General features: G+C 47.9%; 1 protein-coding gene across 2 annotated transcripts; it reads right to left on the bottom strand.

The window, feature by feature from the left end:
* Positions 1 to 14,586: 14,586 nt before the first annotated feature.
* SSUH2 (ssu-2 homolog) lies at positions 14,587 to 42,150 on the bottom strand. 2 transcript variants are annotated; one of them, XM_045832407.1, is made up of 12 exons: positions 42,092 to 42,150; positions 32,074 to 32,172; positions 31,651 to 31,732; positions 30,242 to 30,374; positions 28,979 to 29,039; positions 27,839 to 27,963; positions 26,968 to 27,030; positions 25,172 to 25,257; positions 23,822 to 23,914; positions 23,152 to 23,257; positions 21,191 to 21,298; positions 14,587 to 15,626 (listed from the first exon to the last, which is right to left on the bottom strand). In XM_045832407.1, exons 1-12 carry the CDS (start codon positions 42,117 to 42,119, stop codon positions 15,480 to 15,482), a joined length of 1,131 nt encoding a protein of 376 aa, XP_045688363.1. In that variant the 5' UTR covers positions 42,120 to 42,150; the 3' UTR covers positions 14,587 to 15,479. The 2 variants fall into 2 exon arrangements, with proteins under 2 accessions (XP_045688363.1, XP_045688364.1); XM_045832408.1 differs by having other exon boundaries at positions 30,242 to 30,371.
* Between the last annotated feature and the right edge of the window lie 29,679 nt (positions 42,151 to 71,829).

Below are 71,829 nucleotides of genomic sequence, written 5' to 3'. Positions count from 1 at the left end.
TAACACAGAGTTGATGGAGTTTGCACATGTCCGTCCTGAAGCTGCCCGGCACGACCCGACAGCGGGGACAGCACACAGGAGGGGCAGGTGCAGTGGGCAGAGAAGGCAATCTTAGCCGCAGGAGCTAAGATAGCCAGAATTCAACTCTTCAAATTCTACAAAAGCATAGAACTACATGGATATATTTTGTATGTTTTTTTTCTTAAAAAGGGCTCCCTCAGTCACCTGGCCTAGAACTCCAGGAGTCGTCTCTGACTTTTCCTTTCAATCCCACTCATCATCTCCATCCTTAATAGTTATCACCATCATCATCATCACCATCATCACCATCATCATCACCATCATCATCATTTCCATCATCACCATCACCATAATCATTACCGTCACCCTCATCACCATCATCTCGTACAGCCTCACTATAACCATCCTATCACTATCACCATCCTCACCGTCCCCATCACTGTCACCACCACCATCATTACCACCACCACCTCACCATTATCACCATTACCGTCCATGGATAATAGCATTGACTAAATGCTTGTCATGAGCCAGGTGCTGTGCACAGCTACCCCTTCAGTTATCTTGGTGCACCCTCCCCACACCACCACAAGTAGAGATACTCTTTCCAGCCAGTTTTAGGGATAATGAAACAGACTTGAGAAGGTTAAGGGACTCGTCCTTGTTTACACACCATGGAAGTGGCAGAGTCAGAATTCAAAACCAGGCCTACTGTTGGAGTCCAAGCTCTTAGTCACAGCACTTTCCTGCCTGTGGTGCAATCCCTGACGTAACTTAGGCTTTCAGTATTTCTTTCCTAGCCTTCAGGACTATCTAACCAATTCCTGTCTCCTGTCTCCCTCTGCTTCCACGGGAACCAAGCCATCCTTTGCTCAGCCACCAGCATGACCTATCTCACACCCAAATCTGTCCCAGGGGCTCCCCTGCTCAAAATTTCCTAAATGGGCTCCACCACCAAAACAGTAAACTCTTTGCGAGATAGTATAAACCTATTAGGGCTTCTGGATGGAAAGCAACAGAAATGACTCTGAGTAATTAAGGAAAAGGGAAAAGCCAAGAGCAGAGAATTTATTGGAAGAACACTAGGTAGCTCACCTAAGCTAAACATGAAGCCTAAGATGTAAATAATAAGTACTCACCAAGAGTTTGTTGAAGGGGTAAATGAAGGAGAGAATAACTGAATCAATGGACAGGCCGCTTGGTGAATGTCAGCCATCTCTAAGAAGTGTAGAGATCTATGGAATTACTTCAGCAGTCCCTAGTGGATAAGGTCTTAGGTCCAAGGTCACACATAGCTCTGGGCCACACATAACCACTCTCCACTATACCCACCCATTTATGAGTTGAGAGGATTCACATAAAACTCATTTTTAAGTGACCATTTTTTAAACCACAAGTAAACTAAATAATGCACTGGCCTAGAATCTGGCAATTGATGTTCTAGTCCTGGCTCCACAACTCATCGATCAGGTGGGTGTCCTTGGGCTAGACATGCCCCTTCTCTCAGTCGCAGTTCCAGATCTGTAAGATGGTCACATCCAGCTACTCTAAGTTGCCTGCAGTCATGGACAAGAGCGATACAGAGTAACTGCATAAACACTGAATAAGTCCAAATGCAAGCTCTGCAGATAATTTTATTCACCATATTTTTTGTTAATATTAAAATGAACTGTACCCAGTCACGGGAAATGGTGAGGCCCTGAGGGCAGTGACAGGAAGGGGGTGTGATCAGAGGAAAGACAGGCTAGGGTTTCAATAGCTACTACTAATAATCCACTAAGTGCATTCCCCGAATCATAGTAAATAGGAGGAAGCTGAAAATCAAGGATAAATAAGAGCTGGAATTTATCCACCAGCCAGCAAGTGGATTACACAATAGAACATATATTTTGGATGTGCAATTACTGGAAAAGGCACCAGAAAACTTTCCAGCACTAACCCACACAGATGAGGAAGCTGAGATTCAGCGAGGCTAAATAGCCATTTCTTACACTGCTGTTGCTTTGGTACCAGTGGTTTCTATAGGCCAAGATCTCCTGATCCACAGCTAGTGCATGTCTAACCTTCCAGCAATTCCCCACACATAAATCCCTTCTAAAATACATCCCGCCTACTTTTGCTCCAAAGGGATCCAGCAGCCCAGGCTATCTCCCAGAGGAGGCTGTGGTGCTTCTGAGCCTATGGGAGGCAGATGCAGACACGTTCCTCCACGTGAGCCCAATACACAGTGTGTTTGCTCAGAGTTGGTTGGCACCAACCCACCATCAACCTGCCAAAAATCTACCGTGCTCTTTGGGCTCAAGCCCAAGGTCATCATATCACTTTCCAGGGAGCCATGGAATTGGGCCCAGAGGGGAGAAACATCTGGAAAGTAGAAAATAGATACATATTACTCTTGGAGCCTGATCAACCCTCACCCACTGCACGTGTGCACTAACAGGCATTGGGCTCAACTTTAAGATACATGCAGGTGGGACCTGGAAGTAGGGCCAATAACTGGGGACAGGACCAGGACCTGGGGGTGGGGCCATGGCCTGGGGGTGGGGCCAGGCCTTGGAGTGAGGTCCTATCCAACTCCACACAGGAAAAGTTTCATAGAGACTTGCACTCCCCTAGGTGTCTGGCAAGAGAAATGCTTTCTCCAGAAAGCAACTTATAAATACATATCATGAGCCTTTTAAATGTTCATGTCCTTTGATAATTTCTACCTTTAAAATCCTGAAAGAATGAAATAGTCAGAAATTAACACAAAAATGTGAGTACAAAGTTTGTGTACAATATTGTGTGTATATATATCATTATTATAATATATATCATCATACATTTACTATTAGCTACCATAGCAAACAATAAATAAAAATTAGAAAAGAAAAAGAATAATTGCCCACTACCATGGGAATAGTTATAGAAACAAATTAGAGAAATCTGTAGAATAGAAAGAATAGAATGTTTAAAATATCATGTTTATTCATAATGCTAAGTTGTAAGAGCCAAATGACTACAGCTATATTGAAGGGAAAAGCCCAGAAGGAAATACACTAAGATAGTAACTGAGTTAGTCTAAGAAGCAAGAAGCTGGGTGATTGCTACTTTACGCCATGGTGTTTACATGTTGTGTAAATAATCTGAATTGCTTTAATCAGAAAATAATCAGAAAATGGAGGAGCATCTTTGCAGGCTCAGTGCTGCAGAACCCTCCTAGCTGACTGGCCTGGTGTCCTCTGTAAATGCCCCTGCACCTGGCCAACTCCAATGCCATTCGTATTTGTCTGACATCCTCTCTGGCTGACACTGTCTCTGCTCTTAGGCCAAGCCCTGCTCCCACTTTCCTACAGCTGTTTCAACACTGCTGTCTCCCTGATATGTGACCTGAACTTCTGACAGCCTCAGTTTCCACATTAATGAAGTGGTCACCCTTAGCAGCTCTCTGTTCCCACCCTTTGTGCCTCAGGATCCTGGTTGTTGCTGGCCTCTGTCAAAGGAGGAGCACTCCCGGATGGCCCCGCCTGAGTGAGTTGCTGGGGCCAGGCACATTGTGAGACAGACATTGACCAGGGCTGCATGGGGCCCACCAGGTGGTTCCGGTTCCGGGAGCTCCTGAGAGCCTGAGGCAGGGAAGTCAGCCCTCCTGCTGAGTCTGTGAATGCTGCTATGACCCCTGCCCAGGACACAGAACCCTAGCCCTTTGCAGGCTCCTACAAGAAACGCACTCCCACCAGCTGGGTCAGTCAGAGTCCTGGCAGGAACCACACACTCAGATTAGGGTCACTTAAGGGGTGTTTAATAGAAGGAAATTTTACAAAAGTGTGAGCAGTGTATAAAGAACCCCCAAGGTTCTTTTAAAGGTTCTTCTAAAGAACCCCCATGTGGTTCCTTGGAGCTAGCTACAGCCAACCCAAGGCAGGGCGGAAGTGGGAAATGGGGGAACAAATATCCCCCAGCGCCACTGCCTCTTTCCCTCTGAGGCTCTAACCAGACAGAAAGGGAAGCTCCCCAGTGGCCAGACCCAAAGGAAGCCAGAGGGCACCATGGCCCATGCAGGATGGCCTCCCAGGGCTTAGAGGGGCAATAGAAGAGATTCAGCCCACCAAGCTTTGGGGGATTTCTCAATAATTGCTACTGGCAATAAGTGTGTATGTTCACAGAGAAAATCCACATCACCCAGCACCCTAAATTTCCCTTGAGAAGTTCCCCACCTCACATGTGGCATTCCTTAGGCCTTCTTAGCCTAAGGGTTGTTCTTTCCCCTCTCTCCTGCCCTCTTTCCCAAAGTGACCAGCCTTTAAAAAACCAGTCTCTCCCTCCCCAGCTTCAGACATCCCCCTCCTTAATTACATGGTGCAATTTAGAGAGCACCCTGCCCTCTGCTCCAGGGGCCACTGCAGCCTCTCCTGCCGACCACACAGTGCCCTCCTCGAGAGGCAGCCTGGCAAACTGTTTTCTCCTCTTGTTTAGCATTGTGTTGTCAGAGCTGCACCATTCAAACCCACTGTTGGCTGCGAAGCCTTGTTTGGGAGTGTTGCAGAGTTTCCTTAATTGATCTGGATAAACATGTGTCTGTCGACACAAATCCCACCAGCCTTCATGGATTTTTCACTGTGTCTACAGCTACACTCTCCAGGGCAAAGCTAAGGAGGCTTTTCAGCAGCACTGTGAGCTGACACCAAGTGCGTCTTTCAGAAAACTCTGAGCCAAGATGGAGGAAGAAGAAAAATAAGCAGAAGCTTCAAGCCAGGAGGATTTTGGTGCTTGCATGATCAGAGCTGGTCTGTTCCCCTGAGACAGCCTAGATTCCCTCGTGCCCAGCTCCACCCACCAACCCAGAGCCATCTGCCTGCCTGTGCCACAGTGGCCCAGAGCCATGGCACACTGGCTTCTGCATCCCGGCCTGTCCTTCCCACTCTCTGTTTCTAAGTGAAGAAGCTGCATTCTGCACCACCTGAAGCAATCGATCTTTTGTGTTCTGGAAATCTCCTGGCTCTGAGGCAGAGCAATCACCAGTGGGCAGTTTTGGCTGCAGGAACGAAGGGAAGTTGGGAGCCCAACCTTCCTACCCAGGTTCAGACTGAACCCAGGCCAGTGTAGACAGAGAGTCTCTGGCCCAGCCCCTGCATCCTCAGGGGAAGCGCTCCACCCAGGCTTTCTCGAGTTCATGTGGGACACTGAATAAGTTCAAGCTTACTGTCTCAGGATGAAAGAAGTTGGCTGCAGGAGGCCCTGTGTCTAGAATGTGCAGAAATGCTGTCATGGTCCTTGGTGGTTTTTCTGTCTAGATTCCTCTCCCCTTCTGGGAACAGCAACCAGATTTTCCTAAGAGAACCAGCCTCCCCTCCCTGGACCCAGGAGGTTTCCAGGGGGCTGGTCCCATTCCCCGGGTCCAGGCTTGGCTCCTCAGCTCATTGCATCACCCCGACCACAGGGATCGATTGGCTCTAGGCTGGTCCAGGGCAGGCTGTTTGGCTCACTGAGTCTCATCTCTGGAATCTTTTCTGAAACAACCAGGAAAGCTGTCCTCCTGGCTGTGGGAGTTGCTAAAAGAGTCTGTGTAAGCCTGCAACTAAGGTGGACAGCTTGCCACTAAAAGCACAAGAGGCAGAGAGAGACAGGTCCCTACAGGCATTGTTTGAACCTCTGGGCACACCAGCCTCAGGGAGTGCAATTCTTCGTGCCAACAAGGGGCATTGGCCAGGGTGGCGGGGCTCCCGGGGGGGCTCGAGCCAGGGTCCCCGTGCCCTCATGTACATCTACAGCCACCTTCTGCTATAACGGCATCACTATCTGTGCGTGGCATCAGGAACAGCTGTCCTCGGCACCTCTGCGCATCTCCGTCTTCCGTCTGGGTGTCCTGCCTTGGTCTAGAGGCAGCAGGATGTGACGGGTGAGAGTCCTCGCACAGCCACCCAGGGACAGGGGCACCAAGCCGGCAGCTCTGGGATGAGAGGATGGAAGCTGGACCTAGGGATGGCCAGGGCTCAGATGCTGGGAGAGGAGACCTGAGACGGTCTGTGCCTTGAGAAGTGAGGTGGGATTGGGCTGTTTACTAACAGCACAAGAGGCAGAGAGAGACAGGTCCCTACAGGCATTGTTTGAACCTCTGGGCACACCGGCCTCAGGGAGTGCAATTCTTCGTGCCAACAAGGGGCATTGGCCAGGGTGGCGGGGCTCCCGGGGGGTCGAGCCAGGGTCCCCGTGCCCTCATGTACATCTGGGGGCTAGCTGTTAGTAAACAACTAGCCCCCAGGGACCAGCAGTTACGAGAGGGGAGGGAGCCAGAATCAGAAGCTGCGGGCTCACGAACAATCGAAGCCACCAGGGGTGACCAAGGTGATAAAGACTGGGAAGGAAGAACGGGGCGCTGGGGAGGTCTGAACTTCCCAGGACACACAAGCCTCCTCTTAAAGATCTTAAAGGAATTCTCTTCACTTCCATACCAGAGAAGCCGGAGACCCTGGTTCTGGTTCAAACTGCCACATGACTTCTGGCAGGAAGCTCAACCTCTGTGAGGCTCATTTTTCTCATCTTTGAAACGGGTCTTAAAATAAATGGGGCCCAAAGGATAATAAGCACATTCGATGGAGATAGTAGAAGGAAAAGTGTTTTGTAAACAGGCAGTTAGCTCATGTGGTTTAAAAAGCTCTTTCCTGTGTAACAAGGGGACAGTTAAAAGGACCCTTAGTGCCTAATCCCAAACCCATGGTGGTTATGAGGAAGGGTGTAGGATTTTGAGTCCAAATAGTTTGAATTTCAGTCATGGCTTCGACCCTTACTTTTAAGGAAATCTGGAACAAAATATTTTGATTTTTTGAGTTCCAATTTCAATATTTTTCAAATGAGAATAGGAATTCCAACTTTTCCTTAGATCTACAGTGGATACCAAGTGAGGGCAAAAAAACACAGTAGAACACAGTGACATTATCATCATAATAATAATAGAACTACCATTTAGTGAGCATTTACTCTGTGCCATGCATTATCTTATTTAAGTCCTAAAATGACTCTCCAAGGCAGAAGTAACAGGAAGAACAACAACAACCGCTGACATTGGATGAACACTAACAACCGCTATTGAGTCTAGGTCCTGCTCTAAGGCTTCCCAGGCAGCATCTCCTATCTCCAGTCCTCGCGAGAGCTGCAGGAGGAGCAGATGCTCCTCACATCCTGTTCTGCAGATGGGCAGGCCGAGTTCCCAGAGATCGATTACTCCAGGCTGTAGGACCTTGATGCCCATAGCTGGGGTTTATTCAAATGTGGGGTTGATTTTTACAACTTATACATGTTGTAAGTGTGTGCACACTACATATATCATATATAGTATAATATGTAGGCAATTCCAGTCCCATGAATGACTGGCAGGGAAAGGAATCCCACAGGGCTCTATTAGGCACCTTGCCCATGGCAGTGACACAAACAGGACCCTCAGCATGGAGAGGACCCTGACTTGCCTTCCAAAATGAGGCTATTTCTGCTCTCAGGTGTGGCTAAAGAGGTGGCCTAGGACCAACTCACCTTGAGAAGAGGCCAAGCCAGCTTTGGCAACAGAGAATGTTGGGCCCAAAAGAACAATGCATTTCCCATCAGCAGCTGCAGGGCTGGGGCCTCCCAGTAGCCTCAGCTGTTGCCGGTAGCCCATGGGCAGGCAGCCACTCTGCCCTGCCCCCAGCCTGGGCAGGCCCTGGAGGGGAACCTGCTGTCGCTGTCAGCTGGCCTGCACACTTATCCCCTGGAGCCTCTGGGCCCACCCCTTTTTATTTTTATTTTTTTATTTTAATTGTTGTTCAAGTACAGTTTTCTGTCTTTTATTCCCATCCCAGCCCACCCCCAAGTGCTCCCCACCTCCCTCCCATTTCCACACACCCCCAGTTTTTGTCCATGTGTCCTTTATACTTGTTCCTGTATACCCTTCCTCTTTTCCCCTGAAATTCCCTCCCCTCTCCCCTCTGGTCATTGTCAGCCCTTCTTACACACACACACACACACACACACACACACACACACAGATGTAAGCACACTGTCTATATGGGCACACTACATTTGCACCCAGGATTAAAAGCCAGACAGCCTGGTTCTACACTTCCCTGGTTAGAATAGCAGCTGGCACTTAAATGCTAATAAATGCTTGCCACGGCCATTTTCTGTTGCAATCAGTGCAAAAGGGAAAGAGGACTTGGAAGTTGTTGTGGCACCTGACAAGGCCAGGTTAGAGGGTCCTGGAGGTTTGCAGTGACTCCAGTGGGAGGAGACAAGGGCTCTGTTAGTGTGAACGTCTCCTGGGTGGAGTCAGCAGGACTGTTTGGCCATGAGCCTACCAGGCGAGATGTGCAGGCTTCTTGGTGTCTGGGGACACCGGAGAGAAATGGGCAAGAAGTAGCATCTCTCCTCCCAGTCTCTTCAAGGAACCCAGGACACCATCGGGGAGGTCAACGGTCAGATGAGAAGATGAAGAGAAGTGGCTAGTGCCTGAGCTCCCTTCATTCACAAGATTAGAGCGCTGTGCACAACACACACTCGAGGGGCAGGGCGGAGTCCCCTCAGGGAATTCCCAAAGCTGCCGTTGCATGGTCTGACAGAGCCTGTCCTCACCTTGTCACACTGAGATTCACAAGCACCTGGTGAGGGGAGCATCACCATCACTGTCTCCCAGAGGTGGGAACCGAGGGCCCTGTTGAAGTGGTGACCTGTGACCTCAGGAAAGTCAAGCAGAAGCAATCAGTTGGTTAGCATGTCTGATAAATACATATGAAGAAAATGCTTTGAGAGTGCAAATGCTAGACTCAGGGATCTGCGATCCCAGTGGGGTGGAGGGGGCGGCTGATCATGGCTTTCTGAGACCTCAGAGAAGCATATGGGTTCCGAAGGCAAGGAGAAAATCAGTGAGGGAGTTGATGGAGAGTTGAGAGGTCCAGAGGTCCAGCTCAATGTCATCACTCCTGAGTGCCCGCCCCCCCCCCCCATGGCCAGATCTCTATCTGTGTCTCCGAAGCCTCTCACTGCATTCAGCCCCTGCACATTCCTTAAAGGATACAAACTTCAGGGAGATAACAGAGTATAGGCGGGGCTTCCCCAGAAGCAGATCTTGAGCCAAGGATTGTAGTGGGAATAATTAGGAGGTGATCCCAGGAAACAATAGTAGGAGTGTGGGTAAGTGAGACTGAGCTGGAAGAAGCCAGGAGGCATGGATTATTGAGCAGGGTACTGCCCTGAGCACCTGGAGCCCAGTCCCATTGGGGAGCACTAGGGGGTGATACAGAATACACCTCAGAGTTGTCCATTTATCCTCCAACCCCCACCTACCAAGGGTGGAAGTCTACTCTTAGGGGCATCATCTCCCCAGCATCCTGCCGCCCAGTTCAGTGAGGCATTGTCAGCATGCCTAGGAACAAGGAGTGACTAAGGCAGAGTATTTCACAGCTCTCATCACTAAGTCATTGTCAGGTCTACTTCCCCCACCAGAGGAGATAGAGTGTGGGCTCTGGAGCCAGACCGCCCGTGCTCAACTTCACGCTTCTCTCCAGGTGTGGGACCTTGAGTTAATTTCTCTGGGCCTCAGTTCCCTTCTCTGTCCATAATATCTCCCCAGTGGGAGTCATGTCAGCTGACACTCATAAAGAACTGAGCACAGCACCTGGCACGTGGGTGGTACTCCAGAAATGCTCACTGCAAGTCCTCAAAGCCGGTCAGCGACAAGTTTGCGCCTGTTTCCCCAGTGCCCAGCCCAGATAGTGCCCAGCACAGGGAAGGGGCTCAGTTCATGTCTAGAATGAATGAATGAGAGAGAGAGAGAGAGATTCAACAGCTAATGTGTTGACCTAGACCATTACTTCTACTTTGGCATCTCAAACCTGGCTTCCTAAATATTTTTGTTTCCCGTGTTGTCCCCTTGGAAGTATAAAACAGTTTTAACTGGAGTCTCTGAATAATAGAAGACAGACTATAGGCATCTCTAAGGAAATTTTCTGTAGCCACTCTGATTTTCCTGCAAGGGACCCCATAGCCTAGGGACTGCTGAGAATGAGACCTTCCTAGAGTTCCCATCTCACCCCGAGGAACTCACTGGTACAGTAGACGCCACACTGAGGTTTCATGTGCGTACACCTGCTGCCCTCTGGTGGACAGAGTCAAAAGCAGCAGGAAGCCTTGGAAACCAGGTTGTCTTTCCCACTTCTAAAAAGAAAAATATTTTTGGTGGGCATTCTGTAGTGTGTGAGAGAATGAAGTTAACCAAAATTGTAATAAAGCTCAGGAAGATAGTGAAATGGACCAAGACCCAGGAAGGGTGCTGTTTGGGGATGGGAACAGCAATAGGGGAAGGTCCATCAAGGGGCATGTATAAAGGACACATGGACAAAGCCATAGGGGGTGGGAGGTGGGAGGTGGGAGGTGGGGGGTGGGTAGGGCAGGGGACCAAGGTGGGGTGAAAATGGAAACAACCGTGCTTGAATGACGGTAAAACAAATAAATAAATTGCCCTGGCTGGTGTAGCTCAGTGGATTGAGCACGGGCTGCGAACCCAAGTGTCACAGGTTCGATTCCCAGCCAGGGTACATGCCTGGGTTGCAGGCCATAACCCCCAGCAACCCCACATTGATGTTTCTCTCCCTCTCTCTCTCTCCCTTCCTCCCTCCCTTCCCTCTCTAAAAATAAATAAATAAATAAATAAATAAATGTTTTTAAAAATTACATCTTAATACAAATATGATGGTGTTAATTCTTTTAAAAATTTTTTTAAATAAATATATAGTCCTGGCTGGTGTGGCTCAGTGGATTGAGTGCTGGCCTGCAAACCAAAGGGTCACTGGCTCAATTCCCAGTCAGGACACATGCCTGGGTTGCCAGCCAGGTCCCCAGTAGGGGGCGTGCAAGAGGCAACCACACATTGATGTTTCTCTCCATCACTTTCACCCTCCCTTCCCCTCTGTCTAAACATAAATAAATAAAATCTTTTAAAAATTCTATAAAAAATCAGATTTTCTCTTTATAAATAAGTAAATAAAGCCAAAAAGAAAAAGAAAAATATTTAATCAATGCTTTTGTCTGCAAAGCGCTTCCACAGTTCATGTCTTATGTGAGTCTTCAAACAACCCTGGCAAGGTAGGTAGGGCAGGAACTGTTCCCCAGGGCCAGGGTTATCCTCACTGCACAGACGGAGAAACTGAGGTTTAGAGAAGGAAAGCCCACAGGGAGCCAAGAACTGAAATTTAGGGCTGAGAGTTCTGATTCCAAAGCCCAATTACTGTGACTCCAAATGTCAATTTCAACTTCTGATCCTGCATAAGAATGCACCCCACATATCTAGGGTGGACCTGGAAATCTGCATTTCTGGCATGCTTTGTAGGTGCAGCCGGTGCGGTCAAGTCCTGATACTTGGACTGGCTTTTGGAAACCACTGCTGGTATCACGCAGCCTCAGATTCTCTGCTTACACACCCTGTGTCTTAGTTTCCTTGGGCTGTGATAACAGAATACCACAGACTGAGTGGCTTATAAACAGGAGAAATTTCTGCCTCTCAGTTTTGGAGGCTAGAAGTCCAAGATTAAGGCACCTGCAGATCTGGTGTCTGGTGCAAGCCCACGTCCTGGTTCACAGACGGCCACCTTCTCACTGCACCCTCACACGGCAAGGGGGCTCGCCGGGGACCCTCTTACAAGGGCGCCAGTCCCAGGTATGAGGTCTCTGCTCTCATGATCAACCTCCCCCATTGGCCTCAACCCCTAATTCCAGCACAATGGGGGTTAGGCTATCGACACAAATTTTGGGGGACACAACATTCCCCTCTACCCCCAATGCTGAGGGTCTAATATCTTCCGCCCCACATTTGCCTCTCCCTGCATCCCCTCCCACCAACAGCATAGAACCCTTGCACACTCACATGCCATGCACACCATACACACTATTTATTTAGACTCTTGCTATCCTAGCCATCATTGTGCCCATCTGACAGGAGGACTCTGGGCAAGTTGCATTTGCACCAGGATGTAACCCCAGCCTGTGACATGAAAGCCATGTTGTGTGGCTTCGCACCACACTGTACTGTGTCCCCTACAGAATGTCCCTACCCTGTGTCCCAGATCCCTAAAGTCCTGCCTGACTTTCCAATCATGGGATGGAAACTAATTGTCACTAAAACGGCAGTAACTGACTTTGGCTTAAACGTTTAGCTAGCTCCTCATATCCAAGACAGATCTTTCTTTTAGCTAGAAACTTCAATTCTGTCAGCTGATGGGGAAAAAAGCAAGGAAATGCCCCAGATTTAAAGACATAAAGATGGGTAGCAACATTCTCCTCCACTGGGGGCCAGGTCAGAGGGAGGGAACCCCAAATCTAGTTGCTCCAGGGCCCTACTGCTCCACACAAAATACAGGAAAAACACCAACTGCACAGAGTACCATACACACACTCCCCCTGCTTGCACAAACAGGCACTCAGATATACATGTGCACACCATGCACAAACCATGCACACATAAACATACGCATACAGTGTACACACACACACCATACTCACATGATGCACACACATGCATATGCACCAGTGTGCACACATCACACATGTACACTTGTAACCATCACCACCGACTTGGGTCGTAGGCAGTCCCATCATAACCAATCTGCCTGACTCTCAGGTGGGCTCTCCTGAGGTCTCAGGGCAGAGACATCAGCACTCACTGGGACCCCTGCTAAGCCCAGCATGGCCCTGGCCACTGACAGAAACCCAGTGACTGCTGAACAATGGGGCTGGTGCTCTCCTTGGCAGGGCAATAGAGAAAAAGAGAGCCACTCGAGCCTGAGGTTCTTCCAAAACAGAATTGAACTGGGACCACAGCCACAATCCGTGGTGGCCAGTTTTGGGGTAAGGGCTGCCCCTGTGTGCTGTCTCTACCTGCCCCCCACCATGACTTCAGCTGGGTCTAGAGCTGCACAGTCACAGCCAGAACAGTCCTAGGAGGAGAGAGAGGCAGAAATAGCAGATTAAGTCATACCCTGCCTGCAGTGAAGGTCATTACATGGATAACGCTGCAGAGAAAACCACATAACAGTTACTAATTGGCCAGAGGACCCAGGGTCCACCTGGGATTTTGCCAGGGCCATGGGAACTAAGGGGCCTTGTCGCTAGGGTCTCACAGGGCTGCAGCTGGAACAGTGTCCCTTTGGGCCCACTTTATTCCCACTTGATTTTTTCATTGGCGCACTGGGCCTCTAGCTTAGCATAATCCCTTTTTATGCTGAAATGGCATGCATGTGCTATACCAAATGACGTAGTGTATCATTTACACACTGGTTTTTTTTAAAGAAGCAGTTGAATGCCCAAAGTGAAATATAAAGGACAAATGAGAAGAAAGTAATGTTTTAACCCATGTATTTCAATCTGTGGATGCTCAGGCAGAGCGGCATGAAGGAACCCCAGTGCAGCCGTCAGAGAGCCGCAGGTGTGGACGAGAGGATCAGAAGCCATTTCAAACAAGACACAGAGGGAAACCAAGGATGGAGGTTAACCCAGAGTGTAAGTCAGCACTGTGCTATGTAGTAGTTGGTGAGGGTTTGCACACATTTGACAGGAGTGTCGGCTTTCAGCCCCAGGTCCTGTAAGAAGGGGAATGGCACTTCATTGACCCCCAGGCATTGCTGGGCAGCAGCTTTCCTGGACTCCACCCACCAAATGCCACAGCGTCATTTCCAACCTGTCACTTCCAAACCTGTCCCCTCCATTTGCACAAGGCCCCCTGGGGGCAGAAGCATCCCCTTGGAGAACTGTGGAGGGAGGTTGGCCAAGGGTACTCCAGGGAAGGGGAGGGTGGCCCCCCTTGTTGGCCAGAGCAGAAGCCTTCCAGACTAGGGCACACAGAGCTTCAGGAGGAAGAGGAAGAGGTAAGCCTTGGTGAACCATCCCTGTGTCCTCTGCCACCACCAGGCTCTGTCCCCAGGATCCAGAGGGCACCCCAACCCAAGACTGTACCTTGTCCTGCCCTTGGCCTCCCTGCATGCAGAACCTGTGGCATTGGCTGGGGGCAGCAACCGAGCCTGGGCTCAGGCATCTCAGAGTCTCTGGGGTCCAGTCCCTTTGCTTCTTAGTCAAGTTTCCCTGGTCTTCCTGCAGCCCCAGGGGAGCCAGACACACTCTGAGCCCTGCAACACCTGTTAGCCAGGCCCCCAAGCCCAGTGTGCAGGAAACAGCAACACCCTGAACAGAAGACTGGGAACCAGGGGTGGGGAGGGGCATGTGCAAATGCAAGTGCTCATTTGCATATCATTTGAAGATGATGCCCTGGGGAATGGCCTCCCCCAACCAGGTCTTGTCCTCCCACCCATGAGGGACAGGGCTGGAGGCAGGACTTGGGAGTTAAGTGAGAGTACAGGCTGGCCCTCTCAGGGTGCAGCACCCCCTTGAGGGTCGGGGGCAGGCATAGTAAAATGACAGGGGCCACTCCTTTGCCCACTGCCAGGTGCACAGGGGCCTGCCCAGCCCCCGCACCACCCCTTCCAAAGCCGACTGGGCACCCACTCAGCCTAGCTGCACCAGGTGGGAGCTGCACCATGTGACTGGGTGCACTCGTCCTACTCAGAAGGCAGGTTCTAAGTTCGGCATGTGATGTAAGAACCTGCATATATCCAAAAATCACACTCCCAAAATTTCCCCCACAGAAGCACCATGTTAGAGATCAGCATGCAGACCCTCATCCGTGCAACACAGCAGGTTTTTCTCCCCTTTGGGAACAGATCTCTATTTCTCCAGTGGGAGCATGTGTGGGGGCTCTCACCCCTATAGCTACCATGTGTGAGGAAGCCCAGGCTGCCTAGAGAGGCCACGTGAGGTGCCCTGGCCCTAGCGGAGGCCCAGCCAACAGCCACCCTCAAACACCAGATCTCTGGGCGGACCAGCCTTCAGGTGACTTCAGCCCCCTGCACATGAGCCATCCCAGCCTTCACACCCTCCAGGTGAGGCCCCAGACATCGTGGAGTGGAGACAGACCCTCCCCCTACTGGCCGGGTCTGAATTCTGGACCACAGATTTTAGGACATAAAGGTGCCTCATGCAGTATCTGGGGTGCACTAAGGGATCCCATTTATGCGCATCTTTAAACATTTCAGTAATGCTTAGCTGCACAAAAGGCTCCCACTAGAAGAGGCCCCCCAGACCTGAGGCTGACCCAGTGAAAAGCAAAACCAAACCACATGATCAATTGAGGTATTAATCTTTGCTTTCTGCCCCTGCCATTTAAATGCTTTGTCCTAAAGGAATGTGTGAAGTTGACTTCTTGTAGGTTCAACACATGATGGATTCCACCACAGGAGCTCCTGAAAGACTTGTGGCTTGACAGACGGTAAGATGAATTCTCTGGAAGGACAGACACGCCAGGGCCGGTAAGAGACTGCCCAGTGTAGCCAGTGATGAGCGAACCCAGAGACCTCGGTTGTCCTCCCTGCTGACTGTGAGTGGCAGGCCGAGGGGATCGCCGAGCCGTGTCAGATAATGGTGCAGCCGCAGCAATACCGCTCAGGATAGTCCGCCACGAACACCCTGTGGTCTGTGCCGTAGATGTAATAGACATTGGTCTTTCCTCCGTACCAGTAACGAACTTCTGTGAGGGGGACCAGCTCGATGGTCTGGCGCTGAGGAAACAATTGGCCAGGAAAAACTTCAGTGCTCTATTCAAGTCACTCGCTTGCTCAAGAACTGTCCATAGCTCCCTACTATCCATGGGACAAAGTGCATGCTCTGGAGTTGGCATTTTGGCTGCAATTGTGCCTTTGTGTATATATCTCCCCTGTACTCCTGCATATACCCCCAAGCTCTGGGTCAAACTGAGATACCATCTGATTCCAAGTTTTAGGAAGAGGAGGCACAGGTGTCCCCAGAGGTGTCATGGGACCTATGGAGAGCCACCAGCCAAAGGAACACTTTCCAGAAACATTGATTTTGAGATGGGGTGGCAGGTAGAGAAAGGTAGAGGACAAAGTCATTTTAAACATTTTTATGTTATAACAACTATGGACATATTATAACTAGAGAGTGGATTATACAATTTGAATTACATTTTAAGATAAAACATTGACACCAAAGAAATTCTAAAGTTCAGTAGGCTGTTTCAGGCTATTTTCTCAGATCCCTCCCTCCCTGTACCCCATGGGGTTGCATCAACTTTCCTGTAAAAAGTTTTTCTCAAATCTCCTTCTTTTACAAATGGGGAAACTGAGGCCAGTGGGCTCATGGCATTTCCAGTTTGGATGATCATCTATGTCAGGCTCCATCCCCTCGCCTTTGCTGGACCTGTCTGATGCCGAAACCTCCTCCCAGCACCCACCTCTGCCTAAGAGCCTGGGACACTCCTCCATCCTACAGAGCAGTCCCAGAGTCCCTCATTCTCAGACCCCTTCTCTGAGCAATGACTCAACAGCCTCCCAGAATCAAGGGGCCCAGAACGGAACCAGCAGCCCTGCCTTGGCAGAGAACGCTGGCCTCCTACTGACCATCCCCATTAGCTTTGGGTGCTGTTTTGTTATTAACAATGACAGACACATTTCACAGAGGAAAGTCACCCCTAATCATTGAAGCAAAGCTTTTTCAGGGACTTCTGATGGGCCAGGCTCTATGTCAAGACCCCTAAGTTCTTCGCACTGGCTGTTCCCCTGTCCTAGGCTCAGGCTTGGTGACCCCAAGTGCAGAGGGTGGTGGCATGGCTGGCCAGGATCAGACCCTCTCAGTTGCTGGAAATTCCTCTCCATAGGAAAAGAGCGCCAGTCCTGTCACTGTAGGTGATGGTCTGGGGCCCTGGGGAAAGGGCAAAACACGCCGGCGGGGGGTGGGGGGGGATTTTGAGAAGCAGGTCCCTACTGCACTGGGGGGAAGCAGAGGAGTAGCATGACATTGTGGCAGAGGGGGAATCGGAGTCAGGGTGTGCCTTTTCCATGAAGCTTTCTGTGGAATCTCACACTTCCTTTATCTAGGCCTCAATTTCCTCACCTGTGAAGTGGGGATAAAACTTCTAAGTCAGAAAGTTGTTGAGACAACAAAATGAGAGGGTGAGACCAAGTTTTCTCCATATGCCAGAAACTGGTCTTCAAGTGATCATTTTGGAAATTAAAGGCAGAAAACCTCTCTTGACATTTTAGTACAAAGGACCCAAAATGGGAACTGCAAGGCAACAATTGATGGGAGCCCACATCACTGCTTGGAGGACCTGGGCGGCGGTGTCAGAACCACTCTCGTTTCCAGATGTTTCTACTCGGATCCAACAGAGCACAGTAGTACCACCCACCACTGCCCGCCTCCAGTTGCTTCGGATTCAAATGGTCTCTGAGTCTGAGGCCACAGATGGGTCAGACATCAGTTGCCATCACGTGGTTATCTTGTAACTGGCCATTCATCTGTCTGGACACCTGGGACGAGCCCCTGGGGTGAGCTGACCCCAGGTCTGAGAGGCTGGGACCGATGTCTAGACTGCATTCCACTCACTGACTTCCCAATCCTGAACAAAATAGCAGCATGAATCTTTGTCTAAGATCCGGGACCAAAGGGCAGTTTAGGAAAAAGATTTGCAGACATGGCCTCTTCTCCCATTGTGTTCCCTTTTAAAGAGAAATGTACCCCTGCCCTGTTTTCCTGTCCCTGCTGGGCTGGCCTACAGTGGCCTGTGTTGCCCGAGACAGGGTTGTGCTGCAGGGAAGCCCCAGGAGATTAGGTCCCCACTGGGCTCTAGATCTCGGCAGTCACTTCCCCTCTTCCGGCCTCAGTTTCCCCAGCTGCCAAATGAAGGGTCCAAAAAGGATTCATATTGTCTGTCTCAGGGGCAAAAGTGTACCTGCATAAATGCTACTGTGCACAAGCTGCTGAATCCTGTCCTTACTCTCTCCCCAGTTCCAGAGAAGACACCTCAGTCTGGGGCTCTTCGCTGTGATCTACCCCACAGGAGACTCGTGCTGAAGAGTGAGCTTCCTGAGACACTGCCCTGGGGCCTTTCATGGACACCGTTCTCATCCCACGTGGGTTCCCTCAAGTCCACACCCCCAAACCCTCCCCACCCTGCCTCTTCAGGCTCTGCCGCTCGTAGCTCAACCTCCCTCTTCTGCGCCCTGTCCTTGAGATAACGAACCACCTTCCTCCCAGGGCAGAAAGTGCCTGGGAGGCTGCACCAACAATTGGATGGTGCTGGAGAGTGAAGATCCAGCCCCTTTTCTCCAGGGCACCCTGAGGTGTGGTTGATACTCAGAGCTCCCTGGAGACCAGAGATCGGGCAGAGGCTGGGCTAGTGCCAGTACCACGCTCTTGTGTAGCCTCTCCCTCCTCCCTCTGCAGCTCCACGGGTTGTCCTGAGAGCCCTTCCTTTATAAATAATGGGCCCACCAACCCTCGTCTGGGACCAGCTTCTGCAGAGCCCAACCTAAGGCAAGGTCTAACCCTGCTCATTTCATAGACGGGGATGCTGAGGCCCACGGAGCAGAAGAACGGGGCTCACAGCCATGAGTGTGGGCCTGAGCTGGCAAGCAGGCCCTGACCTGGTGGGTAAATTGTCCCTGCAGTGACTGACCCAGTAAAAACAGCCCCAAGTCTCCCCACTGGCTGATACCCCTTTGAGCCTACACTGACTTCCAGAGAATCACTTGTGTCTCTTGAATACAGTGAATAGCATTTGGCTTGGAGTTAGAAAACTCGGCTTCTACTCCTGGGCTCATCCACTAAGAAGCTGTGTGACCTTGAGCAGATTACTTCACTCCCTAGGCCTCCTCTGCCATCAGAAAAGTCATAGGTTTGGACCAGACCAGGGACAGCCTGTGATGACCCGCAGGCACAGCAGGCCCATTGACACATGCAGGGTTCTTTACATTTTAAAAATGTTGTTGTCAGTATTGAAAAGATACAAGGTTTCATATAAAAATCTGGACTTTAGAAGGTCTACAGTCTTTGTCTCTGTGCCTACACAAAGCTGTGGTAGCTGGCCCCTTTGGACAGGGGGTTCTCCCATCCACATCACCGCCTGGCTCTGGTAGGCCTTGGAGCTTGCAGCACCCCAATGCTATGATTTCTGAGGTCCATTCCAGCTCAAGGCGGTCATTTATCCATTCAAATTAGGTGCATATTTCTCTCTTCTGCACATAGGGGAGATGTGCAAAGAGAGAAGGGGAAATACTCATTGCAAAGGGACACTTTGGTCACCAGGTTTCAGGTGCTTAAAGAAAATTGTCTCCAATCAAAACAGCATGGTATTGGCAGAAGAACAGACACACAGACCAATAAACAGAATTGAAACAAAGGAGCCAAAAACATACAATGGAGAAAAGAAAACCACTTCAATAAGTTGTGCTGGGAAAACTGGAGAGCCACATGCAAAAGAATGAAATTAGACTGAATTAACCCCAAAAGCAAGGGTAGTAAAAGTCAAAATAAATGAGCTAGACTATATCAAACTGAAAAGCAGAAAAAAAAAGAACCATCAACACAACAAAAAAGCAACCAACCAAATGGGAGAAGATATGTGCAAACACACCCAAAATATATAAGGAATTTATACAAATCAATAACAAAAAAAATCCAATTAAAAAATGGTCAGAGGACCTGACCAGCTACTTCTCCCAATCAGACATACAAATGGCCAATAGACCCATGAAAGACGCTGTATTTCACCAGCTATTAGGGAAACGCACATCAAAACCACATGAGATACCAGCTCACACCTGTTAGAATGGCTATTCTAACAGTAAGACATAGAAACAACCAACATCGTTTTCGAGAGATGATTGGATAAAGACGTGGTACTTATATCAAATGAAATCCTACTCAGCAATAATAAAAGAAGAAATATTGCCATCTGCAACAACATGGATGGATCTTGAGAGTATCATGCCAAGAGGAATAGATGGAAAAAGTCAAGAACCACATGATTTCACTCATATGTAGGATATAAGACCGAAGGCAACAAATGAACAAACAAAAACTCATAGACAACAGCATGGTGATTTTCAGAGGGGAAGGGATGGGTGGAGACTGAGGGCGGTAAAGGGGAGATAAATGGTGATGGAAGGACTAGACTTTGGGTGGTAAGCACGAAATGCAGCATACAGATAATGCATTAAACAATTGTACACTTGAAGCCTATATAATCTTAACCTGTGTCATTCTGGTAAATTTAATAAAATTTTAAAAATCAGCCTGGCTGGCATAGCTCAGTGGATTGAGCGCGGGCTGCAAACCAAAGTGTCGCAGGTTCAATTCCCAGTCAGGGCATATGCCTAGGTTGCAGGCCACAGCCTGCAACCGCACATTGATGTTTCTCTCTCTCTCTCTTTCTCCCTCCCTTCCCTCTCTAAAAATAATAAGTAAAATCTTTAAAAAAATTTAAAAATCAAAAAAAAATTCTCATCATTACAAACCCCCTGAGGCCAATTTAGCATTTCTTTTTCCACAGGTGAGAAACTGCACTTCAAAGAGGAGAAGGCAGGTGGACATGACCAGGTTAGGATGCAGGAGAACCGGGATCTGAGCCCACTCTGCAAGACTCGGGGCCCCAGCTGAGGCCCCCCTCACAGAGTTTGCACTGGGCATTCCCTGTCCAGACTCCTCCTTCCAGCAGCTTCCAGCCGGCTGCTGCGAAAGCCGCTCCCGGGACGCAGACGGGCACCACTGCCACCTAGTGGCCACCAGGATACAGCACCAAAGCAACCCTGGTCCTGGCTGCCACCCCTGCTCAAGGGAGGCTCTGGGAATACATGCCTGGGGCTTAGAAGTGTCCTATGGGGCAAGACGCTGAGTTCACACTCTGCCCAAGACCCTGGATCTCTAGATTTCCCTTCTCCTCCCTGAATACCAGGGAGGGAGCAAGGAAGGGGATTTCTGATCCAAATCACACTGAGACAGATCCCTGCTTGAAACCCTGCAATAGCTTCTTGTTGCTCTCAGGATAAGTCAAAACCTGGCATCATGGACTCTGTGGCCTGCCCTGCTCACTGCCTCAAGCCACACCGGCCTCAGGTCAGTCCCCAGGACTCCTTGTGTTTCTCAGGCTGGGGCTCCTCCCTCCACCCTACCTCTGGCTGATTCTTCCTCACCCTTCCTTCCCTTCTCAGGAAGGACCCCCAAGAAAGGGAACAGCCCATTTCCTGCCTCATGTGACCAGAGGGACATTGCCCTTGGCCTTTGGAGCTCTCACCTCCCAACAACCCCAGGCCCCCACCTGACTCACCTGCTGAAGGACACGGGCTCTGGAGGCCAGGGTGGCGCTGTGCTGGGCAATGCCCCTCTCGGACGCCAGAGAGATCTCCCGCAGGGGGAAGTCGATGAGGGGGTACACCTGAGGAGAGAGACGCAACCACCTCACTACTCTGACCAAGTGCCAGCACCTGGAGCCTCGGCAATCGACTTCAGGCAGACAGGAGAATGAGGCCGTGTTGGGAAGGGTCTCACGCAGCAAGCGGGTGGAGATTGCTTGAGTGCCACAGACCCTTGACTACCCACATTTTGTTGGGAATTCCACCAAAAGGGGGCTTCAGACCCAGTAGGCCTCCACCTGCAGCCCTCAGTCCCCCAACAAGCCTCTGAGGCCACCTGACCAGGGTGGGGTGCAGAGCTTCCTAGAGGGTGGCACCTGCCCTCGGCCTTCAGGAAGCCACAGTGACCGGGGCAAAGATAACAGGCTGAGAAACGTTACTCAGCCATAAAAAAGGAAGGAAGACCTGACATTTCAGCCTTGAGGATATTATGCTAAGTAAACTAAGTCAGACAGAGAAAGACAAATACCCTATGTTTTCACTTGTATGTGGAATCTAAACAAACAGAACAACCAAACTCCTAAATACAGAGAACAGGTTGAGGGTTGCCAGAGTTGGGGGTGAGGGGTAAATGAGATGGAAGCAGGGTCAAAAGGTACAAACTTCCAGTGATAAAATGAGTCCTAGAGATATAATGTACAACATGGTGACTACAACAAATAATGCTATATGGAAAGTTGCTATGAAAATAGTTCTTAAAATTTCTCATTACCAGGAAAACGTATTATATAACAATGTATGGTGACCAAGTGTGGTGATGGTGTTAACTAGACTTCTTGCGGTGATCACCTCACAGTGTATACATATGTCAAATCATTGTGTCATGCACCTAAAACTAACACTGGTATATGTCAATCATATCTTAATTTTTTAAAATGCATATTACAAAGTGAAAGAAGCTGATCTGAGGTCACAAACTGCAAGGAAAAAGAAGGAAGGGAGGAAGGAAAGAAGGAAAGAAGGAAGGCTGAGCACTTGACGCTCTCAGAGAAAACGGCATGAGGACCCTTAATGGCCAAGTTCCCTATCAAGGCAGACAGCAGGACTGGCAAATCTTTTTTGTAAAGGGCCACATAGTAACTGTTTCAGGCTCTGTGGGACACAGGGTCTCTGTGTCAACTACTCAATTCTGCCCTCACAGCACAAAGCCAGCCACAGACAATACATAAACAAACAGGCATGGCTATGTCCCAACAAAACTTGATTTATAAAAGCAGGCCGAGGGCAGAAGTTAGCCAACCCCTGGCCAACAGGTCCCTCCCACTGGGTACGTCTCATATCTCAGCTCCTTGCTCTGCCAGGCCACTGCCTTCCAGCCCCACTGCTCTCCACTGTTCTTCAAGGCTCGGCCCTGCCGCTCCCTCTGTGGGGTGCCTTGCTCCAGAGACCACACAATCCATGATGCACACCCCCACTGCCCTGCGTTCAGGTCTTTGCCCCCGTCACCTCCCTGAGCCCCAGCTGAAACAACACCCCCAGCCCTTCCTGTCTCCTCGCCCTGGTTGGACCCTTGCTGCCATCTGACATCGTGGTGAAATGTTGTCTTCTCCTTCACCCGACTGTGAGATCTATGAGGTGGGGATTTTGTTAGGCATTGTCCCAGTGCCCAGAATGGTGCCTAATACAGGAGGAGGGTCTCCACATTTGTAGAAGGGAGGGAGGATGGGGTGGGGAGAAAGAGGAGGAAAGGAGGAAGGGTCCAGTGTGTGAAATTCAAGGGAGACTGGCCCCATGGGGTCCCAGATGCCTCTGTCCTGTCCGGCAGCTCTGGCCCCTCCCGGCCTGTCTTTCTAAATGAGTGCAGCCCCCACCGAAGGCCAGAAGAGCCAGAAGAGGAACCTAGCTTCCATGTGGGGCTCTGCAAAGCCCTCCTTACCATCGTATTCTCATCCTTAAAGAGGTTTTCGCCCTTGGCTTTAGCTAGGAGCTCCGTGGGACAGTTCAGCCGGTGCTCAGACACAAACTCAAACAAGCTGTTCTTCCTGGAGGGGAAGGGATGAGGGATGCTTAAGAACATGGGTTTGGAATCAGACAGACCCAGGCTGCAGGACTTGTGTTACTACTAGTGGAACCTGGGGAAAGTCCTTTAGCCCCTCTGGGCCTCAGCACGTTCAACTGCAAACTGGAAAACTAGCCGAGCACTGACAGCTCTGTCCCATTACTTCAGTTCATCCTTCCCTGTGAAGTGCCAGCAAAGTGCCCAATGGGAGGAACCCTTAAGGCCTGGGACCATCCCTGACATGGGAATTTGGGACACAGAAAGGAACGCCCAGGCATTGAGTGGTTGCTGCACTAGAAAGTGGTGATGTCAGAATGTGAACTCAGGTCTGTTCTGAAGCCCGCCAGCATCCCGCCAGCATCCCGCCACCCCACACTCCTCTTCCCAGGAATCCCTCCCCTTTCCAAGTAGTTTTAATCCCTTTTCTCCCAGCAGGTCTCTGTACTGCAAAAGCCCCAACCAAGTGGAGTTTCTCTGCAGAAACCAGTCCAGGCCACGTCCCCCAGCTACCACTGCTGGGCCACCACATGGAGGGACTACCACATACCACATGATGACCAGCTGGACGAAGTGCACCAGTTTCTTTTCCCCCTTGCAGGTGGCACAGGTCTTGTTCCCCCTCCCTGAGCACGTGCTGCACCTGAGAGGGATACACTGTCAGTGGAGGGCCCCATCCCCAAATCCTCCCTCACAGAGGGGAACTGGTGGGCATGGATTGCTTCTACCCTCCTGCCATCTAGACCTTTTGCTTCTGGTGGCAGTACCCCAATTACCCTTTGGACCACCCTTCTCCCACCCAGTCTTTATGGCTCACGGGCTTACAGCCCACCCCCTCTATGGCCAGTGGGGATCTAGGCCTGGTCAGTCAGTGCGTTCCATCTCTCTGGCCACAGTGGCCCATACAAAGATGGGCTCATGACCCAGGTAAGTGCAATGAGATCCACCCTAGAACTTCTGTTGGAACTTTCAAAAATGGGGCATCCTTTTCTACTGACGTTTCTAAGTTTGGAGCTGCTGATGGTCCCCTCTGCCACAAGAGACAGTGTGCCTGAGAATAAAACTGACGCAAAGGAAAGCATAGTGAGGACCAGAGACAGATTCCGGATGGCATTGTTTAAGCACCTGGACCCAGCTGTACCTGAAACCACCCCAGAAATATACTCCTGGGGAACAACATGTACAAAAGACTATACATTTTTTTGCTGAAGCCAGTCTGAATTGGATTTCTTTCACTTGTAAATAAATCTGAGTTTCTTTCCACATCAAAGGCCTTCTTTATCAATCACAGAGTCCAGGTCCACCAAAGCTCTGTCATCTGGCTTGTTAGAAGGATGCCCTTCAACCAACACCACTTTGAATAGTTGCATGCCTCACGGCTTCCTGTTTCCCTTTAAAGATTTATAAACACATTAAAGGACTGATCTACAAAATGCAATGCCCGACTGTTTGCAAAGCCCCGGAGCAGAGACAAAACTGCTGATTGTTTGGTCAATCAACCAGTCTTCCTTGACTCTTTCATTTACACCTTGTGCTGCATTAAAAATAAGGGTTTCCAGGCCCTGATCCTCAGAGTTAAGAATCTCACCTTTGGGTGGCTTCCTGTATTCACTTCCTACTCCACCTGAGCAGGAACAAGTCTCCTCTCCTTAAACTGCCCCCTTCCTTCCTTCCTGCAGTGCCTTGCTCCGTACACCTGACCCATAGATTGCTTGATGAGTTCCAGTCTTTTCCAGAAACATCAGGCCTCAAGAAAAAGTCCACCCACTCCACAAATATTTACCAAGCACCTACTATGCACAGAGCTCTGGGGACACAGGATTGAGAAGACAGCGTGCCTGGTTGCCTTCCAAAAGAGCAGAGAGTGGAAAGCAAGAGGGCCAGGGAGACCTGCCCATACCTGTGCCTGCCAGAACCCGAGCACATATGGCACCTCCGGGGCTGCTTGGCTCTGCGCTTGGCTCCACTGCAGGAAGGGCACCTCACCTGTAGACATACCATGGCCTCAGTGCTCCCTGGCCTCCCAGGGAAGCATCCTAAGACCTGGTTCAAACCCTAGTCTGGTGACTTTAGGCAAGCCTCTTCTCCCTGGGCCTTCAGCCCTTTATCTGTAAAATGGGAGGGTTAGATGTAGTGTATCTTAGGGCCTCCCAGTTGTACCTTTCAAAGACTCTACATCCTAACACCCCTGTTTGTCCTGGGACATCAGCCTCTCCTGCTCCTCGCTGACTCCCATGAACCCTGGGACTGCCCCCTGACCAAACAGCTATGGCCAGAGGGAGTAGTAAGAGGGGCAAGCTGGCCAAGGGACCTAGTGTTGCAGATGGAAATCTCATCTTGGAAGGGCCCCCAGGGGTGACTCAGGCAGTGCTGCCACAGTTGGCTGGGGGTGGGCTCCAGAGATGTTCCAGGGGAAGCCTGAGGGAGGAGGCAGGGGAGGAAGAGGAGCAGGGGTGGAGGAAGGCACAGAAATTACCTCAGGGGGTGCTCTGGGAAAACCACGAGGAGGTAAATGGCAGGAGTGAGGGCACAGGATAGCCCAGGCATGGGCCACAGCTGGCCTCCAGAGGGTGCTCAGGTGGGCAGAAGAGTGAGCATACCACAGGCAGAAGGAGGGTGCCAATGGGCAGGAATGGCAGATGGGCCGATGGAAGGATGGAGGAAGACACAGCTCAGAGTGACAAGTGGTCAGTACGTGTCCAAAGGACTGGTTGTAAGTGGGGAGAGCTAAGAACACATGGGAACTTGGTACTACTCCTGGGAGGACCAGTAGCCCTGAAAGTCTTTAAAAAGAAGGCTGATGCCACGAGAGCTGGCTGTGTGCTTAGGGGCTTGTCTGGGTCTAATAGTGACCCTCCTTCTCCCCACACTGAAAATTACATTCAACAGAACTTCAGAATGTGACCTCATTTGGAAATAGTCTATGCAGATGCACTTAGTAGAGGCCATCCTGGACTAGGGTGGGCCCCCAATCCAATGACCTGTGTCCTTATAAGTAGGCCACGAGGACACACAGAGACGCACACACATGGAGATGGCCATGTGAGGCTGGAGGCAGAGATGGGGGAGACACAGCTACAAGCCAAGGACTGCCGGCAGCTGCCAGAGCTCAGACAACAGCCTCTGCCTCGGGGCCTCTGGGGGAACTGACCTGCTGACATCCTGATTTTGAACTTCCAGCCTCCAGGACTGTGAGAGCAAATTTCTGTTGTTTTAAGCCCCTAAGTTTGTAGTAATTTATTACGGTAGCCTTCAGAAACCAATACGAGCCCCATCTATTTTGTCTCTGGAAGCCCTACGGACTTCACCTCCTTGACACTCATCACCCTGTACTACAAGTGCTAGTCACTGTCAGCCTCCCCCTCATACAGGGGTCCCTGGTGGGAAGGACCCCAGGTCTCAGTCCTCTTGCTGGGCCTAGTGCCAAGCAAGTGCTCAGGGAATGTTCGTATGCAGATGAGAAAATAAGAGAAAAATTAAAATCGTAAATTATCAAAATGAAAAAGGCCAGTAGAGATCACCCAATCCAACTTTCCCATTTTACAGGTGGGAAAATGGAGGCCCAGCAAGGGGGAATGACTTGCCTGAGGTTACACTGTTAGCTTGGGGAGCCCCCAGGCCCCTGCCCAGCCCTCTGCTGTCCCCGTGGGGCTCATCCTTCCATGCTACACTTACCAACAGCCATGTATAACTCACCATGCCGGCCCCATGGCAGCCACTGCACTTGTAGCGCCCATGCCCACGGCATTTGTGGCATTCCTGGTGGAGAAATGCTTTCTTTGGATCTAGTTCCTCAGACACCTGCAGTTTCACCACCTCTGCCCCCACCCACACTCCTGTGTCACCATCCCAAATAACAGTGCAGCCATTCAGGGCCAGGGAGGGAGGTGGTCATTCCTGCTTGACCATGATTCCAAAGGGCCTTGAATGCCAAGCCCAGGAGACCAAGTCATCATTTCCTCAGAGGCCCAGCCTAGTCTGTCCTGGATGCTAAGTAGGGACCACTTGCTCTCCAAGTCCCAAATTCTAACTCATGCTCCTAGGCTAAACCACAAAGGCTGGTGTCCTTTGCCCGTTCAATAGTTAAAACGGTCTTTGGGAATAGAAGCCATAAAAATGGACAGCATTTGTGTGTAAGGCAATGGTTTTGCTATTGAATTAGAAGAGAACATAACATAACATGGCTCAGCTGTGCGTTTGTCATGCATGAGGTCACCCTCACTTCACGGCATGATTGCTTCCGTAAAACAGCAGAGGTATTAAATTCTGCTCCCCTACCGACTTCCAGGGAAAATCCCAACAATGTTCTCACGTCATTTTATGCTTCATTCGGCACTTCAGTGGTTTACTATCAGGCCAGAACGGGGGCTGGGAGGATAATCACTCAGATGGTTTAAGAGTGTGAATGCTCACTATTTAAAGCTGGTGACAATTTTTCTAAATGGGATCATTATTTTGCTATATGAATAGATAACACAGAGATAAGCAAAGAGCCTGGATTTGAAGTTTCCTTTCTCAAGGACAGTATTTCAGGAGACAGAAGGGAGTGTTACAATAACCCTGTTACCTTGACCACTGATGAGTGAGGAACCTGGAACTTCCTGGTGTCTTCCTGAAACATCGGGGGGACCTGGACCTTGAAGTCCCAAAGCCTGGGGGAGGTCCCTCTTCGTGGCCCATCTACTAAGTGGTCTGACACAGAAGCACATCCTTATAAGAACAGCAAACAGCTGCAGAACAAGCTTACATTTATTCACCCAATAGTACAGAGCCTTCACTCAGTGCCAGGCATTAGGCTGGACCCTGGGCTACAAGGAGGGGTAGGTAAGAGTCCCCTTGGAGTTTATAGTTAAGCACCCAAGCTTTTGGATTGAAGATACTTGGGTTTGACTTCTGGTTCTTCTACTTCCTGGTCATGTAACTCCAAACAAGTTACTTCACCTCTCCAGCCTGCAATTGTCTATCTCTAAAATGGAGATAATAATGGCACATACCATAGAGGATGGTAGTGAAAATTACATAGAAGAAGGCATATAAATGCTTAGCACAGGGCTGGCACCTGCTGAAGACTCAATAAACAAGTACTTTGAAGAACTATCATCTCCATTCCCACCATCTCCTTCCTCCTCCATTCAAGGAGACAGATATAGCTACAACCATGATGGTAAGTGCTTTGGACAAGAGTTCTGCTGGGGCAGGGTCAGAGGGAGGAGTGGCAGGAGAAGAAATTCTGAAAGGCTTCATAAAAGAGGTCACTTGTGAGCTGAGTCTCAATAGATGAAGCAAAGTGGTCAGCAGAGAAAACAGGTCGGGTGTAGGGCTTCCCAGATAGAAGCTGAAGCCTTAGCAGGGTTCAGCAGGGGGTGGGTGCATGGTGCCTCGTGCATGGTGGCCCAGGGGTTGCCTGGGGGTAGGCAGCTGCCCAAGCACACACACTGCCTGTGCCATCTAGCCCCAAAGCAGCACCAGCCTGCAGCCAAAGGCAAACACAAGACTTCCTCAGGACCTTCAGCAAACCATGTTCTGGACAGGAAGCAGTTGCTAAGTCAGCACTGGGAAGTGTCGGAGATGAAAGCTCACCCTCTCATTTTACAGGGGATAGGGAAACCAAGGTTCTGAAAAGAAGAGCATCTCATTCCATGTAGTGGCTAAGACTGGCCTTGCCACGTTCACTCCCAATTAAACTGATTTCAGACAATTCACTTACTAGTAAAGGGTTGAAATGTCCATTCACTTATCCTGGATTCGCTGAAAGTCTCCAGTCGATACTATAGAGAAAACATGGTCGGTTCACACTCATGCCCTTGAGGAAGACAGAGAATTGTACAAAAAGAGGAAGCTCCCACGCGCCAGGGCTCAGCGCCGAGACCCAACAGTCCCACACAGGGCACAGGGGGCTGCTTATAACAGGCTGGCAACAGTGATTTCTGTTCCAGATGCACTGGCACATCTGCAGGGAGGTCAGTCAGCCCCAGGAAATCTCCCCTGACAGGCTCACACCGAGGCAATTTCAGTTACCTGTTTCTTTATACATAGAAACATTCTAAGAGGTGAGTATTGGAACAGCAATCACCTTCTGACAGATGGAGGCCCCTGGAATCCACTGCTTCAAGGGTCCCCCTGTGGAGGAATTGACCTGCCTGGTAGCAAAATCCTCCTTGATCCTCATCCACAGAATCACAAACCAAAAAGGTATCTTGGATATCACCTGCTCCTCCTTCTTCATGTGAGGAAATGGAGACTCAGAGAGGTCAGTTGACTTGCCCAAGGCCACACAGCTACACAGGAACCTCTTCCCCCAGATCCCTGCCCTATCAAGCTTGCAAGGCTCATCTGATCTCCATGTGATTGTGTGCTCACCAGAGGATGGCTGTGCCAGTGCCACTAGAAAACATGAACCCAGATGCTGCCCCATAGCCCTGTCAATACAGAAGGTGACCTAGGTGCCGACTGTGATCCCAGCTGTGATCTCACTGTAGGATTTCCCTGAAGCATCAGGCCCCAGTGACAAATAAATGATTCCTTGGCACAGAAGTGACTTGGTGGAGGCAGAAGAAGCTGGGATAAAGGGGAGTTGATGGACTCCTCTCAGCCCACTCCTCCTAGAAGCGAGTCAGCCTTGTGTTTGAGGACATGGGCTTTGGTGCCAGCTCTAGCTGCATATTGTTGGGTAAGTGCATTCACCTGTCTAGACACCCAGTTCCTCCTCTACAAACTGATGATAACACCTACCATGCTAAGAGCTGTGACAATGTGATAAGATATATGTGGCATGCTTTGCATGAAACGTAGCACATTTGAGCTTTGCAGTGATGATTGATAATAATTCCTCCTTGCATTATCCCTCAGAATGCAGATCAGAGAGGTCACAGAAGGGACTTACACATCACTACCATTCAGACACACTGCCCTCCAGATACCTACCTCCCGTTTCCCATCACATGAGCGCCCGCCAGGCCAGCTGTCTTACCCTGCACAGGGTCTGCTGCTTCAGCTCCTGGATGATGAAGTCGCTGGCGGCTGAGCTGCCATAGCAGCATTTGGAGTTCACGAAGCTGAGGAGGGCTTCCCGCGCCACCTCCTCTGTCACCACAGGGATTCTGCTGGGGACAGAGCAGAGAGGCGAGAGGGTCTAGGGAGGGCCCATGGGCTCATCCAGGCAGGGATCCCCCTCACTGTGCAGATGGAACCTGGCCCACAGTGGTGAGAAAGCACTCAGGTGTCCCATGAGGGAGGGCATCTTGGCAAAGGGAACTGTGTGAACAGATGCCCATGGTGAGAGAGCGGGAGGTCTTTCTAGAGGACAGCAAAACTGTGTTAGCAGAAGCATGGATCTGAGAAGGGCTGATAGAATCTTAGATCTCAAAAAAAATCCTTAAAGATGAATTATGCCATTTTACAAATGAGGAAAACTGACAGCCAGAGAAGATATCACACAGCTAGACAAGGCTCCTGCCCTCATGGCACTTGACCTCAACCAGAGGAGCGGTGAGTAACTTTGCACATAGACAGCAGCCTAGAACCATCTAACAGCTGCACCCATAGCTTGTGATTCACCGTGAGCCTGCTGGACCAGAGTGGTGGCCACTAGGAAAGAAGACCACCAGCCCCTTCTTCTGCCTTCTCTCTGGACACCCTCCACTCATGCTGGAAAACTCCTTAGATAGGCCCACCTACCAGATCCCCTCCTTAGGGAAGCCCTCATGCCCGAACCCCTCCAGTACACAGGAGCCCTCTCCTTCTTCCTCCTCCTCCTCACATCTTCATATATTTCTCCACAGAAGCTCAGCTCCAAATGAAGGGGGTAGGGAGGTGCTGCAGTCTTCCTTCTCTCTACACAAAGCCAGTGGTAATGTTGGAGCTCTCCCCCAACACAAAACAAGGAGGGTATGGGCCTCTCCAGCAAGCAGCTAGCTTTCTCTGTAAGGGGCCATACAGTAAGTATTTTAGGCTTCGTGGGCCCGCTAGTCTGTGTCTCAACTGCTCTCCTTTGCTGCTGTAGCAGGAAAGCAGCCACAGACAGTGAGTAAATAGATGAGAGGGGCTGTGTTCCAATAAAACTCAATTTACAAAAACAGGCAGCAGGCTGGATTTGGCCCAGGGGCCATAGTTTGCAACCCCCTGATCTTGACTATGATTTTCAACTCTGGCTTGGTTGCCAAACAGCCTACAGAGCATGGTAAAATACAGATTCCTGGCCTCCATCCCTGGAGAATCTGATCCAGGAGGTCCGGATCCTGATGAGCTGTCAGTGTTGAGACATGTCACCCTTGAGATCCCCAAGGAGGGTTCTCAGGGAAAACAGGGACAGGGAGCATCTCAATGCATGATCCGGTGTGATGGCTCTGGAAGGGTCACTAAAGCACACCTGTAGCTCACCTATGTTCCAGGAACCTGGACCAGCACCTTTGTTCCTGGGGTCTCTGTGGAGCCTCCAAAGGCGGGAAGAATATCTGCTGTCCTGAAAAAGAAAGGAGGAGTTGAGGGCTAGCTCAAAGGAACAGAAACCTGTAGGTAAAAGAAGAAAGGTCTGGCTGAATGTGAGAAAGAACAAATGAAAAAAAGAATGGTGGTTCTCAGACCAGCATCACTCTGGTCTTAAATGGACATGATCATGGAACGTTCATGGACACAGAGCTTATGCCCCATGTCCTCCTGTTCCCTCCCAATGGTGATGAGGGGTGTCCCAGGACTCCCAGAGTAAAAGGGAGCTATTCCAGTGCTGACCTATTCCAGAGATGACCCCCCGACCAGCAGAAGCCCCAGGAAGAGGCCATAAGAACCAAGACCGCGCAGACTTACCTCCTCCTTGGAAAAGGCAGTCATAGCTGGGAAGCCTCTCCAGGAGCTCAGCTGGAGGTGCCAGGGGACTCTCGGCCTCAAAGCTGAGGTCCACAATGCCTGCAGAAAGACGGGCAGTCCTGAGCCTCAGGGAGGGGGAAAGGGTGAGCCTGTGGCAACTTCACAAGAAGCTGACAAGTGAAGGGTGGTGCCTTATAAGAAGCTTCAGTTTAACTAAGCCTGTCTCACTCTGGCACCCTCAGGAGACAGAACACACCTGTGAGAAGGGATGAGATGGGGGTGTGATAGTTGCAGCAGTAATAATAAGAATGGAAAAAAAAACATTGAGAATGGTAACTCCTGCTTGATGGCTACCTACTTTGTGCCAGTCACTGTGACAGGTACTTTATAAATATCGCCATATTCCATGACCCTGGAGAGAGATACTGAAGTACTGATGGTCTCACTTCTTTAAGGCTCCTCTCTCTAATTGAAAGGTGGATCTATGTCTCCTCCCCTTGAACTGGGGCGGGTTTAAGGCTGCTTCAACCAAAGGAACACAATAGAAGCAATAAAGAGACTGCAGTGTCTACTTCTAGCCTCTCGGGGCATTCCATCTTCATCCCTGAGCTGCCATGTAAGAAATCAGACCATCACACTAGACAGACCATGTGGAGATGCCCCAAGACTAAATGAAGAGGGCCAAGCAGAACCCAGCCTTTCAGCCACCTCCACCACGCCACCAGACACACAAGCAAAGCCATCTTGGACCCTCCAGGCCAGACCAAGCTGCCTGCTAAATACTACAGGGTGACCTGTTGTGGGCTGTTTGGCTATGTCACTTCCCCAACCTCCTGCCAATCATATGTTGAAACCCTAACCCCCAGTGGAATTGTATTAGGTGGTGGGCCTCTGGGAGGAGATTACATGTAGATGAGGTCACAAGGGCAGAGCCTCCAGAATGGGTTTAGTGTCCTTACAAAAAGCGACAGAGACCAGGGTGTTCTTTCTCTGGCATGAGAGCACACAATGAGAAGACAGCTGTCTACAAGGCAGGAATGGGTCCTCGGCAGACACCAAATTTGCCAGCACCTTGATCTTGGACTTCACAGCCTCCAGAACTATGAGAAATAAATGTCTGTTGTTTAAACCTCCCCAGCCTATGATATTTTTGTTATAGCAGCCCAAACTAAGACAGACCCTAATCCATTACACACAGAGCAGAAGAATTACCCATTGAGCCCTGCCCAAATTTTTGTCTTGCAAAATTATGAAATATAGTAAAATGGCTGTCATTTAAAGGCAGTGAGATATGAAGCAGTTTGTTGCATAGCTCCCTACAATGGGCACTCTTTGCTCTGGGAATCCCCATAGACCTGGGCAAGACCCTCAGAGCTGCACCGTGTTCTAAGGTTCTTTCTGCTCACACTCCATCCTGCCTGATATCCTTTTGCATGTCTGACCTGCACTAAGGTCTGAGAGCCATCCTGGCATCTGTCTGCTGCTTCTCCCTTTTCCCTTCATAGGCATCCCCAGAGGACCTCTAACACATCTAATGCTGTCTTGGTGTCTGCTTGTTGGATGACCCACACTGACAGTCCAATCCCACCCTATTCTACCAATGAGAAGGCTGAGGCTCAGTAAGGTGATGACTCGCCCAAGATCACATATCCAGTAATGATGGAGCTGGGTTCAAACCATGGTCCACTGGTCTCCAAAGCCCATGTTTTTTTCCACGCACTTTTATGAGGCAAACCCTAGAGAAGAATCACTTTAAATTTGCTGATTTCATTTATATGTGGAACCTAAAGAACATAATAAGTGAACAAACAAAATTGAAACAGGCTCATAGACTCAGAGAACAGATTGATGGTTGCCAGAGAGCGGGGGGACTTGAGGATCTGGGTGGAAAAGGTGAGAGAAGTAAGAAGTACAAATCTGTAGTTACAAAATAGTCACAGGGATATAAAGTACAACATATGAAATATACTCAGTAATATTGTAGTAACTCTGTATAGTGCCAGATAGGTACTAGAAATATCAGGGGGAATACTTTGTAAAGTATATGATTGTCTAACAAGTATGCTGTACACCTGAAACTAATACAAAATAATATTAAATTTAAAAAACATTAAAATCTCATCTTAATGTGTCTGGCTATGACATAGATACACATGGCCTGAGACTCTAAGCAGGAAGGCGTAATATAAGAGCTAGCCCTGGAAGCTTGGGGCAACTCATGCAGCACCTCCCCACACACTGGTTGCTTCACCCCGCACTCCCACCTGGAGGTATGGAAGGCAGGACGTCTAACTCCACTTGACATGAGGAGTCAGAGGCTCAGAGAGGTTACTCCAGAATTCCTAGGGTGCACAGTGGTGGAGTTAGAGAAGGACAGAAGCTCATTGTTCCAGGTCAAACCTGCCACCCCTCTAACCTTCCCCTGAAGCCCCCATGCTGAGGGACAGGAACCCCTCCACTATCTTTCCAGCTGCCCATATAATCACAGGAAGTTGGCCCTAAAGGGTAAACCAATAAAAATGGCCAACAGAAGGTGATTCTCCCTCCTTTAAGTCACTGAAGCATACTCAGGTCAGACTTCCAAATGATCCACCACACCCCCTAGAGCTCTCTATTTTTGTTTGTTTGTTTGTTTGTTTGTTGTTTTTCTTTTGGCAGCTCTTTAAAACCTATAGCTTCTGACCTCCACAAAAATAAAACTATGTCCTGTCCTTTGGAGTTTAATAAAAACAGAGGCCAGAAGACTAAGCAGATCTTGCTCTAAATTGAAGCAGCCTAGTTTGTCTGAAGTAGAGATATCAGGTGGAGAGCAATCCTAAAATCCTGAAACATGTGGCCAAGAACAATGAGGGGAGGAGGTGTCACAAAGTGACATCATCCCAAAGCTTCAAACTGAGGCCTGCCAATGGGGACTGAAGTCCCCCATATGACAACATGGAATTCCATGTTATCATAACATGGAATTATGATAATAGGCATAACATTTGAAGCTTTGGGATGATGTTACTTTGTGCCATACCTATGTCTATCCTGGCTCTCTTACCTGTTTCGTGGCAGAATCATACCTTAGTTCCCAGTATTGTTTTGTTTCTAATGAGTTTATTAGCATTCTAAGCTATTTTAGCCACCAGAGACCCAGGGTCCAGCAAGCATTTTCTGTAAATAGTCAGGTGGTAAATATTGTAGACTCTGTGGGCCCATGTGGTCCATCTCAATTACTCCTCAAAGCAGCCATAGACTATACACAATTGAATAAAAGTAGCTTTGTTCCAATAAAACTTTGCAAAAACAGGCTATGGGTCAGATTTGGCCCTTGAGCTGTATTTTGCCCACCCTGTGTGGATGGGCTTGAGAGGGTCAGGAAGGTGAAGATAGAATTTGAACTTTCTGGGACCAAGACCCATGCACATCCATCACAGTTCCCATGAGCCCAGTTATCAGAATTAAAGATGAAGGTCAGGGTTGGACTGTAGCCAAGGTGACTGGACTCAGAATCCCTGAGGCCAGTGGTTAAGAACCTGGGCTCTGATGTCCTGGAGATGAGCCATGTCATACGCAACTCTGTAAGCCATGCATCCTTGCAGAACTCAACTACCCCAGTTACAAAATAGCAAAAAATAGTGCTGATCTAGTGACACAATGTGCACACCGCTCTGAGCCCTGAGCCTGGCATTTCATAAATGCTCAGTCAATGCCATGGATCTAAAGAGGCAAGGTCTTCCTCTTTCTTTGTATTCCTTTAGCCCAGGGGACAATGGAAATGTCAAGCATAGAAAAAAAGGCAAGACCACCACAGCCCTTTCTTTCCCTTGGGATGGCCCCCGCCCACCCAGAAGTCTTGGGTCAGCTAGGACATCAATACTGTCCACCACGAGAAGACAGGGAAATGCCACATGGCTGCTACATCTTGCTGGAGACCAAACAAAAGGGCAGGAAGAGGGGAAGAATGAGAGGCGGGAAACTCAGAGCTCCATCCATCAACCAGGAGCCACCCTGACCTCCCGGGGCAATCATAATTCGTCAGAGCTAAATTAATCTCACCATTATGTTATGTACAAAAATAAAGAACCACAGGCTGAGCTGCAGGCGAGTGCGTCATTTCCTGTGCAAATCTCACCGGGCACAACAGGAACGAGGACGTCATGGGGCATTGTGTGACACCCAGCGTAGGGCACTCCAAAGGGGGCCACCAGGCACTTCACTGTTTCCATGGCATTGTGCCAGGGCAGCTGTCCAGCTGGGTCGCCCCACCCCAACACACGCACCTTGTCCCGTAGCTCACAAAAGGATGGTGCAGGCGTGATCTCTTCTGCACTTTACAACAACCACTGTTTTCCCCATTTTATAACACAACAAGATGAGGCTTAGAGATGTAATTTGGGGCAACAAACTCAGACAGTCGTAGCAGAGACAGAAATAGTACTTAGAACCCAGGTCCTGACTCTAAGCCCAATGACCTTTCCTCTTGGCTGAACCTCCTACTGCTCCATGAGAAGGCGTCAAGTGGTTGCTGAGAAAGCTCTGCATAGTTACCAACGCATTGTTTCTGCTCACCAGCCACCAGCCACTTTTCATTTGTAAGAAAGGAATTTTCCTTGCGAAGAAAGGCATAATTAACGGATAGCCTCTTAACTTTCTCCTTTAAATGCCAATCTCTTTATTTCAGAGGATAAACAGAGCCCACATCTTCTGCCCCCAATTCCAGGTTAGTCATCTTACAAGCACTGAAATTAGCCACTTCTCACTTCAGATGGCTCCCCACTGCTATCTTCCTTTAGTTTGCTTCATATTCTATTTCCTTCAATAAGTATGAGAACCCCTTCTAGATGGGGAACCCCTGCTTCTTGCATACAGTTGGTGCACATAAATGATTTGATTTAAATTATACTTAAGAAGATGCAAGAGATATTCAAGTGGCCAAATGCACAGAGACAGAAAGTAGCATGGTGTTTTCCAAGGTGGAAGTGGGGAGAAAAGGGAGTTTTAATTTAATGGGGACAGTTTCGGCTGAGGAAAAATGAGAATGTTCTGGAGATGGATGGTGACGATGGCTGCCTAACAAGTGAATGTGCTTAATGTCACTGAACTGCACACTTAAAAATGGCTAAGATGGCCAATGTTATGTTCTATGTATTTTTCCACAATTTAAAATAATAGAAAAGAGAAAGATAAGGAGGTTTTCAGGTGATCAGAAGATAAAGAAAAGAAAGAAATCCTGTTTTGCCAAGAAGAACAAATAAACAAATGATTGGCTACACTGATTAAAGGGCTTCCTGACAAGACCAGAAAGCCTGACCAGGCCATCCCCTCTTTTAACTACTGCAGTGGCTCACTACTACCCACAACTACTGTCCAAGCTCCTGAACTTGTCAGATAAGGCCCCATATTACCTGTGGGACAGGAAGAAAATGTTCTCATCTATTTACACAATGGGGAAAAGCTCTTCCTATGTCATCCAGAGTAGGGTGAGAGGAAGGGAGACAGCTAAGTGGAGAGGATGAAGGCACAGAGTAAGAAAAGGGAGGGAGAGAGAGAGAGAGAAGCCTGCTTGAGGTTTGAGACAGTAGTGTGGGAGCTTTAGGGTGAGGACCATTGAGAAAACATTTGAGGAAGCAAATATAATGTGAGTGAGACCAACATGAAGAGAAATGGGGGAAAGGAGACCTGGAAGAAGTTTTCCCTGGAGTTATATAGACCCCTCTGGTGGGCCAGAATGCAGCAAACGTTACAACACATCTTCAGTAAGAGAGAATGTAGAACTCACGCTATATGGAAAGTGCTGTAATGCCCAGAGAGGCCCACATGGGGGCTGGGTCTTCTGAGAGCTGCCTCTCCTTTCTAGAGGTGACTTGTCACTTCACGACACTGAAGTTTGCATTTATGCTCATACATATACTGTGCCATTTCTCCCAGCCCTTGCTCTGGCTGTTCCTTCCTGGCCACAACACCCCATCACCTAGTTCACCCTGACTCAGCCCAGGTTTCTCCTCCTGCAAAGCCAGCCTGGGAGTGGTTCTCCTTCTCTGTGATCTCAGAACTCCATTGCTTTTGAGAGGGAACTATACTTTCTACCACTGCTTTTGCCAAATAGCTTTATAAGAATTAGCATTTGTAAAATACATGTTTGGTCTGCCTCCCCTACTAGACTTTGAACACCTTGAAGGTAGGTGGATGTTTTATTCATCTTTGTTCTCCCAGCCATGAGAACAGCACAAAACAGCTAGCCTGCTGTGTAGTCCTAGAGGAAAACTCACTAAATTTGGGGAGGGGGACTTGATATCCTTTCCCTAAAACAGGGTTCAAGGAGTACAGTCACTGAGAGGAGCAAATAGTGCTGTGAATAAGAGAGGGCTCTGTAAACAAATTTAGAAGAGTTCTTGAGATCTCTAAGCTATGATATGACATAATTAAAGCTTTTATTTCTTACTCCCCAAAGGGGACAGTATCTTTCTGTTGGGAGGTTCCAGATCCACAATCCCCTCCCAGGAATGTGGCAGCCTGCAGGGAAGACGGGATCGATCCCGTGAGGCCAGGGCCAAACAGGCAGGGAAGACCTGCATTTCTGGTGCTTGTACCTGCATCCTAAGGCGTGTGTGAAAAACGCTGAGGCCCCAAGGTCAGGGCTCTTGGCAGCTGGGCCCCTGCCCACAAGTCCAGTGAAAGCTTCAAGTGACCGTGATGACTTTAGATCCAGTCTGGGATTCCCAGCTCAGCAGGCGTGAGGGGTACTCTAATGAATAAGAAGACTTTGGGGAGCTGGGCTGGTCCAGATGCCAGGAAGAGAGTCCCATCTCTTCAGCGCTGATTTACTGATGGTGACAATTTTATGACTTGGATCACTGCCCCCCACTCCCTAGGGACCAGTGCCCAGGAGTAAAGAGGTGTCACCGAGGTCATATGATCCTGGACCAGAGCGGCCTCCTCCTGAAATTCCCAGGGGCTGTAGTTACAGCCCATCTTACCTGAAGAGACTCTCACTTACCATTTCTGGGAGAGTCTGAGTCTCCCTCCAAGAGAATGGTGATTAAAAACACATTATATCTGGGACCACTGAAGAAGCAGGACCTGGTCAAGCTAGAGAAAAAAATACCCTGAACAGTTCTTGTTTTAAACAGAGGACAGACAGGTTCTGAGTGGCCTGTGGGGTGGGGTTGGGGGCAGGGGGAGGTAGAATAAATACCAAAAGAGTAGAAGCTGTAAGAAAAGAGATAAAACTCAAAGTAAGACAACGTGTGGCCGTGGCCGCTGTAGAGGGGACCAGCCCACCACTGAGGGTGTTCCGGTCTGTGGTGGCAGATGCTGCCTCCAGCTGGCGACACCGTCAGAGGCAACCCAGCATGATGGTGGCAGTGCTAAATGGCCTTCCACGTGACTTCCACGGGGGAGCCACATCCCACAGTGTCCCCATCCATGTCACCTTTGGTCCCAAAGTGTGTGTCGAAGGAAGATAATCTCCCACTGAAGCTGCCCACGTTACAGATTCAACAACCAAGGGACAGCACTTAGCGAATGGGAGGGGAAACTCAGCTGGACAAAGTGGGCAGCCATCACTCACCTGAGATGGAACATGTAAATCATGGAAGTCCTATAGCAATTAGTAAGTCTGAAGCCTGGAGGAAAAATTTACAGTGTTCCAGAGTTCAGCGACTTAGTTTCTAAAAACTTTTCTGGGTAATTCCATCCCTTTCAGTAGATCCTAAGTGCTGACCTGGGATTTGATTGTATTCAAAATCAGCACGTAGGTGACCCGATGACAGAATCAAGGTCTGTCATAAATTTTAGAATTGCAAGGGAGCTGAAGCGTTCACCTTAGTCTCACCTCGCTTACTAAAAGAATGATGCCAACATCCTTTTAGAACATCACTGGTGATAATACCATCCATTAATAACAGTTCATTTTAAAGCTTTGGGGGACAAAATCTGATAATTTTCCAGAGTCAATATTTATTTTATGCCTATTCTGGACTGAGTAATGTTTTAGGCATTTTATTGAGTTGGTCAAAAAGTTCATTATGCTTTTCCCATACAATGGCTCTGCTAGTGTTTGGTTGTCTTTAACTTCATTCAAAACAACTTTGTTAGATTGTATTGTGACAGATGTGATATCAGTGTGCATTAAAAAAAATCAAAATTTTTGTGCAGCCATTTTAGCATTGAAGATGGAAGAAAATATGCAACATTTTTGACACTTTGTACTTTATTATTTCAAGAAAAATATGCAACTGAAACACACAAAAAAGACTTAGGCAGTAGTTTGCCAAGTTTCTTGGAAAGTAACTATAGTACTTTCTTGGAAAGTACTAATAGTAACATGTTAATGTTACTAATAATGTTACTATTAGTTAATGTTACTAACATCAAAATGTTACTATTAACATTTTGACCAAATAATTCTTTGCTGTGGGGCTGTCCTATGCACTAGAAGATGTTTATTTAGCAGCACCCCTGGCCTCTACCACTAGAAGCCAGTAGCAGAAGATAGCCAACATACTCAAAATATCCAAATCAATGAAGTTATTCGTGAAAATGAAAAATACGTCTTTCATTTTATGAAGAAAGTATAACAGACTTTTTGGCTGACCCAATACATCCAATTAATCCTTTACTAAACCTGCAAGATGACACCATTTCTACTTTACTTGGAGAAAATAAAGCTCAGAATGGGTAAGTGTCTTAAACAAAGTCACCTATCAATTTGGAGTCACAGCTTGGATTTGAATTGAGATCAGACCTTAGCCCATTTCTACTAAGAGAAACTCTAAGTATAAATTGAAAGACTGCTAATGAGTAGTGTTTTGAAGAGGAAAGATTGCATTTGAATGTTAGTAGAAGCTTATTGAAATAAGACTATGAATATATAATTTCCAATATATCAGATTAGGTCCTCCACAAACACATATTAAAATATCTTCATACAGCTTCCACTTCAATATGAAAAAGGATTCCAAAAAAATTTAAACTGAGCTCTAAGATTAGTATAAGTTCATTTTATATCCCACTCTGGTGCTGAAGCTTAAAGCTGTAAGATAACATCATTAAAGACAATAGAGAGTGTTGGACCTTTGAAGGACATTCAAGGTCAGCAAGGTCAGAAACTATGAAAATGTGCTAGTGTCAGAGGCCTCTCTGGGCTTCAAATGAAATCTGTGCACCCCCATCTCCAAAAAAAAATGTTTAAAAACTTTTAAAAAACCACACATTCACACAGCATTTTGCCCACACCTTCATGGTCTTCAAATTAAGAGCTCCTCACCCTATCTCCCTTTATAGATGAGAAGACTGGGGCTCAGAGAGGTTAAATAATTTGCTCACGATTACACAGCCAGTTCACAGCAGAGTCAGGATTTGAACCGTAGCCTCCCAGTTCCCAGGGTGATACTGGACCACATTCGTCATTCCAAATTCAGAATCAAAACTTTCCATTTTTTAAACATAGCACACTTCTTCCCTAAAAATACCATTTCTTTCTTCGTCTCTTTAAATAGTCCTTAGATTTCATTGTATTTCTGTCCCAGTGATGACAGAATGGGGTCACCCAAGCTGTTTCAGGAGCAGTAATGAACATGTGGGCTCTTAGCTACAGGGAGACCATGAGCAAAGATCTTTCATGACATTTCTTTAAAATTAACCTCATCTAAGAACTGAACCCAATTGGGATTGAAATAAGAACCCTGATGGTCACACTTACATTTGGCTCTGGAGGAAGTGGGGACTACCAATGAGAGAAAGGAGGGATAAATTATGAGACTTGGACAGTATTAACATGGCTGGGGAGAAAAGTTCTCAATTTGAGTTTTTACCATCCTTTCCATTGCCCCACGACCCTTGTAGAAGAACGGCCTGCAGGCTGTAAATGGGCTTTGACACATAGGAAAACAAGGAAGGAAGGAAGGGATGCCCTTGGCAGGGTAGACACAGACCCTGAAATAGCACTAAGGGCAGAGCAAGGTTTAGGCTCAGTGCCTGCCACAGAGGAGGGCACCCCACACCCACCCATACCCCCCCCGGCTGTACTTACTGTCCTCATCATTCTGATCCCTGTCCATGGTCCAGACGTCCAGCCAAAGAGGTTTCTGCCCTTCCAGTGGGCTCAGGCTGCCGGGATCTGAGGGACTACCCTTGGCTCCTCCCAGAACGACAGCCCATTGTTACTGGATTTGAATACAACAGAGGGAAACATCAGAAGGGAAGTGCCTTGCCCATCAGAGCAGCTGCTCTGGACCCAGCTCCAGGGGTTCTTGGAACTCCTACTCACCAGACTTTCTACTTGTCAGCCTCTTGCTGGGTGCCCCTAGTACCTGTGTCCTCACGACCCTACAAGGTGGGCACTTTTATGATGCCCATTTCTCTGACTGTCAAGTTAGAGCTCTTGATGACAGTGCTGTGTTGCTTACCGGTCAGAGGTAGACTTCTAAGTGTTGTGAGGTGGCGTGGGGGCACAGGAAAATGTAAGAACCACAAGGAGGTTACCTCCCCAAGGGAGAGAGAAGATCTGGGTGGGACCTCTCAAGTCTTGAGCATCAGCCTCATCTTCCTGAGGAAGAAACAAGGTCACACAGTACATTGTGGGTTCAGCCAGCCCCCGCCCCAGGCTACGCAGGCCCCTGCTGTGACCACACCAACCTAGCCCCCCGTGAAACACCTGTGATTTTTTTCAAGCTCTCTTTCCAAGCCTTTTGCACTGGGTCTCAGCACTCCTTCAACCCCTCAGAAGACCACCCTTCTCCTCCGGATGAGGAGTCTAAACAATGAACACCTGGACCTGGGTCACCTGGTGGTGGAAGTAGGAAGCTTGTGGGCTGGCTGCGACTGTGCTGCATCCTTGGCAATGGCCCCTCACCTCTGGGCCTAGAGCTCCCTGGCCAAGGAAGCCTTTCTCTGCAGGGCAAAGCAAGTAGCCTGGCCCCTGGTCTGCCCAGCCCAGCAAGGCCCATGGGGATGTGCCCGACGGTCCTCCATGAACACTGGTGACTACATCATCAGGGATGCTCTGTGACTGATCTGTCAAGGCGACACCACATAGTCATGGCTCCAGGGTGTGCCACAAAGTGCTTCGAGGCTCTCTCTGCTGCCTTCGCCCTCATCATTCACTGCCCACCCCACACAGAATGCTCTGGACAGTCTGTAGGCAGCAGCAATATTTGACAAATGCTTCTGAAATCCCCTTAGATGACTCAATGCCCACAAATAGGTTTTTATGGTTGGTAAGAGCACTGAATTTCTTAAAATTGAGAGTTACATATTTTTCATTGCTGTATATACATGACAAACAGCAAAATCCTAAAGAATGAATTAGTCTTTTGATACCTTTATACATTAAGTAATGATTTTAAGACTTTGTAGAACTGTCTCCATGGAAACAGGATGTTTACAGCTGGCTGTGTGTATATTTTACTCTAAACATAAAGTGTGTGTGTGTGTGTGTGTGTGTGTGTGTGAGAGAGAGAGAGAGAGAGAGAGAGAGAGAGAGAGAGACACACACAGAGGTCTGTCCGGAAAGTATCCAGCTGTGTACTATGAAGAATAGAAGCATTTATTGAAGAAGATACAAGATATTAGAAACATTGTACATAGGACAATGATGCTGCAGTCCCCTTCCACCAGTAGGTGCCTTGGGACCTCACACAGTTCTCCCAATTGCCATCAGCTGCATCATTATATTTTCCTGAATTTCACTGACAGTCTAAAATCTCTTCCCTTTCAATGGTGATTTTAGTTTTTGGGAAAAGCCAGAAGTCACAGAACACCAAATCTGGGCTGTAGAGGAGCTGAGTCACATGGGTGATTTGATGTTTCACTGTGCATGGAACGTGGTGCATGAATGGGCACATTGTTGTGATGAAGCTGCCAATCACCCCTTGTCCACAGCTCTGGCCTTCTCATTCATTCCAATAGTTTCCATGGATGAATGTTCAAGCTTAACACAAAATTTGATGCAAATTCATTGCTTTGCTAACTGAGTCACTTTGAATGTGCTGGCCACATAGTACACATGCTCACTCAATGGTGTCTACCATCCCCACTGACTAGTACAGTGAAGTCATCATTGTTCACACATGCACATTCCAGTCCACTCTCCTTGGCTGCCAAGTTATATCAATGTCAAGCAAATCATTCTCATTATATTAACAATGGCTAGACTTTTTCTGACCAGACCTCATATGTTTATATATATATGTACATGTGTGTGTATTTGAGCTGAGATGTGATAGATAGGTACATAGATAGATAGATAATCGATACATGGAGCAACTACCTGTGGCTTAACTAAAACAACATATCACAACCACATCCTGAGTACTTTTTAAGTAGCAATATAAACTTTCCTAAAACCCTCCTGGGCGTTTGAAAGAAACAATCATAGGAAATCATTTAAATGGCACGTAGAAGGAACAGAATGTTAAATAGAGCTGAATATGAAAGGGACCAGAAATCTTGAGGCTGCAAAAATGCAGACAATCACAAGTTGTAGCTCAGGAACCTGGGAGTGTACATCAAAAGGAGTGACAATCCCTTGCTGCACACTAGTTAGATGATGTAGTAATGTGTTAATAAATCTCTTTTAAAATAGATGGAAGATGAACAAACCAATTGCTAGACCTTTCTGATTTTGCTTAGGCATTGAGACAAGAATGCTGTCTGTGACAGTGTGCCTGAGTGACTCAGGGAAAACAATGTACCCATCACCACCTGGTATTCATGTGGTCGGGAACAAGCACCACTAATTCTAGGACCCTGGCCAGTGTGAGACTAATATGGTTCCCACCTCCCACTAGTATCAAAGGAGTATGGGGTGTGGGAAGGGAGGCCCCAACTATGTGCCAGGTGCTTTACCTTCATTTGCATCACTGCTGTCGATGTCAAAAAGAGGGCTTCTTGCAGATGCTCCTCCTGAACTAATCCTCAGTTGTCTATGGACATTGGACATGATCCATCATTGCACTCTGCAAGCCCTGCACACTGTAAGTACTCATGAAACATTTGTTAAATGAAGACAGCCATCCAAGAGCTAACTCTAGACACTTACTGTCTGAGAACCTTGTTTGCTCTTGGAAATAAAGTCTACATAATCTCAAAGTGTGGTCTCTGAGCCTTGAGGCTCTGTCAGAGCTGCGGGAAACATGTCAGGGTCATGCACGGATTTAGAAGGGTAGTCTAGAAATCACATTGCATGACTGCCACTGGATGTGAAGGTGGGAGAATGCCTAGAGGGAGGGCTCAACAAGGGCGTTCAAGTACTTAAATGGCCATCACAGAGAGGGGGAGGCAGAATTGAATCTCAGGACACCTATCCCATGAGCACAAATACTGAGAGCTGGTCGAGAGTGGGGGACCATCTTCAACTTACCAAAGAGAAGGAACTGGCACCACAGCTCCTTTTAGAACATTCTTGAAGGTCAGGTGAAGGGAAATGTTCTCAGTGAGCAGAAATTTCAACAGTGCACCTGATTGTGCATTTTGTCTGGAAGAAGGAGTGGCCACAGGTAAAAGTCTAAACCACAGGTGGGAAACACAAGGCCCGAGGACCAAATCAGGCCCTCCACCATGTTTTATCCAGCCCAGCACCTTGTTTCTACCCAGCAGCAGCACTGAGCTCCTTGTCCCTAGTTAAGGAGTACTTACATTTATACAATTCCAAAATTACATTTATCCCTTTGAAGGCAACCGCAAGGCTGATGTGGCCCCCAGTGAAAATGTGTTTGACACCTTTGGTCTAAACCAATTCATGAGCTGTGGGAAAATGGGTTGGTTGGATGGTCAGAAACATCACTGGAAAATTGGTGACAACAAGGTCCAGGGAAGAGATATATTATAGATTTCTCTAAATGGGCATAGAACATGAAGATATTTGTACCCCATGTTAATGGTCACAAAAAGATGACTTGAGCAGAAGAGAATTTTAATAATTGAGTGGATGGCATGACCCATGCTGTGGACACTAGTGAGGCTCTTTCCTCAGCCACGTCTGCCATTGCCCAGTGGGTCAGAGGGGCAGGGACAGAGGTCACACACAGGCTTGGCAACGTGGTTCTCCACTCACCCAGGCTGGCCTGGCCTCTGCTGAGTGCCCAGTCTGCCAGAACCTGAGTCCCAGTATGGCACTGTTCTGTGAGGTGATCAGCAAATACCTCATGGCAGGTTGGATGCACGGAACCACTGCCATCATGGAAGGACTAGCACTTTGTTCTTCTGAAAGAGGCACTATGGGTATAAATGTGCCTTCCCTGAACACAGTACTTCTCCCAACACTACCACCTCTGGACTCTAGCAAAAAGCCCAGGCTGGTTAAGAGACAGAGATTTCTGGCAAACAGATCTGATGTCTAAGTAACCAGAAAGTTCACAAGATCCTCATTCAGCAGTTCAGGAAGTGCCTACTGTGTGCCCATCCTAAAAGGTGAACCAGTCATTCCTGGTTAAGAACTCCCAGTTTGAGGTGGGAAACAAAGTCATGACCAAGTACGTAAAATGCAGAGGATTAAAGGCCACAGTAGTGGGGCAGACAAGACGTCCTGGAACATGGAGGATTGAGTACTATATGGGACCCATATATTGCAGCGGTCATGGCAGAAAATGCACGGTTAACTGGGCACTAGTTAACACTAAACTATTGGATGAGTATCAAGTGAACTTTTTGGTTAAACATCAGACCTGCTTGCCAGGAACCTCTGCCTTTCAGCCAGTCTGGTATGATGATTTCTTTTTCTAAAAGGCAGCTGCTCAGCTCCTGCTGGAGCTTCTGACAAGCCAGCCCTGCTTGCTACCTCCCTGTGACTCCACCTCAGTCCCCTGGCACTATTGCTGGCTTTTCTCCCACCAAAATGGTGGCCTCCCAGATGGCTGTCGCAGGCTTCCTAATGAATTCACTAATGGGCTGGCCCTGGGCTCCTGTTTTGCAATCAGTCAATAGGAATTACCAAGGGCTCTGTCAATAATACAAACTCCCAGGCTCCACCCCCTGATTCAGTATGTCTCAGGTGGACCCTTTTTACAACATTCTCAGGGAAATCCAACACAGGTGGTCTACATTTTAAGAAACACTCAGTGAAGGACCCAGTTGGTATAATTCAATGTCCTAACCCTTTTTCTTACAAAAGTCATTTCAAGATACTACCAATAAAAGTTCAATGAGATTTCCTAACATCTGTCAGATTTTTTCCTTTTTATAGAGGAACGTTCTTCCGCTCGAGATAAAGATTTATTATATCATTGGGTTAAGTGTGCTTCAGTGAGATCATTCTATCATCCCCCAGAAAAGAACCTCATTCCCCTCCCTTAAGGGCACAAATCTTATGGGGGTAACAGTAATAACCACAATGAGAACTGGGAAGCATTTTAGGGGCACAGACGTGATCTCAGTTGGTGGCAGCTCCACCGTGAGCAACTTTAGGACACTCAAATACAGATACTATCTCTCCTGACCCCAAAGTGCCACCCTAACCATCTAATAAGATGATGTCATTAAGAATTCACCCAGAATTTTTAATTATTCAGAATTCAGCCATTTCACAATGTAGGCAAACAGAAAGGCTCAATTCCAGTTTAGGTAAATAGTGTTTTCACACAGGAGGTAGTGATTACATAGCACTTCTTAAAATTTTTTGCACTGTGATAAAATGCACATAACATATAATTTACCATTTTAAGCATTTTTAAGTGCACAGTTCAATGGCATTAAGTCATTTGCACTGAACAACCACTACTCTGATCTACCTGCAGAACTTCCTCATCCCCAACTAAAACCCTGTCCCCATTGAACAGTAAGCCCCTGCTGATCACCATGCTGCATTCTGTGTCTGTGCACCTGACTACTCGAGGGCCCTCACGTAAGTGGAATCATACAGCATTGGTGTTTTTGTTACTGGTTTATTTCACTTAGCACAGTGTCTTTAAGGCATCCAAGTGGTAGCATGCAATGGAATTTCCTTCCCTTTTAAGGCTGAATAATATTCCTTTGTATGTTTGGACCACATGTTCGTTATCCATTTATCCACTGGTGGACACTTGGGTTGCACTTTACAGTTCACAACCATCATCAGTATCTCCACTTGACCGATGATTGTAAAAGGCTCCAAGAGGTGAAGTGACTTGCCTGGGATCACACAGTGACACGTGAGCACTCATTTCTACTCCAGGCTCGCTCTTTCCAGATGAAGGTCTTGCCTACCATCTACAGAGCTCTGGGTCAACGACTGTGCCCATTCAGTGAACACTCACTGAGTGTCTGCTAGGAGCCAGGCCCTGCCCCCGGCCCTTGCAGCAGCCCATCTGAACCTCAGTCCACCCAGAACCCCTGCAGGAGCCAAGACTGCCCAACAAAGAAATTCTTCACCAAAGGGCCTGGCAGCTGCGATAACATTGTCACTGGCTTATCTGCAGGCTGGGTGGATGGGGAACAGTGGTGCCCATGGCAGGAATAAGAAATGTGCCCAAGTGGGAGGTTCTTGGAACACTGCACCCAAGTACTATCGTCTCCCTGGGAGCCAGGGTGATTGGCACATCCCCTCAGGCCCAAGTTGTGGGCTCCTAACTCCAGAGACAGCAAAGGTGCTTTCTTGCCTATGCCCTTGCAATAAGGTAGATATTACTCTCCCTAGATGAGAAAGCAGGGGCTCAGAGAGGGTAAATGACTTACCCAAGATCACACAGCTCATGCGTGGCCAAGCCAGGATTCAAGATCTGTTGGCACTAAGGCCCTCATGTTGACTACTACAAATACTGTGCATGATTACATATCATTATAAGAACCTGGGGGAAAAGAGAGTGGCATGGTTTTCACTGACCCAACTAGAAAATGGCTCAGTCCCGGTAAGCCTGGCTGTCCAACCCACTGAACAGGTAAACAGCAGAGGAAAGTTGTGAAATTCGTGATTGCAATTCCTTGACCTTCGGAAAGCCTGCCCTTCTCTTTTCTAGCTGAGTGATGATAGTCTGAACCTCTGTCTCCTTGACAACAGAAAAACCACACTTTAACACAGTAACACAGACCTCCCTGGTCTTTCCGGAAGTTTCTGAGGAACACTCATCATTGCATTCATCCACACTGGGCGTGCTGTCCTTTGTCACCCTGGCCTGATGCTCTCAGCTCCTGCAGGCCTCTGTTCCTCCTCCCTCACCACCTGGACATAAGTGAGCTCCATCCAGTGAGTCTCTAGAACCAGGTTTCTCACTTTACAGAATTCAGCTGTGGAAATTTTGGAACACAAAAGAAAACCTAACCTGGATTGCGGACACATCGCGGCTCCTGGATCCACCAGTCCTGACTCTCCAGGGAAACCCAAACTCACCAATTCTCTTAATAGTCTTATAAGGGCCTGACCACTTCCCCCAGAGATGTGCTTCGGGTGCCCTTCAGGACCAAGGACTCACTCCCCAACTCACGGCAGCATCAGATGCTCAAGGTCCCAGAACCCTGTCCTTCCCCAGTGCCTGAGCCAAAGGGAGCTGCCGTGCCTAAGGGTCAATGCAGGGCCTTCGTGCCTGAATTCAGGGCCACTCTGAAGGGCAAACCAAGCTCCCCATGGAATCAGCTGAGGCTTCACAGCAGGACTGTCCTTCCACGTGGGCCTGCTGCCTTTGCTCCCTGACAGGACTTGCTCTCAAGAGCACCCCCAACTGACTTCCCACATGCACATCTCCTCCTGGGACCTCCTTCCTGGGAAGAAGGCCGACGGTGAGATCTTTCACCACACCCACCCTGACAGGCCCCCACAGCCCCTGCAGTTCACAAAGATGTCAGGAATCATGGTTCTTGCTCTTGCAACAGTTCCTGGGGGGCGGTGAGCTGGGGGTGGCACTTCCTCAACCCCCATCTCTAAATGCCAGGGTGCCTGGACTCATCTAGCCTTCATCAGCACTCATTCCCAGGCGATCTCATTCAGCTTTGTGGCCCTCCTTACACGGACAACTTCCAAATTTGCTCCTCTCCTCTGATCACAGACCCTCTTTCCAGCTAGGACTCTACTCGGGTGTCCAGCAGACACCTCAGATCTGTGCATCTAACCCCAAACTTCCCTCTTGTCCTCATGCCCCCAGTGCAATGTCAGCACACCACATCTGCAGTCTGGGTTACGTTGCAGTGTGACTACTTGCTCCCACTGGTTTCTGAGTCCCTGCCCCTCCCACCACATCACTGCACAGGCTTCCTCCCTGGGCTTCCTTTGGCTCCCTTTGTCCCCACACCAAGAACTTCTGTTAACAGAGCCCTAAGCCTGGTTCTTCTATAACTGCAAGTCACATGACAGTCCTCCTCTGAGCAACAACTCCCCTCACTGCCATCTCACTGGGTCTGAAAGCCCAGCTCATGCCATGGGCTGCAGATGGCCACCTACACTTCCTCCCCCCATATCACCTCTGCCCTGGGACCCCACTGCCCCCTTCCCCAGCCTCCCCAGCCTCCCCATTGTGCTAAGCTGCACCAGGCACACTCTCAGCTCAGGACCTTTGCACTAGCTGTGCCCTCTGCCTGGAATTCCCTTCCAGATCTCCACATGACTCATTCCCTTGCATCTTTCAGGCCTTTGCTCATATGTCACCTTCCCAATGAGGCTTTCTCTGGCCCTCTATTTAAAATTGAACAACCGCACCAAATCTCCAGCTCCCTATTCCTGGTTCCTTCTTCAGTTTTTCTTCATAGTACTTGTTCTTATCCAAAACATTAACTATCTTACTATTAATTTTCTTTAGTATCTGTCTCACCACCCTATAATCAGGATGTAGGCTCCATGAGGACAGGTGTTTGTCTCTTTTGTTTCCTGCCACATGCTTAACTCCTAGAACAGGACCTAGGAAATAAATATGTGATGAATGAATGAATGCATGCATGCACAGCCCACATGACTATGCAGGGACTTGATCATCCTGGGCTTCTGAGCAGTTTTCTCCAAGGATGATTTTGTTCCATTTGTGGAGGAATAGGAAAAAAAACTAGTAACTTTTAGATTTCAGACTTCACACTTTCAAAAACAGAGGGACTCAGTCTCAGGGTGCCTCACTACAAGGACAGCAAGAAAGAGCTCACCGTGACCCTGAGGCTCACATGCTGAAATAAGGATGCTTCCCCAGAAGCTGGGAATAAGAAAAGTTCTGCCCCACAGAAAATTGACCTATGACAGTTCAAGATCCATCTAGTGGGCATGACTTTGAAAGGCATTTCTCAAGGAGCTCTTTAGCAGGTCCACACAGATGCTCAGCCTAGGCGCTTCATACTTAACCAACCAGAGTCATGTTCTGGTTGCCCTCCTCTCTGGGCAAAACATGGGGAGGTTTTCATTCTTGGCTTCTGCCAGCAAGGAGGACAGAGTGGTTTGTTTGCAGCAAAGTCAGAGATGCTAATCTCATAATGGGCAAGGCTGCCTGCCAGCAAGTCCACACACTGTGAGCTGGTCCTCCCCATCTCCCTCCCTTCCTACTAATCCAATCCATTTGTTCCCAAAACCAATTTGGAATTTTAAAAGGCCAGTCTATTTGGTCACTTAAATTTTCCAACACAAATTCAATTTGCTTTGTGAGGCACCACCAGTCTTCTGAGGCCGGAGGCCAGTGCTAACCACTAGCCCCTGTGACCGCAGAAACTTGCATCTGTCATCAGCACCGGCAGCCAGCCTGTGCCTCCCTCCGCCACCCCGGCAAGGCAGGAAACATGGAGGAGGGTCATGTTGCTGGTGGTGAGCATGTGTTGGCACCTCAGAAATCCCCTTGTCCTATTTCTTCATGGTACACATGGTGAAACCAAGGCCAAGAGAAGGGAAGGGGCTTATTTGCCCTGGATCATGTGACAGTGAGTAGCAAGCCATAGTCCAAGATTTCTTTGGTAAGAGATAGCCTCACACATTTGTGCTGAGGGCCATACAGGGAGCTGGAAGCACTGTGGAGAGTAGGAATTGGGTTTTTTTTTTCCCCACTCATCATAATTAACAAGGTTTGTCTCCTTGAAGACAGGTACTGGAGCCATAAGTAATGCCAGATATATTAAGGTGCTTCTCATGAAGCCAAAAATGTCACAGAGATGATTTCTCCTCCACCATCTGATGATGTTGGACCTCCCATCTTAGGTCAACTGGAGACACAGCCCTGAGCAATGATGATGTTGCCGTGACTTCAATCTAATTACCTTATTCCCCACACCCGCCCCTCCTTCCTCAGCCTCTTTTTGCCCAATGGCTTCACCATCCACATCCTCTGCCCTATAGCCACACAACCTGCACATCTCTAGTTATCCTCAACTCTGGCTTCTCCTCAACCTCATGCTTCCCGCCAATCTCTTCTCCCCCCACCTCCATAGTGACTGCCAGTTCTGGCCCTCACCACCCCTCTATCCTGCTGTCAGGCCTCTGCTCACCTGCTCTGCAGTGCCCCCCAGCAGGAGCTGGTCTAAAGCATTTGCATGTGCACCGTGGTGACCCTAAGAGTGGAGGTAACAGGTGCATTGCAGGATCTCCAGAAGGGAAATTGAATGATCAGACTCAGAGTCCGGAGAATGCTGCAGAACACTCTGACCTTTCCCTGTGGAGTCACCTTTCAGGTCACACAGAGTCCCCTAGGTCCTTCTCTCAGGTCTTCCTCAACAGCACCACTGCTTGGCACTCACACCCCAGGGTCTCAGGTGCTCAGAGGCAACTGCAATTTTGTGGACATGGAAAAGGCCTGGCTTCATCAGCTCCAGATTCCTCCAAATAAAATACCCACAAGCCAAGACTTTTGGTCACTAGGAGCAACCACTTTCCACAGCATAACCTCCATGCTCACAATGTCTACCAAGATTCTGTATTTTATTCATATTGGTCCAAGACCCCCACCCTAGAAGGGAGGATGAAAGAGAGGAAAGACAGGGGAAGGATCAAAAGCTCTGCCCTGCCGCTCTTCAATCTGATTAAGTCTCCTCCTTCAATCTTCTGTGGCTCCTCATTGTTGTCATGATGACGTCCAAATCCTCAACCTGTCTCCACACAATTTTTCCAGTTTTACCTCTCATGCTTTTCTCAGATCCACCCATGCCCCAAGTTCTTGGCTATTCTACAATCCTATATTTCCTCGACACCCAAGCCCAGTCACAACTTCAAAGCTTTGTGTATGTAGTTCCTTCCATTTGGAACATTTTCCTCCTCCACTCTCTGCTTGTCAAACTCTTACTCATCTTCCAAGGACTAACTCAAATGCCCCCTGTTCCTGGAAGCCCTCCCTGATTTCCTCAGGGGAGAACCAATTGTTCTCTCTTCCATGTCTCCACAGCACTCAGCATAGGGCCATTATTTATGGATCTGTGACTGCCTCCCACAATGCCCAGGGCATTTCCCCAAAGGATGGGGGAGAGGCCAACCTGGGGGCCACTCTTTGAATGGCCATGCTGATGCATGTCCATTGCATATGGCTTCTAAACATCAAACTTGACTTCAGGAAGGAATCCATGTTGAAAACCCAAAACCACAGCCACAGGAATAAACAAGGCTGCATAGCTTTGTGGATCTAAATTAAGAACCACAAGTGAAGACTCAGTGCCATGAAATCCAAACAGGCCACTGCTGTTGCTGGATGTGAAGAAGTTCCTCAATCACGGACCCCAGAGCAGGGCAGGGGGACCTTGGACATCATCTGCTCCAAGCCCTCATGTCTTTTCTGCTTTTATTTGTCTTAACTATCCTTTTTTTATATTTATAAAAGAAATACCCTACTTCTATAAAAATGATCAAGCCTATAAAAGATCAACAGTTAAAAATTAATGATCCCCACTTCCAAAGTCCATATGTGAATTTATAGGTAGATCTGCATATAAATATATATATATATATACTTAGAATTTTTCAAAGCATAAGTGGAGGTCAGCATCTTTTATTAAAAACAAAACATGTCATGAGTGTTTTCCTGGGTCAGCATACCTGCTTTCACCCCACTCATTTCTTCAATGGCTGTAGCAGATTGTGCATTTGTACATAGTGTGCCCTTACTGGGTTTAAGCCCAGGCACTCAATACCAATAACAGAGAAATGACTGGAATGTTCTCACAAGCCTTTTGTTTTTATTGGTAATCATTATTCTTACTTGGATAGGGTTTTTATCCTTTTGTGCCTTTACTGGAATATAACATTATAAAAATGGACAAATCTTAAGCACACAGTTCAGTGAACTTTCACAAAGTAAAGACACCACACGTGACCCACAGTCAGATCAAGGACAGGACGCGACCAGATCCCCAAGCTCCTCATGCTTCTTTGCCATACCCACTCCCTGCCCCCACCCCAGAGTTAATCTCTGCCTTGTAACACCATCGCTCAGCTAAACTTTATGTACCTGTGTTCATGCTGGAGGTACTTACATCAGTCAGCTTGGGCTGCCATAGCAACAGATACTTTTTTCTTACAATCCTGGAGGATAGAAGTCCAAGTGCAGGGGGTCACCATGGTAGGCTCTGGTGAGGGCTCTCTCCCTGGCTTACAGACCTCCTACTGGTGCCCTCACATGATGGAGAAAGAGAGGGAACTAGCTCCTGCTCTCACCTCATTTTTTTAAGATTTTATTTATCTATTTTTAGAGAAAGGGGAAGGAAGGGAAAAAAAGAGGGAAAGAAACATCAATGTGTGGTTGCCTCTGGTGCACTCCCTATCAGGGACCCAGCCCACAACCCAGGCATGTGCCCTGACTGAGAATTGAACCAGTGACCCTTTGGTTTGCAGTCTGGCACTCAATCCACTGAGCCACACCAGCCAGGGCTGGTCTCACCTTTCAAAGGCACTAATCCCACCATGGGGGCCCCATCCTCAAGACTTCATCTAACACTAACCACCTCCCCAAGGTCCCACCACCAAATACCATCACATTGGCAATAAAGGCTTCAATGTATGGATTTGGGGGACACATGACAATGAAAAGCAGACCTCCTTAACATCTGGCTTCTTTCACTCAACATTATGTTTGTGAGAATTATACCCAGCATCTTAGCCCCACCCATTTTTTTATTCTGTGGTATCATATTTTTATTTGTTTTTATTGTGTTTTTCCATTACCATTTATCCCCCTTATACCTTCTTCCACCTCCCCACCCCTCTTTCCCTCACAATCTACTCATTTTTAACATTTTATGGCATCCTGTTGTAGGAATGTATTGTGAGGTAGTCAACAATTGCTTTCTTTTTTTTCTGAAAATTTCTTTTTTTAATATATTTTATTGATTATGCTATTACAGTTGTCCCATTTTCCACCCTTCACTCCCCTCCACCCTGCACACCCTCTCCCACCCATGTTCCCCCTCTTTAGTTCATGTCCACGTGTCATAAGTTCTTTAGCTACTACATTTCCCATACTATTCTTGCCCTCCCCCTGCCTATTTTCTAGCTACCATCTATGCTACTTATTCTCTGTACCTTTTCCTCCTCTCCTCCTCCTCCCACTCCCCTGTTGCTAACCCTCCATGTGATCTCCATTTCTGTGGTTCTTTTCCTGTTCTAGTTGTTTGCTTAGTTTCTTTTTGTTTTTGTTTTAGGTGTGTTTGTTAATAATTGTGAGTTTGTTGTCATCTTACTGTACATATTTTTTATCTTCTTTTTCTTAGATAAACCCCTTTAACATTTCATATAACAAGGGCTTGGTGATGATGAACTCCTTTAACTTGACCTTATCTGAGAAGCACTTTATTCTAAATGAAAGCTTTGCTGGATAGAAAAGTCTTGAATGTATGTCCTTGCCTTTCATGACTTGGAATACTTCTTTCAAGTCTCTTCTTGCCTGTGAGGTCTTTTTTGAGAAATCAGCTGACAGTCTTATGGGAACTCCTTTGTAGGTAACTGTCTCCTTATCTCTTGCTGCTTCTAGGATTCTCTCCTTAATTTTAATCTTGGGTAGCATAATTATGATGTGCTTTAGTGTGTTCCTCCTTGGGTCCAACTTCTTTGGGACTTTCTGAGGTTCCTGGACTTCCTGGAAGCCAGGAAGTACTTCCTATTTCCTTTGCCAGATTAGGGAAGTTCTCCTTTATTATTTGTTTAAATAACTTTTCCACTTGTTGCACTTCCTCTTCCCCTTCTGGTACCCCTATAATTCAAATGTTGGAATGTTTAAAGATGTCCTGGAGGTTCTTAAGCCACTCCTCATTTTTTTTTTTGAATTTTCATTTCTTCATTCTTTTCTGATTGTATGTTTCTTTCTTCCTTCTGGTCCACACTGTTGATTTGAGTCCCAGTTTCCTTCCCATCACTATTGGTTCCCTGTACATTTTCCTTTATTTCACTTAGCATAGCCTTCATTTTTTCATCTAATTTGCAACCAAATTCAACCAATTCTGTGAGCATCCTGATTACCAGTGTTTTGAACTGTGCATCTGATAGGTGGGCTGTCTCTCCATCACTTAGTTGTATTTTTTCTGGAGCTTTGATCTGTTCTTTCATTTGGGCCATTTTTTTTTGTCTTGACACTTCTGTTATGTAGTGAGGGGCAGAGCCTTAGGTCTTCACCAGGGCGGGGGTTACCCACATTGCTGTGTTGTGATGATGTATGTGGAGAAGGGGTCTGAGAGGGAACAATGGCACTTACTTAGCTCTCTGCCAGAGTTCAGTCCCTTCCCCCACATCTCACAAGCAAACTAGGCCCTTCTGTTGCTAATTCCCAGGTGGGTGGATTTGTGTATGTTCTAGGACCCTGTGGGTCTCTCCAGCGAACTTTCCTATGAGGCTGGGAGTCCCTGCTCCCCTGTTGCTTTGCCTGGTTTATCTGAGCACAAATGTGGGACCACCTGGTCCACCACTGCCTTGCCAGCCAGCCACAGCCTTGCACACACTAGTCTGCTAGCCACCACCTTGCTGCGGCTGCCTGACTCCGCCCCTCATACTGGTCTGGATGAATGTGTCTCCTTTAACTCCTTGATTGTCAGACTTCCATACAGTTCGATTTTCTGTCCGTTCTGGTTGTTTTTTTGTTTTTAAATTGTTGTTGGCCTTCTTTTGGTTGTGTGAGGAGGCACAGTGTGTCTACCTATGCCTCCATCTTGGCCAGAAGTAACCATTGCCTTCTTAATGGATTCCCAAACTGTTTTCTGCTTTTTGCAACTACAGATGGCATTGTGATTTTTTAAAAAATATCCTTGCACTTATGCCTGTACACATGTGCATGTTTCCACAGAGAAGATTAGCAGAAATAGAATTGAAATTGGAAAAACTGGTATTCATGCTGTCTGTCACCACCACAACCAATAAGGAGAGAAGGGATTGAATCTTTATAGGCACTTTATTCAGATGCTGGTGATCTGAGAAGATAGTGGGTTATGTACCCTCAAAAACCATCTTAACATCTCATCTCAAGGTGACCTTTCTATACGGAGAATAAAGGGTAGGTAATAGGTTTGGAAAAAAGGTTTATTGAATAAGAGTTGCAGTCTGGAGGCAATTTTCCTAGTATTCCTTCATCTGTGGATCAACAATTCTTTATCTGCATCATGGGGAGTACCTCCCTGGAACTCGATGGCCCAGATTACTGTCTCCATTATAGCTTGCAGCCCCCCTGGAGCACAAAGATTGAATTGCTTGTCGAACTCCTGGAGCCAAGCATTCCAATTCCTAGAATAATAGCTTTCCACATGCATGAATCACTTATGCCTATCAACTATGACTGAAGCTCAAATATTTACCTCTTGAATTCCCATATCAGAACTTCTATAACTATTTTATCTTACAGCAGATGTTGGGGCTCAAGGGCAAAAGGTCAACACCTCAGTGTTTAAGTGGGTGACCTCTCCAAGGTTATAGTGAGTGAATCCTCTCCCCAAGGTCACACTGAGTGGGTGGCAAAGGCAGCACACTTCCGAGTTTCCATGTCCACCCCATCAGTGCACATTGCCTCGATCTACTTCATTTCATTGAAAATATTCACTTGAAATTAGTTATGCATGTGAACTACTTGGAATTCCAAACATGTGTCAGGCCAGCTTTCTAACTGACATCTGGAGCTGACTGTGCAAAGAGAAAACGCTGCTGTGCCTTTGTTCAGAGCAAATCGGGCAGCCCACTGCCACAGCCTCACAACCACTCAGCATCTGTGGTCCGACATGGTTTCTAAAGCAGAAGGCGTAGCTCACTGGTTGGTTAGTGTGGGGTGGGAAAGCAAAGTGACACAGGCTGTGATTTTACAAGCCCACTCTTCTCTTTTTAAGGTTCAGGGCATTGGGTAATTTTTCCAATTTCTCCACTGTTTTTCTTCCCCTTGGACCACTGTGGGGCAGAAAAAAATTGAATTTCAAAAGGATATTGTTCTAACTGAATATAAGTCTGTACTGATATGAAAACAAAGGTTTGGGGTTTTTTTGTTTTGTCCCTTTTTTAATAAAATAACAATCTGTGTCCTACTTTGACAATGGCCAAGGAAATATTTTGAGAGAGAGAGAGACTGGGTTGGTACAAATCTGAAACAGAACACACAACTCAAAAGGCTTCATGTGCAGGCTCAGAACTGAGAAAGGCAGATCTCTGACCACACACATCCTCCCCTTTTTGAATCCTACAAAACAACTCATTTCCCATCAACGAGTCTAGTAGGAGAGGGAACAAAATGTCCACTCCAGAGCAAACTTGATGTTGATTCTGACAACGCCCCAGATAATGAGACCTCTCAGAATGGCTACTGCCTTTGCCCAGCACCCTGCCCTGTCTTGAAGTCCCAGGGCCCTCTGCTCGGGCTGTACTCCAGAGCCCAGGAGAGAGGTGTTTATTGCCTGTCCATTTACTGGGAAGGTGTAACCCCAGAGCTTCCAAGAGAAACAACGTGGTTCTGGGAGCTGTGCAATGCTGTGTACAGGTCAAGATGCAGCATAGGCGCCCTTTGGAAAATGAGGTGGGAGTTAGAACAGGGATGCAAACAGCCAGGCCCCCTGACAATCATGCCTTCCTTGACCTTGGAGAGTAAAAGCAACCGGAAGAACCAAAGCTTGGATCCAAACTTTAGACAGGACCCCAGCAGCTTCTGTTCTCCTTCTCTGGGCTTCAGTTTCTCTGCTGATAAGACAAGGCATGAGGCGAGTCCAGGGAAAAGGACCTCTAGAAAATGTAATCATACAGACAGAGGCTGGAGAGACATGAAGAAGACTGAGTGGCATTTTGATTCAAAGAAGGTTTGGGGCCAAACCGGCATAAAATCTGTCTGTAGACTGATCATTTCAACTCTCAGGCTCTCAGCTCCCCGTGACCAGCAATGTGTGGTCACTGCCTGGGACTTAGGGACAAAGGAACAGCCCTCCCACCCATGGCTGTCGTGCCACCACACCCCCGCCCACCTGGAGGTAACATGATGGAAAGGAGGAAAGGGCCAGGTGCTGCTCATACATCATCTCCTTCGGTCCTCCCTACAAACCTGTGAGGTGGGCATTAATATCATCCCCATTGTAGAGAGGAGGAACTGAAGCATAGGAAGGGGAGTGAGTTGACCAAGCTCCTACAGCTGGAAGTGGCGGAGTCATGACTTGAATATGGTTTCTCTAACCCACACAGCCTTTTCAACCATTTGCCTCCCTTTTCATAGGATTTACCATTCTTTTCTGTAATTGCTTCCTTCCTCACTGAGGCTCCTTGATACCAAAGTATGTCCACACCCTAACATTGTACTCAGTACCTGTCGAGTGAGTGGGAGAATGGGTGGGTGTGTAGGTGGGAGGACAGGTAAACACGCCATCCTGTGTGCAGTGAGCAGTCACTGAGGGTTTGGGAGTGAGAGGAAGGGATGTAAAGAAGCACCAGTTGCTGGCCATACCCCCAGGCAGCTTTCAGTCCAGTAGGGAAGAAACGTCTCTAACACTGACAGGACATTTCTGCTGCCCCACATTTACAGAGAGTGGGTGCGACAAGAAGTCAGGTGGGAGGGACTCACCCTGCACTGGGGCAGGGAAGCAGGTGGGGTGGGAAGCACCTGGAGCAGGTGGGGCTGGGGCTGGACCCTGAAGGACAGGTAGAGTCAGATGATGAAGAAGAGGAGGAGAGAACAAAGGCTGACTCTGACGGCCATGCTTCTTCAGCTACATCCTACCAAAAGGTGAATACGAAGGACTGGAGTGAGGAAGAAAAGAGAGGGGAAGAGAGAGGGAAAAAAGAAGGTTATGAAGAAGAAAAAAAAGGAGAAAAGCCTTCCCTAAGGTAACTTATGGAGGATTGGACTCTGTGGGTTTCTGACCCCCAGCTCCTGCCTCATCAGAGAGGCAGGCATGGTGACGCGCACCCCCACCCCACCGCCAGTGCACAGGCCTCACGGGCTCACATCAACATGCTGTTGGGGCTCTGCAAACCTCTCTCCCTGCTTCCTGCTCTTACAGCCCTGCGTGGCCAGGACCACAGGCATCGTTTTCCCCATAATAACTGCAGAAGCAAGGTCTGGGTGGGGGGTAAGACCGGGACGAAGGCTGGCTCCCTCCTCCTCCCTGTTCTTCACCTGCATGGCAGGCAGTGAGGAGGGTGAGAGGGGCATCCACAATACAGCCAGAAAGCCTGGGGCAAACCACTTCCTAGCTGGTTAACCCTGGGCAAGTGACTTAACCTCTGTGAGCCTTGGTTTGCACATCTAAAAAAGGGGGCTATTCCTTACAGAGATATCACAGGATAAGTGATGGTGCATGCAGCGTAGTGAACATAGCCTGATATCCAGTAGGATCTCAGTAAGTGGAAGCCATTACTATTAGTAGTGGCATTTCTTTTATTCATTTTCTATTAGGGGATAAAACCAAACCCTGTTGTTTCTTGCCTGATGACTTCAGAAACGCAGTGAGAAGTCTGGTCTGCTAGTTCCCAGCTGGGAGATGAGGGTGGGGGTGGGCCGCTCCAGCAATTTTCTGGCACACCTGGTCTCCCTGCCAGGGAAATTGGTCCCCGAGGAGTTAGCTGTTTGCTTCCCAGTGGCGCCTGCACAGGCCAGCCTTTGCTGGTGACTGGCTGGGGCTGCCAGGCTGGGTGGGGCTGGCTCAAGGGCTCTGTGATGTATTCCTGGGCCCCCCCAAAATAAAAATAGTTTTGTTTTGTTAGGTGGGTGCTTACACACTCCGTGGCCTGGCAGCCTGCCCACTGGAGAGGCAAATGTCAGACTATTTCAGGCTGTGAAAACAAGCCCCGGCCAGGCCCCAGCGCCAAGCCCCCAGACGGGGTATTAATAGTCCACTATCTTATTCTTTCAGGCTAGAAAAATAAAGAAAAGAAAGTTCTGTGGCTACATGATTTCTCCTTCTGTCACCCACAACCACAGCGGCCAAAGCCATTTCAGACAATGCACATGGCCCTCAAAGGCATGTTCCCTGAAACAAAACAAAAAACAGAAAGGCCATAGTAGGAACAGTAACAGTAGTAGAATCATAATCATAATCACAATCATGATCATAATAAAGCACTAACCAGACACAGAGCACTATGATAGGTATGTTGTTTCCATGTAATCACCTGTTCACAGCAGCCCTAGGAGGTACCCATTACAAGACCCAGGTTCTAGAAAGGGAAACGGAGTTCCAGAGAGGTGCAATAACCTGCCCAAGGCCACACAGCTCACAATCAGAGAGTCTGCGATTCATGTCCAGGTCTGCCTGACCCCAAACCTATGCCATTTCCTCCAGCCACTTCTGATGCCTTACGAAGAAATAGCCTCTTTCGTTGCTTTTCCTCGTTTTCTTTAAAGTAACAAACCCCACTGGAGCATTTTCCATGGCTTGCTGCTGCTTTCACGATAAATTCCAGACTCCTTAGCAAGGCCCAAACCATCCTTTGAAGGCTGGCTCCTCTTCCCTCACAGCATCCTCGTATTCTCTGAAAGCATCCTCTGGCTCCACGGCCTTTGTTCTCTCCTCCTTGTCCTGTATCTTTCCCTCCTATATGGCCTGCATGTTTGTCCCTTGCTTCCCCCCCACTCTAACATATGTGATGGTATTAGAAGGTGGGGCCTTTGGGAGGTGACTAGGTCATGTGGGTGGAACCCTCATGCTGGAATTAACACCCTTATAACAGGAGACCCCAGAGAGCTTCCTCTCTCCACTCTTTACCACATAAGGACACAGCCAGGAAGAGGAGCCTCACCAGACACCAGATCAATCCAGTGCCTTATCTTGGACTTCCTAGCCTCCAGAACTGTGAGAAATGAACGTCTGTTGTTAAAGCCACCCAGTCTATGGTATTTTGTTACAGCAGCCCAAGCTAAGACACCATCCTTCTGCACCCAGGTCCAGCCCCATCTCTTCCAGGCAGACTTCCCTGATCTCTCCCTCCCAGACAAAAGTGAGCTAACTCCTATCTGACCTCCAATCACACCTGCTGTCTGTGTGCTCAGGGCACCTCTGCAGAGGTAGCCTTTTGGGGTTAGAGAGACTTTCCATGTCTGTGCCATATCTTCCCACGTGGACTGGAAGTTGGTGGAAGGCAAGGGCCACAAAGGTGCTTCTGTGTCTGTTCACATCACCCTCCTGTCCCCAAACCCTCAATGACACAGGGTCACGTTCATCCCTCTGTCCTTGCCGACCTCCGTCCATATGTTTATTCATTCACTCAACAAATAGTTATTGTGTGCTGTGTAAGAGATATGGAAATCAATCTGACCTACAGCCCGAGAGGAGAGAAATATGGAAGGAGGCAAGTGAAAAATAGGTTATCAACTCCCTGGAAGGGGAGGTGGGGGTCCTAGGAGTCTCTCCAGGTAAGGAAACACCTGCGTTGTATCTTGGGAAGAAAGAGGTTAGTAAGGTGCAACCAGGAGACCTTTCTTAGACACTCTTAACAACACTCCCTCCACAGTCGGACCTAATACCATTGTCCCTGTCAACCACTGCACTGGGTCTCAACAAGGAAGGCTGGCTTGCTCACGTAAGGGTCACATAAAAGTGTTTGCTTCTGTGGAAACAATTTTACACAAAAGGGCAGGTAAGGGAAACTTGTGGGAGAGGGCAGTCGCCTGGCTGGCTTGGTGCAATGGAGCTGTTACTACCCTCTGAGCCTGAAAGAGTGAGGACAGGGAGTGTCTACAGAAATCCAGAAGGAGAAGTCGGATAGAGGCCTTGCGAGAGGTCTCTGGAGCCCAAGGCAAACTCACAGGCAAGGTGCCAAAAGGATCTATACCCTGACCTCACTCTTCCCCCACCTGTTGATCTTCTACTGGTACCTCTCCTTGGCTACCCCAGCCAGCCTTCCAGGTCAGGGAGCAGGGTAGAAAGGGTAAAGGTTAACTCCAGAGGGCCAGACGAAGCTCCTCAAGCCCTCTAGCCACACATCCCTGACTCCAGCACACTTGGACTAACTGCTGTTCCCTGAACCCACCCTTAGCCTTTATACCCTGTGCCTTTGCTCATTCTGTTCCCCCTGCCTGCAGCTGCCTTGCCCAGCTTCCAAGCCTATCAAAATCCTGTGCCTCCTGCCCTGGCCAAGTGGCATTGTCCCATACACTGAAAGGTTGTGGGTTCAATTCCTGGTCAGGGCACATACCTAGGTTGCAGGTTTGATCCCTGGCCGAGGCATGCATAGAAGGCCCACTGATGTTTCTTTCCCTTTGTCTCTCTCTCTCTCTCTCTCTCAAATCAATAAACATATCCTCCTTGGATAAGGATTTTTTAAAAAAAATCCTAAGGCTCCTTCAAGCCACACCCATAGGCTGTATCCTCTGAGAGTCTTTTCCTTCCTTACTCAGAAAGCATTTATCTGTTCAGTGCTTATATCATTCTCTCTTGTGTCTTTTCCCCTGACCCCCACTAATATCCGAGTCCCCTACAGGCAGGGGTTGTAGATGATTCACATGTAAAATCCTCAATCTTTGTCTCCTCTAAGTTATGAGCCTAGAATCTGTCAAGAACTGTGAAGAGTCTGAGAATTTAGCTTATTTGCAAGCTTAAATTAGCCTACCAGTTTCATGGATACTAGCGAAAGACATAAGACACCTACATCAGAGACAAAGGACATTATTACCAAAATAGTAGCAGTATCCAGGTGGTCGGCATTTTTGCCCCAGTCCCTGAAGCCCAGTTCCCACAGTACCACATGAGGAGAGCCAGGTAACACCTGCATGTGCAGTGTGTTGTGTTAAAGGAGAGCAACACTGAGCTGAGGAGCCCAAATATTTTATAGTGGGCAGTAGTCTCTCTGTTCCAGAGGAAGCCTATCTGACTCCCAAGGATGTCTGCTGCACAAACATCCTGGAAAAGACACCCAAGAACAAAGGACAGACAGGGCCTCTGCTTGTGAGACATGCAGGCACACCAGAGGCCCATGGAGAATAGTCCCCCAACAGAACCTGCTACGTACCACGGAATGTGATATGCACACCCTTGGTCTCACCCTGCCCTCCTGATAACAAACATCAGGACTGAGTCTCTAGTCAGAGCCCTGACGTGGTCCCTCCCAGGGGCTCCCTTTCAGTGAGTGCCAAGACTCACAGTGATATCACCATCAGAAATTGGGGAGGGGTTGAGGGTTAATACAGAACCTGACTGGTTACCCCCAAACGCATGGGGCCCTCAGCTATGCATGGGGTGGGGAGGGAGACCAGAGCGAGTAGAGGCAACAGAGTTTGGAGAACCAAAGCAGGGTATGGAATTCACTTCTGAGTCTCGTTTTCCCCAACTGTAAACAGGGCTTAATAACAGTAGCTAGCTCACAGGGTGGTTGGGAGGATGAAATGAGTTCAGTGCTATGAAGTACTTAGGCTGGCACACCGTAGTGCTATGTGTGTTAGCAAAAAGAATGAAGGAAAAAAGAATATGCAGAAGGAAGAGAAGATTGGGAACATGGACAAGATAGGTTACTCTGCTCCAGAGTAGGGAGCAGAATTAGAGCTTCGAAGTTTTGAGAGTGCCATCACCGGCCTCACCCTCCTCCCCGGGCTCTGACTGGGCACTCAGCAGGATGTGCTTTCCTAGGGCATTGACCCTGCTCTCCATCCCACATCATCAGTCACAGACAGGATGTCACAACATCCAAATGGCTGAGCTTGACCCTGGACTCTGGTGGTGTTGGCTGGGGACTAATTATTACCCACTAAAAAATAGAGATGATGCCCTGGCTGGGTGGCTCAGTTGGTAGGAGCATCGATTGTACACCCAAAGGTTGCAGGTTCGATTCCCAGTCAGGGCACGTATTAGGTTGTGGGTGAAATCCTGGGTTAGGGCGTGTACAGGAGGAAGCCAACTGACATTCCTCTCTCACATCAATGTTTTTGTCTTGCTGTCTCCCTTTCTTTTTCTCATCTTCTCTTTCTCTCTCAATAAAAACATATCCTTAGGTGAGGATAAAAAGATGGAAATGAATGTATGATTTTGGAATAAATCCCAAACACAAAACAAGTACCAAGGCAACATCCATGCCCCTATTCCAACTGCCACTTAGATGGTGTTTGCTCTTTTCAGCAGTCATGCTATGGGCCACGTCACTGTGAGACCATCACGGCACCAGTGAACACAGCCACTGCCACCCACTGAGCATGCTGATGAACACACCAGCCCTGAGCCAGGGCTTTGCACAGACGTTCCCATTGGACCCTCACCGCAGCCCCAGGGAACAGCCACTATCATCATTATCCCCATTTTACAGATCAGAAAGCTAAATTTCATGGACGTGAAATAGCTTGCCTCACGTGCTAAGCTCAGATGTAAACCCGTGCTGGCCTGACCCCAAGGTCCAAGCTTTACCACACAGCATTCTACTGCTGCAAGCAGCATGGGAGGTCGCCTGCCCTCCTGTTTGACTACAGGTGTGGCCTACTCTGAGTCGGAGAAAGTACCTGCACAGAAACGCGTACAATTCTTCCCTCCATCCAGTGTTCTCTGTTGGCTTCACCAAGACTTTGTGAGGAACAAACGCAAGATGACAAAAATTAAGAGAAAATTAAGAAGACTGACTGAGGGCAGCGGTGGGGTGGGAACAATAGCAGTGTGGCTGGGAACGCTATTTCCAATTCATCCAATTCCACGGTGTATTAGAGCATCATGTCCACCAGGGGGCGCTATGAATCTGTAACCTGAGTAACTAAACAACCTCAATCCAAAATCATTCAGTAGGCCCTTAATTTGCTTAATTTGGATTGGAGGGGGGGCAGTGGAGGCGGGGGATGGGGGATGAGGGAGGTGTCCCAGCAAGTGGTAATTGTAAAAGACATACAGGTGAACTTATAAAAATTTCTGATAATTACACATCCTCTAAGAAAATTTCGTTTCGTTCTTAATACACTTGGGAGCGCGGGGGTGGGGGGGGGATTTGTTTTCTAACTGGGGTGTAAATATTTCTCTTGGTTAGAAAGTGAGGGATATGTTGGCTTTTTAACTTCTCAAATATAACTCCTAGTGGAAGGACTTGAAGAATCACATTATTTAAAAAGCTTTTCCAACGCAAAGCTTCTGCTGGTCTGGGGGTCCTACTGGAGGCTTTGCAGCTCCTGGAGCCACAGAAAGCACTCACAAGCCCGCATTTCTGTAGGGTGAGGGGGTGGAGAGCCCATAGGGGTTGTTCTGTAGCTCCTGGAAAAGCAAAACTGAACAGAGGGGCATAAGGGATGTTACACTTCCGAGGGCCTCCCAGCGGTCTTGGAAACTTCAGGACACTGAAGAAGACGGCCACGTTGCACAGCTCCAGGGGCACAGTTCCCACCGTGGTCTTCATGAAGCATCCCTCAGTCCCTGGAGGTGTAAATAACAGAGCCACACTTGCAGGCCCTCCTGGTGAGCATCCACCCATCCATCCACCCACACATTCAACAATATTTCTGAGCCACTGCTTTTCGCCACATCCTACACAAGGCTCTGCTTTTTAAAAAGCGTATAGCCAAAGGGCCCAGAGAAGGGGATAGCAGCTTCAAATTGGGGAAATACATCCCATGTTGAGAAACCCACTTTTCCCATTTCACAGATGAGGAAAATGAGATCTTCAGAAGTTATGTGCATGCTGATGATGACAAACCTAGAAAACTGCAGAGCTGGCTCCGTGTGTAGGCCTCGTCCCTTGCTGTTCTTCAATGGGCTGATGACCTTCACAATGCCTCCAACCTTCAGAAAAGAGCCAAATCATTGCTCCCATTCTGCAGAAAAGCAAATTCAGGCATCCAGGAGGCAACCTGGACATGCTATCAAGATCAACATCTACTCAACTCTTAAATGTTTCTCGAGGAAGATGTCTTCCGGTTCCTGCAAGTCATTTCCAGAAGTGGATCACACAGACACTGAGCTTGTGTTCTCTGTAGCATCCAGCACCTACAGACCCCACCTTTATGAAGGCCTTCCATAAGAGCGGCCGTCACACATGATCCCTGCCCAACACACCCACTCCTTCTCCGCCGGACCTCCTGCTTCATGTTCAACTGTGGGAGTTCTTCTGCATTGATGCTCCAGAACATTTATAGACAAAAAGGTAAGAAGCCAATTGCAGTCACTTCAGTTTGGGTGCATTTCAGTTGCACGAGAGAAAGTGGAAAAAAGGAAGGGCGGGGTGGGGGGAGAAAAGGCATTGGAAGAGGGGGAAGATGGAAAGAAAAGGGGATGAAGGAAGAAGGGGAAGGTGGAGAAAGAAAGAGGAAGGGAGGAAGGACATTGGGTGGGGAGGGAGAATGTCTGCTAAGAAGGACCAAGGACCATCTATTAATTTTCCATCCAAGGGACCTGAACAGCTAAGACTGTCCAAGCAGGAGGGTTTTCACTCTGCAGTGTCTGTATCCGTCAGTGCCTGGGCCTGAAACCAAAGTTTAATTCAATTTTAGAACATCCCCTGATGGGGAAAAAGAACATCATGATTCAGAGACAAGCCTTGGCTAAGAAAAAAGAGAATTTTATCATCTATAAAGAATGTCAGAGCAGGACAAGACCACACAGATCGCTAAGGGAGCGCTCTCAACCTTCCCATACCTGTTCCCTTCCTGTTCGCCTAGAAACAGAAACCAACAAAAACACCTGCTTTTCATGAAATGTCTCAACAAATTAAATATCATGACTACAAATGAAGCAAGGCTATGGTGACTTTAGATGACAATAATTCCTTTTTCCCTGCAAGGGAAATCGAATGTATATTTTATTCAATCTATTTGCTTATCCCGGTTTTTCTCTCATGGGTTAAAAGTAGCCACTAAAATGTAACCAAGATCATTTTTGACATCGAGGCCATTGTGTGCCTTTTTTATGTTGACAAAAATGTGGAGTCATGTACAAGGAATGCTTACGTGTTTTCAGGAAAATGAGAGAGATAATTTACTCCCCCAAATATTTAAAGTCAATCTGACGTGAGCTGTCTTGGCCACCAAGTCAAGCTCAAGTTCCAAAGCACCTCTGGAAACCTGCAAAAGACAGAATGTTGGAGTTTCAAATGTGCTTTTCAGCTCCAATGTCAGAAAAAAAGAGGTTTGTACCCTGAATTCACCCTGCAGACACATTCGATGAAACGATTTTTTTTAAAAGCAAGAACGTCACCAAGTCTAAACACTAACAAGAAAATTTTAACATGGATATGATGCATCTATAGATACAGTTTGGTTATAATTTCTTGACATGTGAAATACTAAGGAATGGGGTGGATGTTTATTCATAAAGTTGCACAATCAATGTATTCAAAGTTTCAAATATATCTCCCAAGTATGCCAAGTATCTTAGGTCAGGCTCCCAAGAAGCAGACCCTAGAGGAGGACGCATGTGCAAGGGATTTACCAAGGAGAAACTAATGGAGTGAAGAAAGCAGGATGGGCAAAGGAGAAAAGCTGGGCAAAGGAGTCATTTAAGCAGGTCCTGACCTTGCCCTGGTCCCCTGGGGGCCCCTGGAGAATGAGTTACAGCTTGGAATTTATTCCTCCACTCCAGAGTGGGACCTGGACTTTCATATCCAGTCGCTGGCTACAGCCCCTAGGTGCTACAAACTCCCAAAAGGCACTTCTCTCTGCACCTGTGCAGAAGGCCCCAGCCACCCAAAGGTGATCCTGGAAAAAAAAGCAGCTGCAAATGATGGAGGCAAAGCACACAGGACTTGTGACATGAATATTTCAAACCCACAGATAGACAAAGAGTCTCTGAGAGAAGCACCAAGAGAGTCCACTACACCAAGCTACTTGGTAAAGCTAACACTTTAGAGAGTTTGAAAGGCCTTTCCCTAAGTATTCCAGAAAGATGACTCTGACCTTCACTGGTTTCAGCCAAAGTAATTTCCCTTTGGCAATAAACACACCTTGGCATTCTAGGATTAGCACTCAACTCTTCACACAAAAAGGCAAATGATCTGATGTTCAAACACACTATTTTTTACAAATTAGCTAGCTCAAGCCCCCCACAGTTTTTCACTCTAATGTTTGACCATGATAACACGTCCTAAAAAAATTAATCTTCTCTTGGATTTTTGTTCCAAATGCTGATCTGGAACTTGGCATTGCTGAAATAGCATCAGTAGATGGCCAATCTTACTTTTTCTAATTAAAGTCGTTCCCTCAAAGAATGCTGACAGTGCTTCAAAGATATCAACTTAAGGATTTAGTAGCACAGTTTCTTCTTTAGTAAGTTTCTTCTTAAGTAAACAAGCATCAAGCACAACTTTTCTTCAAGGGTGATGAATTAACCTTGAAATTTTATTTTCTCAGCTAAGTCATATTTTCAGCCATTGACTGTAAAAGCAAACAAAACAATACTCGAATTTATTTTTAATTTTCTCTCCAAATGAAGTTTTGTCAACACTCAGAGCTCATTGTTTTCACAAGTCTCTTCAACAATATGAAGTTCTTGTCATTCTCCGTGATTTTTTTGAAAAGCTATTTCAGATGTTCATAACCTCAGTAGATTTATGATTCTATATTCTAGCACAATACAGCCTCATATGCCAAAGAGAATTGTGCCTTATTTTTTTAATGAGCAAAATAGAACCAGAGACATAGAAATAAAGCACAAACTGACAATAACCAGAGGGGAGAGGGGAGGGGGATAACAAGGGAAAGAAGGGGAGGGGTCATCAAGGAACGTGTGTAAAGGACCCATGGACAAGGACAACATGGCAGGGGAGGATTGAATGTGGGAGGTGGGGGTGGGTAGAGCCGGGGAGGTAATGGCGGGGAGGGAATGTGGAACAACTGTAATTGCACAACAACAAATAAAAGGGAAACATTATTTTAATATTTAAATATTCAAAAGAAGAAAGAAATCTGTTATTTTTTAAGTTTTGTCTGTGCAACCTGAAGCTGAGCTGTCTCCTCCTGTCAGTGTTCAATGGGACCACCAGTAAAATGGTCCGAATGGCAGGTGCAGAGGTCATGCATGGAGTCAGCATCATTGCTGCCATCCTTCAAACCTGACCTCCCACAGGCACTGCTGCATGCCAGACCTGCCAGGAAGCTAGACACAAGAAGGGTCCCTCGTATTCCCCAGGGTGATCAGGCAGTTAACTCATAGCAGATGTCATATTAGACACCAACTATAATGGGAGGGGCAGTGATTTATTCTTACTGTTAAGACTCCAACTCTGGATACAGATTTGCCTCCTTTCCCACAGTGTTTCTGTGAAACACCATCTGTAGACTCACAGAATCCCTCATCCACCATCAGGATATTCCATTCAGCATGGCTTCTAATCAAGGAGCTCACTGCAGAGAAAATAGAGTGTGGCTGTGTCCATGCTCATGGATGAAATCCACTGGTCTTTCCCTATTCCTCACCATCCTGAAGCAGATGCCTTGATGGAAGAGAATGGGCCTGTGAAGACCAAGTTACTGGCACTGCTCTGTAGGTGGCAATACTCTGCAGGGTTGGGGCAGTGTCCCCAGAAAGCTGCTCAGGCTCTAAAACAGCATCCATTACATAGCACTAATTTTCCCATAGCCAGGGGTTTACAAGCTCAGCAGTCAAGGGAGAGTTGGGTGTGGCACCATTCACTATTACCATGTTACCCTATTCATGGTAACACAATGAAGCACAATGAATGTATGCTTCATGTTCTTGGATCTCATGGCCAGCTAGTCTAGGAGTCATCATTCCAAAGGGAGGAAAACATCCACCCAGGAGACACCTTGATTTCACTGGGCTGGAAATTGAGACTGCCCCCATCCCAGGGGGTTACAGCTCCTCAAGCCTCTGAATCAACAGGTAACAAAAGGAGTTTCTGAGCTGTCTGGGGCGACTGACCCTGATTGCCATGGGGTAACTGGACCACTGTTCCACAGCGGATGTACAGAATACGGGAGATTCCTTAGGGCTTTCTTTGTATTACCATGGCCTATGATGAAAGTCAATGCAAAGTTACAAGAAAGAAAACCAGGCATGATTAGTGATGGCCCTGACCCTTAGGAAAGAAGGCTAGGGTCAGTCATCCAACCAAGCAAAAGCCACCACCAGCTCAGGTGTTTGCAAAAGGCAAAGGGAATACATTTAGTGAGCAATGGATGAAAGCAGTTATAAATACAAGCTCTGAAAGAGTGACGAACTACAGAACTATGAATTTGGTTGCTGTAAATCTTTCTTATTCAGTTATGAATAAATGTGATTGTGTATATTTTACATGTTTTTCAAATTTGCATAAGTGTGAAAAAAGATTGAGTGATGTGAAGAAAAAGAAGGTTGAGCCTCCTCATGGCTAGTCTCAACGTCCTCTTCCCTTCAAATGAAACACCAGTTCAACATAATAAAAAGCAGTGAAAAGCAATTTTAATTATTCATAATTTATTGTATTGTTTAAGTTATAAAAGTAATACATCACATCAAAAGGGTACAAGAGTCAACCTGAAAGAGCTTCTACTAGGCAAGGCAGGAATAATTGGAACAATAAAATAAGTAGCCAACATGTTTATTATAACCCTCCCAAAATAAATAAACATCTGCCCATACTGATGTAAA

This window comes from Phyllostomus hastatus, unplaced genomic scaffold (assembly GCF_019186645.2).
Source record: "Phyllostomus hastatus isolate PE091 unplaced genomic scaffold, TTU_PhHast_1.1 phas_contig_16, whole genome shotgun sequence".
In the NCBI taxonomy this organism is placed as follows: domain Eukaryota; kingdom Metazoa; phylum Chordata; class Mammalia; order Chiroptera; family Phyllostomidae; genus Phyllostomus; species Phyllostomus hastatus.
Note: the sequence above shows the minus strand (reverse complement) of the source record. Positions and strands in the feature narration are given on the sequence as shown.

Coding starts and splice junctions, on each gene's coding strand:
- SSUH2 (XM_045832407.1), bottom strand. CDS start 42,119: ATGGACAGGGATCAGAATGATGAGGACA. Junction 31,733..32,073: donor CTGCCTTTTCCAAGGAGGAG/GTAAGTCTGCGC, acceptor TTTCTTTTTCAG/GACAGCAGATATTCTTCCCG. Junction 23,258..23,821: donor GTCCAGCTGGTCATCATGTG/GTATGTGGTAGT, acceptor CTTCCCCTCCAG/GAAGAACAGCTTGTTTGAGT.